Here is a 72,089-nt window from a genome sequence, read left to right on the forward strand (position 1 = left end):
TTAGCTATGAGGAGCGGTTGAATAAACTCGGTTTGTTCTCACTGGAACGATGGAGGTTGAGGGGAGACCTGATAGAGGTCTACAAAATTATGAGGGGCATAGAGAGTGGATAGTCAGAGGCTTTTCCCCAGGGTAGAGGGGTCAATTACTAGGGGGCATAGGTTTAAGGTGAGAGGGGCAAGGTTTAGAGTAGATGTACGAGGCACGTTTTTTACGCAGAGGGTAGTGGGTGCCTGGAACTCGCTACCGGAGGAGGTGGTGGAAGCAGGGACGATAGTGACATTTAAGGGGCATCTTGACAAATACATGAATAGGATGGGAATAGAGGTATACGGACCCAGGAAGTGTAGAAGATTGTAGTTTAGTCGGGCAGCATGGTCGGCAAGGGTTTGGAGGGCCAAAGGGCCTGTTTCTGTGCTGTACATTTCTTTGTTCTTTGTTCTTTGTTCACCCCTTTTCAGTGGAGAACCGCCTTGGCCCGGTTGAATCCTGCCCTCTTCTTGGCCAGCTCTGCGCTCCAGTCTTGGTAGATGCAGATCTCCATATTCACCCACCTGCTGCTCCGTTCTTTCTTCGCTCATCTCAGGACGCACTCTCTGTCCGTGAAGTGGTGAAACCTCACCACTACGGCCATTGGCGGCTCATTTGCCTTAGGCCTCCTTGCCAGGACTCTGTGAGCCCCATCCAGCTCCAGGGGCCTCGGGAAGGCTCTCGCACCCATTAGCGTATTCAGCATCGTGGCTACATATGTCCCGATGTCCACACCTTCAGGGAGACCCAGAATCCAGAGATTCTTCCTCCTCGACCTGTTCTCCAGGTCCTCAAACTTTTCCTGCCACTTTTTATGCAGCGTCTCGTGCGCCTCCACTTTCACGCCAGGCCCAGGATCTCGTCCTCGTTTTCAGAAGCTTTCTGCTGCACCTCTCTAATCGCCGTCCCTTGAGCCTTCTGGGTCTCCACCAGCCTCTCAATCGACGCTTTCATTGGGGCCAGCATTTCTGCTTTCAGCTCCACAAAGCAGCTTTTCAGGAACTCCTGCTGCTCCCGCGACCATTGCGCCCATGCTGCCTGGTCTCTGCCCGCCGCCATCTTGCTTTTTCGCGCCCGTTCTCCTCTCTTCTCCAAGATCACTTTTTTGACTGCTCCACTCCTGGTCCACTCCATGCAATGCTGGGGGAACCCACCTGCTGCCTTCCTACACCGGGAATCGTCGTCCAAGTGCCGCTGCGGATCCTCAAGAGGGCCCAAAAGTCCGTTCACGGCGGGAGCTGCCGAACGTCCGACCTACCCAGGCACAGCCGCAACCGGAAGTTTCTTGGAAGAGACTTTTGTGCAAACTACAGCATAGGGGTATATACTGCCAACCAAACTGATTATAATGCTAAATAATACAAAATGAAGCACAGTTTGAACTTCGGAACTTTTCACCTCCTGATAAATCAGATTCCGTATAATTACTACTTCAAGAACAGCAGTAATGGAACAATATGATGAGGGAATTTTGACCCAACTGGGGAAGTAAGTAAAAATGTCAGAAATCAAAAAACCAAATCCAACCCATCAGGACAGCGGTGGGCCTTCCTCCTGACTGATGACCCCGGAGTGTAAGTTCCCACCTGCCTACTGCTACTGACCAATCAGGCTGGCAACTCTTGCACTTGACAGCACAGAGATACTCAGGAAAAAGATAAGTGCGGTTGAGGAGGGTCTCACGGAGTGGCTTTCCAAGGAGAGAGTGTGGCGGTATCCACGCTACTCATCAGAACTGACTTTATATTAAATCATGTGTTAACTCTATATTAAAAACTGATGAAGTGTATTAACTCTATATTAAAAACTGATGAAGCCATGTATTTCTTGTAAACCATAAAATTGATGCTACTTATCGCAATAATGGGCGGGATTCTCCGACCCCCCGCCAGGTCACCGCCGGCCGCCGAATTCTCCGGCACCAGAGATTCGGCGGGGGCGGGACTCGCGCCGGTCAGCCGGCCCCCACTCAGAGGTTCTCCGGCCCATGATGGGCCGATGTCCCACTGCTTCTATGCCAGTCCCGCCGGCGTAAATTGAACCATGTTCCTTACCGGCGGGACCTGGCGGCGTGGGCAGGCTCCGGGGTCCTGGGGGGGAGGCGCGGGGTGATCTGACCCTGGGGGGTGCCCCCACGGTGGCCTGGCCCGCGATCGGGGCCCACCGATCCGCGGGCGGACCTGTGCCATGGGGGCACTCTTTTCCTACGCGCCGACCATCAGCCTCTGCCATGGCCGACGCATAGGTGAACCCCCCCCTGCGCATGTGCGGGGATGACGTCAGCAGCTGCTGACACTCCCACGCATGCGCGGACTCACGCCGGAGTCCCTTCGGCCCTGGCTAGCATGGCGCCAAAGGCCTTCCACGCCAGCCGGTGGGGCGGCAACCACTCTGAGGCAGACCTAGCCTCTAAAGGTGCGGGCCTAGCCCCTAAAGGTGCAGAGGATTCCGCGCCTTTGGGGCAGCCCGACGCCGGAGTGGTTCACGCCACTCCATCCCACCGGGACTCCCCCGCCCCGTCAGGTAGGGGAGAATCCCGCCCAATGTCTTTCAACAAGTACTGCAGACATTACCTTTGTAGATGCCCAGTTGCAGTGAGCTGATTAGTCTAGTGGCCTTGTCTAGTGGCCTTGTCTCGTGGTCTTGCCAACTACGGGAGGCTTCTGTTTGTCTAGAAATGGCTGTTGTGGTGTTAATCTAGTATCTTCAGAAGCAGAGGTCTGCTAAAACCTCCCTAGAACTCCCTAAGTAAAAATCCTATAAAAGTTTAAGCAAAAAGCTGCGGAGGCAATTGCTTTAAGAGCTGTTTAGAAGATTGCTGAGCGTTTACCTGATCAAGCCGCTGCCTTTATCTCGACTTGTAGAGTTCTGCTGTTGGTTGAGTATTGAATTCCGAGACTACTAGCCGTTGTAAGTATGAATTGTTCATAGCTTGAGTAATTATATAGTTAGGGAATTCAAAGGCTAACTCATCTATATCCTGTATTTGCCGAACTGTATCGTTTACTAAAAACTTGTATTACCCTTATTCTTTAAATAAATTGCGTATATATTTTACCATACAGATTCGTGTCTATTTTCATAAATAAGTGTGACATTTAACTAAGGCTCATCATATTCTCACATCTGAGGCTACTGGAGGATGACTTCCCCATACCCGGCTCTCAGAATAAGAATGATTTAGCTGCAGTTAAGGATAATATAGCCCCCTAAGTGATAGTCTCTCTCGTATACCGAAGGTAGTGAAAGCAAGGAACATTGTTGATACTATAATTAGACATCCCAAACAGCGAGTCCTACTTTAGATATTGACAAAACCTTGTCTGGTAGCTTACAACCTCAAATAATCGGGAAGATCTTAGGTAGAATACTCCTCGACTGTCACAAGAGGGGCCATGAAAGCTAGTCAGCAAGGGCAAGATGGTGGCTGTTAGCAGCCATCCCTGTCTCTTTTCTATTCCCTCAATAATGTGCATATTATCGCTGTGGAAGGGACTGCATCCGCCCTCCCCCCACAGTTGACATGCAGCTTCCACAGTTTAACCAATCATACAGACCGACCTAGAACTTTAGAAATTTTAGCGGAAGCAGGAATAGGCTCTTAAGTGGTTGCTAATTGGCAATTAAGGGCCTCAAGTGGAGGTGGAATGGGCAAGTCAACCATGGTTCCCCTGAGCCAGAACTTACAACTGGTGGAGGTGGAAAATGTTAAACATCAGGCCCAATGTCAAGCCACCTAACTTTCCTGCCTTTCCACCTCCTTCCTTGCTCACTGTGCGGGCAGAAGATTCAGGAAACTTCTTACTGCACCACAGGACCTGCTAGGGAAGCAGTTATTGATCATGATCTTTAAATGATGCAATTTTAAAGACATTTTCACTGCGATTTGAAGTGCTTCAGAATTTGGGGGTCCCCAAAGATGTACTGTGGAATCCTGTACGAAGGCTCCAGGTAAGATTTGCCCAGCAATTTCCTGGAAGCGCAAACTTTCTCTGGGCCATTGCCCTGCCCTGTGAAACATATAGAAATATGATTTAAATTGCAAATCTTGGATGGTTCCGACTGGATCACATTAATGGTTACCCAGAAAAGGTTAGAAAATTACAACCTCTTTTAACTTCTGCAAAGATCTACACCACTCCTCACAGGACTACCCCATACCCACAAATCCCCAGAGTATTCGCCAAACCCCTGACACACAGGAACCTCCATCCACCCCTTCCCAACTACCTCCTCCCAGGGCACCCCCCACCTCCACAGATCCGCTTCCACCCCCAACCACCACCCCCAATTAGGCCCGACCCACCACCAACGCCTGACCCAAAGGTATTGCCCCCCCCCCTCCACACTCCCCCCACCCCATAGGCCCTACCTGAGTCAACCTGAGGTGACTTGACCCTACTCACCACCAACGCCCGACCCAAACGTATTGCCCCCCACATTCCCCCCCACCCCATAGGCCCAACCTGAACCCCCACAACCCCAAACCTCCGAGGTGCCGGTTCCCCTTCCAAGGTCCAAACCGATCCCCACTGCCTCCCAGGCCAACCCATCTCATCTCCTCACCCAAGATCCAACATCCCTCCCTCCAGGCCCTAACCAACCCACCCTCCAAAGCCTGACAACACCAACAAGGCCCAATCCCACCAAGTTGCCCGACCCGCCTCCACGGACGGCACGGTAGCACAGTTGCTTCACACTGCCAAGGTCCAATGTTCGATTCACGGCTTGGGTCACTGTCTGTGCAGAGCCTGCACATTCTCCGTGTGCGTGTGGGTTTCCTCCGGCTGCTCTGGTTTCTCCCAGAAGTCCCGAAAGATGTGTTGATAGGTAATTTGGACATTCTGAATTCTCCCTCCGTGTACCCGAATAGACGCCGGAATGTGGCGACTAGGTTTTTTTTACAGTAACTTCAGTACGTAATGTAAGCCTACTTGTGACAATAAAGATTATTATTATTATTATTACAAGGCTCAACCCCCAGCCTGACATTGGTTGCCACTCCAAGGCGCAATAGTTCCGGCATTGGTTTGCTGGTGTTCAGGAATGTTGGCATTAAATCAGAGGCAAAACTGATCACACTTCATGGGCATAGTTGCATTTCAGGATCATGATATTAGTAAATGTTCAGTACTTACAACTGCTTTTCCAGTTCCCTCTGGTGACAGCAATTGTTGGAAGAGGTGTATTTGTACAGTTTGGAGCTCCTCACACAAAGAAGATCAGGGAGGCATCATGGTTGCTTTATATTGGGCATTGATCGAGGAGGGCAATGAATATCTGAAGAGCACGTGAATACATGGAGGAAGCTCGATGTAGGCAACAGAGAGCTGGACAATTCAGAGAGAATAAATAGAGGCTTTGGGAGCCTTGAATCAATTACTCATTTAGCAAGTACCCAGAGAGAAACCCTCTGATCTCTCAGAAGAGCACTCCTTCCAGATGCTGAGATAGTAATGTTAAGTGGTGCCAAGCATCTGCAGCCTCCTTGAGGAAAAGTTAGTTACTCCCTGATGGACCTGTTCATCATGCATTACCTCAAATTGTGAACGCCACCACTGTCTCAAACATTACATGCTTGTAGTTCCTTTGAGGAGACAACTGTAGACAGAGGGGATATCCCAGTTGGCTGCTCATAATTGCATAAGCATCCACCAAGTAAGTGCCAGATGAACAGTTTGCTTGGACTGAGAGTTATGTCAACTTCCTCTGAGTAAGGGCCCTTCCTATTTATTCCCTCACTTCCCCTTTCTTTTATTTTGCCATTATCATTTTTGATCCATGGGTGATTAATGGGCATGTATCTTTAAGTCAAGCTGCAGAGAGAATTAGGAACCCAAACGTTACAGGAGTGAGCACTCTGCTAGTCTCTCCTAGTTTGAACAGGAGCTTCAGAATTTTCCCCACCAGAGAGAGAGAGAGAGATGGAGTGGGACTCAATTTGATTGGCTGGTGGCCAATGAATTGGCCAAAAGGCTGTTCTCTGTCTGGTAACAGGTGGTGATTGGATCCTATCTGTGTGGGAGGGTTCTCATAGACCTGAGGGAACAGTTGAGTGCTAGACACAGAAAGACAAGGACCTACTTTTCTCTCTCTCTCCAGAAAGGCTGAGTGCTGTATTCCTGAAACTTCAGAGAACCTGAATGAATGAATCTACAGGCAAACTATCACAAGCAGCAAGCAAAGACCAGCTCTCCCTCTCTCTCTGGAAAGGCTGTGAGTGCTGTATTCATGCAACTCCAGAGGCCTGAATGAATCTACAGTAAAAATCTCAAACTGAAAGCAAAGTCTAAAGAGCGGCAAGATGTTGAAAACACCCATTTGAAACAAAGATTATTTTTCTCTTTTACTTATTTGTTTTTACCCCCTTTCTTCCCCTCTGTGTTTGTGTGTAAAGGGTGGGGGCAAGTTAAAATAGAGAATTAGGAATGAGATATTAGTTGTTTTGCTGCATATTCCATTATAGTTCTTTTTATAAATAAACAGTACTTGTGTTTAAACATACAAACCTGGTGACTTTATTATTGGGCAGCCAAGGGTCAAAGCCTTTCGGTATTTTTCTAAGAATTATAGGTTAATTCAATTATGTTGCGACTTTGGGTCAAGTGGGGCAGGAATTGACCGTCCACTAATCCAGGGTGTCGTAACATTTGTGGCAACATTCAGAGTCAGCAGCCATTCAGATTCACTTCTCATAAGTACAACAGGTAATAAAGTTTGCATATGTGGCTATTGGCAGAGCTACAGGACGTCCAGAGGTATCTGTCATCAACTGTAAGGAATTCCATTTCATCAATGTTCAGCTGGACTGCATCCACAAGAAAATATTCATGCAGGGCCATGCCAGACCCCTGTGAATTATCATGAAGCTCTCAGACTGCAGCACTAGCTGATGACATCTTTGAGGAAACCCTCTCCAAGTATACTACATCAACTGTCATATGAACTACAGTTGTGTTGTTGAGCAAGAAATCAACATGCTCAAGACATGCTTCAGGTGTGGCTAGACTATCTGGATGCACCTTTCCAGTTCCTCTGGAATAATCGTGAGTGCAGCATTCTGCACAACATAGTACCATCGGGAGCACTAGGTGTGGAACAGAAACAGAATTCCACACATCATCCAATGAAGATTTCAATGGAGGGAAGAGGAAGTTAAGAAAAATGAAAACGAGGCACCCAAATATCTCACCAGTTGCTCATATTGTTATTCAAGATGCCAAGGATTCTCTAATAACTTGAAGGTTTAGTTAGGCACTCACACTGAATCAAACTAACTTATCACATGCCCTGGACTCCTGCAATGCTGAACCCCCACCCCCTTCCCTTCACTGATACAAAGCATTCCGGTAACTAACCATTCATCCATTGCACATCCATATCATTTCATGTAGTCATGTTCACACACTCCAGAGACTAGAATATTATGGACTACGAGTACAAGGTTGGGTGCAGACTCGAAGGACCGAATGGCCTCCTTCTGCACTGTAGGGATTTTATGATTCACAAGCATCTGAAATGACTAGCTGGCGAGCAACATGGGAAAGAGATGCAAATTAATATTAAAAAAGGAAATGTAATACCGTCATTTGCACGAACACGATGTGTGGACATTATTTTTTTCTGTTCTTTAGCCCACTGTTCCTGGGTGGTACAATGTCTTTGCAGAGGTAGAAGCTGGCTGCTCCAGTCACTGTTTTGACTGTCAATTTGCTCTTGGATGATGACCAGCATGTGTTGGAACGAATGAGGGACCCACCAAAGCTGAAATCTCAAGCCATCAGGGAATGAGGCAGCATATCAGACATGAAATGAAATGAAATGAATGAAATGAAAATCGCTTATTGTCACAAGTAGACTTCAAATGAAATTACTGTGAAAAGCCCCTAGTCGCCACATTCCAGCGCCTGTTCGGGGAGGCTGGTACGGGAATCGAACCGTGCTGCTGGCCTGCCTTGGTCTGCTTTAAAAGCCAGCAATTTAGCGCAGTGTGCTAAACAAGATATCGGGGGGAGGTGGGGGGGTGGGGGGTGCGCGGGGGTGGGGGGGGCGGCGAATGGCAAGTTGAAGTGCTTTGAGTGGAGTCACCACTTCCATGTCCTCTTTTGTCAATTTCCCTCTCCTGGACCAGTGTCCTATCACTCTTACCACACTTCAGGGTAGGCATTGTCTCATCCTTCCCCTCTGCTATTGTGGTGAGCATACATGGTAGGACTTCCAATACCTCACAAATGTTTCACTGTCCCTCTAAGATTTCCCCCCATAGCCACTCCCTCCAGGATTCAGCATCTATGTCCAGCTGAGCTGAGCTTGGAAAGAGGTTTCGCCCTCGGACACAGACTTTTCACAGCTGTCTCAGCCACCACTCTCTTCTCAAACTCAATTGTGGACTGCATGTGACTCCCCAAACAGAACCCAACAAAGTGTGCTTATCTGTGTTGATGCCTGGTAAACATATTTCCCCCGACTGTGCACCCTCAGAAGGAATCAGCTCCTCACTGGAATTGTGAATGGCCAGGGGGAGAGAAGAGGTGAATTTGTTCTGAGCACAATTAATAATGATAATAATAGCTTATTGTCACAAGTAGGCTTCAATGAAGTTACTGTGAAAAGCCCCTAGTCACCACATTCCGGCGCCTGTTCGGGGCGGCCGGTACGGGAATTGAACCCGCTCTGCTGGTCTTGCTCCGCATTACAAGCCAGCTGTTTAGCCCACTGTGCTAAACCAGCCCCTAATTATGATGTTCACATCTCTCTCATTGCTAAGATCAAGTCAATACAGGCATGAGATGTGGATCAGAGATATTTAATCCTGGCACCAGGCAGCTGGAATATCTCAATCTTTCCGTCCCAGTTGGTCAGGGACACTGACAGCTGGATTTTGTAGGGCTGATGGGTGTCTCACCTTTGTGGAGGAGGCCCGATGGAATCAAATGCTCTTCAGGCACTTAAATGATCACCAATGGGCCTCCCCCTGATTAAGTAGGTCAAGCTGCCATGATTTCCACGATGAATGGCTGCATTCCATCGAATCCATAGGCTTCACTGTTCTCCATGGCCTCTTCCTCTGATGGTGTCAGCTGCACTATTTGTAAACGCCCACCACCACTCCTCTTCCTCTCCCTCTCCCTTGTGTGCTGTGCTAACTTCTGCAATGGAAGAAGGGAAGACCTATTATTGTCTGTAAGAACATTTTATTTCATTCAATGCATTCTGTGAGTGTAAGGCAGATACATCACATTGCACAAGGATTGGGATGAGTAGCAGTTATCGGGGGCGCTGGGGTGGGGGTGGGTAAATGTAAAGGTGAGGAAATGAACAGAAAGTGAACAAAGGCCGCTGTCCAAAATTATATTCCCGTGAAGAGTGATGAGATACATGGAGTATGGTTGACAAGACAAACTGAGGAGCTGATTGTGGTCATATGGAGTAAATAACAAGTTTGCTGTTGTTCTCTTCTGGCAGTCCATTGAGTCGAATATAAATAGGTGAGGGGGCTACAAATAATTAGTTGATGCAAATTTAGCAATCAGAGGTGGTGGTGCAGTGACATTGTCACTGGATTAATAATCTAGTGACCCAGTGTAATGCTCTGCGGACTCGAGTTCTAATCCCACCATGGCAGATGGTGGAATTTGAATTCAATAAAAATCTGGAATTAGAAGTCTAATGTTGACCATGAAATCATTGCCGATTGTCATAAAATCTGGTTCACTAACGTCCTCCAGGATAGGAAATCTGCCATCCTTACCTGGTCTGGCCTACATGTGACTCTTAAATGCCCTCCACTGAAATGGCTCAGCAACCCACTCAGTTCAAGGACAATTAGGGATGGGCAACAAATGCTGGCCCAGTCACCGATGCCCACATAGAACAAAGGTAAAATGCTGGTGCTAATAGATGAGCTGAGGGCTGTGGTTGCTTATGAGATGTGAAGAATGGTGTTTGAGGTGAACAGGGAGGTGGGAAAAACAGCAAAGGGATCAATTAAGATAAAAAGGTGTCGTTGGATGTGTTTTACGGTTATATAAGGAACAAGGTCACAAATAACAATATGGAAGTGCATAACATTTTAGGAGAGCAAGCTTTGTAGCTTAGGCCTCTGGGGCTGACTAAATGAAATATAGAACTGGAACTTTAAACCGTAAGAAGGTTTTAAAAAGAAAATGTATCTCTATGGAAAATATGGAGAAACCTGTTGAGACAGAGTCCGGAATAATTAGAGGTCGGAATTTGTCTAAACGTCTTCCAGAAATAGCCACAAAGGTAGAAGGCACAATAGGTCATACAGATTTATGGGCTAACAACATCTGCTAAGGTTAGCATTGCAAGAGAGCAATAGAAAGGTGAATTGCAGAAAATGCATGAGGGATTCAAGTCCATAATCTTTGCTCTGTTCAAAATGGTGGAGAGTTTAAAGATGAGACAAGACTTTCTTAAGGATATTTTGAGGAGACAGTTTGAAGATTTTTAAATTACTAGTGTGTTAAGCAAATTATTAATACATGAAGGCCATGGCTAATCATTTTGACTCTTTTCATTTTGAAATCCACAGCATAAGTTGACATATAACAAAGCATACAATATAGAGAAAAGTAAGGTGAGTGATATAATGACTAAAAGGCAATTTCAGTTGCATTAGAAACATTAGCACCCATATTTGTAGTAAATAACACAGTCAAACTGAAAAATATAATTTGTAAGACAATGGGCGGGATTCTCCGACCCCCCCCCCCGCCGGGTCGGTGAATCCCGGGGGCGGCGCGAATCCCGCCCTGCCGCTCCTACGCCGGCTACCGTATTCACCGGCCCCGGTTTTTGGGCGGGGGCAGGGATCATGCCATGCCGGTCGGGGGCCATTGGCAGCGGAACCCCGGCAATTCTCCGGGCCCCGATGGGCCGAGCGGCCGCCGTTTTCTGTGCAGTCCCTCCGGTGTGGATTGGACATGGTCCCACACGGCGGGACCTGGCTGGGAGGCTGGCTGGTGCAGTCCTCGGGGGGGGGGGGGGGGGGGGGGGTGCAGGGGGGGATCCGGCTCCTGGGGAGGGGGGGGGCACGGTGGCCTGGCCCGCGATCGGGGCCCACCAATCTGCGGGCGTTCCTGTGCCGTGGGGGCACTCCTTCCTTCCACGCCGGCCCTGTAGGACTCCGCCATGGCTGGCGTGGAGAAGACCCCCCCTGCGCATGCAGCAGAATACGCCGGCCGGTCTGCGCAAGCGCTAAACCACGCTGGCGGTTCTGCGTATGCGCTAACTCACGCAGTCCCTTCAGCGCCTGCTGGCGCGGCGCCAACCCCTCCGGCACCGGCCTAGCCCCTGGAAGTGCGGAGAATTCCGCAACTTCCGGTTGGCCCGACGGCGGAGTGGTTCGCACTGTTCCTGGCGCCAGTGTCGGGCCAATTCGCCGATTGCAGTGAATCCCGCCCATAATGAAGTCAGACACTTCATCAAATATAACTTGAGATGCACAAATTCAAACTTACATTAGTGCCTGTCTCCATTAACGACATATATGTCATATATGCTTTGCACTCACTGCACAGACTGACTGAAATAATTCTCTCCTGAGAATCTGGGGGTGAACTATGTCCAGTACCTCAATCAGGTCTCAGCACCTACAATATAGGACAGGAAGCAAAGAAAGAAAAATTCATATTCCAGCATAGAGTGGAGAAAGGAATACTTTACAAAAGGGGGAAAGAATAATAATAATCTTTATTAGTGTCACAAGTAGGCTTACATTAACATAGCAATGAAGTTACTGTGAAAATCCTCTCGTCGCCACACTCCATTGCCTGTTTGTGTACACTGAGGGAGAATTCAGAATGTCCAAATTACCTAACACCATGGGCGAAATTCTCCCCCAACGGCGCGATGTCCGCCAACTGGCGCCCAAAACAGCGCCAATCAGACGGGCATCGCGCCGCCCCAAAGGTGCGGAATGCTCCGCATCTTTGGGGGCCGAGCCCCAACATTGAGGGGCTAGGCCGGCGCCGGAGGGATTTCCACCCCGCCAGCTGGCGGAAACGGCCTTTGTTGCCCCGCCAGCTGGCGCGGAAATGATATATCGGGGGGGCACATGCGCCGGAGTGTCAGCGGCCGCTGACAGTTTCCCGCGCATGCGCAGTGGGGAGAGTCTCTTCCGCCTCCACCATGGTGGAGACCGTGGCGGAGGCAGAAGGGAAAGAGTGCCCCCACGGCACAGGCCCGCCCACGGATCGGTGGGCCCCGATCGCGGGCCAGGCCACCGTGGGGGCACCCCCCCCAGGACCAGATCACCCCGCGCCCCCCCCCAGGACCCCGGAGCCCGCCCGCGCCGCCTTGTCCCGCCGGTAAATAGCAACTCTAATTTACGCCGGCGGGACAGGCAATTTATTGGCGGGACTTTGGCCCATCCGGGCCGGAGAATCGGGCGGGGGGCCCGCAACCGGCGCGGCCCGATTCCCGCCCCCGCCCAATCTCCGGTACCGGAGACTTCGGCAACCGGCGGGGGCGGGATTCACGGCGGCCAACGGCCATTCTCCGACCCGCTGGGGGGGTCGGAGAATGACGCCCCTGGTCTTTCGGAAATCACTGTAGTATTATAAACATAGCAGAAGCAAACAAATGACTTGAATAACCTTTGTGACACTTAGATTTAAGACTGTGATCAAATCCTGAAGGCTGGAATAGTCCGCTACTTGTAGCCAACATAGCTTGAATTCGGAACATTTTTTGTCTCTCTGTAAAATATCATGTACCCTTTATCCAACCAATGTACCATTACTTCAGTGTCAGGTTTGTGCCCTCACACACACACAAAGTACAAGTGAAATTTCTCATTCTCCAAATACGCCTCTCAAAGTAATCGCATGTACTTGATGCCCAGTTCAAGACAAGGATATATGTCGGCTGAGAACTGAAATGAAACTGACAGAACCCATTTCACATAGGTAATAGTTTGGGGTGATTTTTAATCTTAATATGGAGCAAATGCGTTCATAAATGCACCTCAGGTTCTTTGTTCCCAAAAGACAATGTGATCTTACCTTTGAAATGTTAAATTAAAGCAAGAAATTTATTCTTAATTAAAACTAATCTGCTGCTGTTACCAATGTCTACAGTAAGAAGTCTTACAACACCAGGTTAAAGTGTCTATGTGCGCGATCTTCTTGGAGATCCTCTCCACTTTGAGCCGGTGTTGTAAGACTTCTTACTGTGCCCATCCCAGCCCAACTTCGACATCTCCACAAATGAGCACAGTTATTGAAATAAGCATTTTTATTAATTTGCCTTTTTGAACACTAGAATAATACACAATAGAATGTACCTAAGCAATTAGTTTTTGAACAGCCTGACTTTGTTTTCACTGACAAGAGTTGGAACTAGGTAGCAATGAAATTGTGCATCATTGCTGACAAGTCCTCGGGAGAATTCAGTTCGAGTTACACTCTGCATGTTTGACCTATTAAAATTCCGAGGTGTCAGTATCTAGTATCGTGTGATCTCACCCATGGTGCCATATACCTGAAAGTAAGTGGGTGAACTGTGCTTCCCGCAGATGGTCATTGAGCGACATCTGGCATTCTTTTTAATCATTGCCCAATAATAATTCTGCGGCAATTACTCTGGCAGAGAAACCTTTTGAGATTCTCATATTAATACTGAAAGAAATGCTTCACGTCTGTGTTAATTAAGTCATGGGAAATGATCCTGCAGTGAAAATGCTTCTTGAAATGGGGAAGCAGCAGGTTTAAGGATTGCAGAAGCTGCATGAGTTTTTGACATGCTTGGTTTATCATGTATATAGATACATGTACATATTAAATGTGATGCTTCGCATATGGCTATGGTGGGAGTGAGGCAGTCAAGGAGACATAAATCTTTGTTTCTATGTGGTAAACGCCAATAATCTGAGATTATAAAACAATAGAATTCCCAAATTGCTGTCTAGCACTGGAAGTGCAGCTTTCAATAATAAAATATTGTGGCTCCAGCATTCTTTTTCTGCTGTGTGTTCATTAAGTAGCTCAGTTTGGTAATTACCATTCAGAGATCAGAATGTAATATCATGTCCAATAAAGACACGTTAAGTTATATTTTTGAAGTATGAACTTCATTCAATGAGGACCCTTTAAAATTGACTTTCCTTTAAAAAATGGAAAATGTGCTGCAAAAATGACTGTTGACGGTTGCATATACAAGAGCTAAGGAGCTATTGTCAGCAAATTTATAGAATCTCAAATATAATGTAACCTCGTTCATGCTTACAGACTCAGTGGGTGGTGGAACATTATTGCCCCTCCCCCAGCAGAATTCCCCAGTCCCACCAAAGTCAAGGGGTGGGATTCTCCATCCAGTGACGTCGGAATCGGGAATTGTGACTGGTCGGAGAATTGTGCGTCAGTCAACAATCAAGGTCGGCACCGGGTTCCCAGTGGAATGGCATGATCCAATGCCCCAATAGTGCGTGAATGTATTCCATGGCCCATGGCGGTGTGGACATGCAAATTGTGCAGTAATGGCCATTAGCATATCATCACTGGGCCTGACCTGGTATTCTCTGGCCTCCCACGATGATCCGCCTCCACCAGGTGAAAGTGACGATGGCGTGGTTCACACGTGGTATTTAAAATCGAGAAGCAGGCGCCGTGGTCGATGAGGGAGAGAGGAGGTGAGCCAAGTTACCAAAGGTGCAACGGTGAGCTGACAGTTGTGCCGCTGCCCGGGGGATATCTTCCAGGGGCTGGAGGGGTGATCAAGGCACGGGCCTAGTGATTGAGGTGTCCCCCTGGGACCGGGGTGTCTGGGCATAGACTGCCATTGCCGCTACAGAAAGGGGATGGGCATGGCCTAGTGCAGCCTGTGGCACACCAGTTGTTGACACATGCCAGTGCACCCATCCGAGGCATTGCCCCATTACAGGAGAGCCACAGAGCTCGCCCCAAACAATGGACACATGTACCTTGGGCATCGGCACTCAGACTGGCACACTGCCCTTCCCACATCAGACACCTTGCCAGTGAGACCATCAGCTAGCCACAGGTCCACCAGCTGTCACCAAGCCCTGCCTTCCCACTGCAGCCCTGCCCCCATCTATGCTGCCCCCAGACAAGTAGGCACCACCGGTGCGCAGCAAAAAGGACTCATTGCATGCCACAGCTACGGTTCCAACTGGTTCCCACCACCCTGACTGAACCCATCCGTGGGCCTTTCCTGCACGCACGCCATCAAGCATGGCGTCGGACGGTGGCAGACTGTGTCCATCCCTCCACCCCCCCCCCCACCCCCCACACACACAACCTGCCACCACCCTGTCAGTGGGGTATATCACGGCCCACCCAAAAAGGACCCCCACAGTAGATCAACAGGAGGGCACAGGGCAGGGGCCACAGAAAGTACTGCTGGCATGGGTAGAACCAGCCAACCATATCGCTGCTAGCAGGGACAGGTGGTGGGGTCAGAGGCTACCCGGAAGCAGGCACTGATGGGGCCAGGAATGAGGTGTGGAGGCAAAGTATCAGGGGAAATGGCCAAGAGTGAGGGTGGGGATGGGAGGTGGGGGAGTGAGGGGGAGGATCATGTGGGAGGGGGGGGCGGGCAGGGGCTGCAGTTCAAGCAGGGCCATCGTGCAGCCTGTTGGACCTGGTTGGGAAGCGGAATACTCACCATGCTAACAGGTCTTTACCCCTTGCAGAAAATGTTATCAAGACAGGAGTGGTTGACATCTGCCTGGCCACCGCAGCCCTGATGGATGCTCTGAGGCTGCACGAGCTGGAGCTGCTCGGAAAGGACCTTCCAGGGCGGTGTGCATTGGTGGGTCACTCAGCGGATAGGCTCTACCACATGGTGCCCCCACATATCTGGCCCCATCCTGCCTCAGGGGTGGCCTCTGACTGCCCAAGGGGACTGACCCATGTTCGCCTCCAACACCCATGTCCCAGCACCCCCTAACCCAACCCCCTCACCCCGGCACATCCCCTGCTCCAGGCCCAGCCCAGCCCTCACACCCTTCAGACAGAGGACCGAAGCAGTTGGTGAACAGGTGTTTATTGTGATATATACAGGTATTGTGCCCCAGCCTCTAAGGCTAACCTATGTGCTTCACCCGTGCCAACTTAACTGGTGTCTAACTTTCCAACCTTACGTGCCCTTCTAGTGGGATCCCCAGGTGATACATTAGATATGGAGGTGGCCTGCTGCCTTTCCCGCCCTGCGACCTGGGTCCACTTTCGTGTCCATCCTCTGAAGCAGTCTTCCGGGTGTCACAGGTGGCATGTTGCCACCCTATTCTGCCCATTGCCCAAGAGATACACCAGCGGTAGGTGGGAGGAAATCAGACATGCTGCGGTGTTCTGGTATCTCCCTTGCGGGTGTTAGCGGCCCAATGGCACCCAGGCTACTCCTTGGGTCTAGGGTGTGGCCTGAGTGAGCTCCAAATCCCATCCTACCCAGAGCGCATGCATCTGGGGGCCTTCAATGGCCTGGGAGACCCCCACGAGTGCCGTTCTATGTGGACCCCATTTGGGAGAACCAGCATTGAACTGCGCTCGCCCACGTTTGGTAAGGCGAGGGAGTTAGATTCCACGCCTTGGTTAGATCTCAGGAATGCATATTAGATGAGCTGTCTCACTCTAATATGCAGATTTTTCCAGAAAGTGATCCTGCCCACAGTGGGAGGGATTCACATTGCAACGTAAAGCGAGATCGAATTAGATCTCGTGAGGAATGGCGAGTCGGGCAGGTACCGGAACTGGGATCTCCCAGCATCACCGGTCATGTTGCGCCGCACTGCTCTTTTGTTTCCGACGGCCGATCGGCGGGGCCTTCACCAGTATCTAACGTTAATTAGGGCACTTAATGATGCCCCACGAGCTTCATGCCAGAAAAGACTGTCCCACCAGCTGATTCGCCTGGCCGCTCCCCACTCCGCAACTCCCCGCTAATGAGGGGTGAAGCTTTTAAACCCCACACAGCACGCAGCCATATCACCACGCAGACCAGCCCAGCCCCACAATTCGGTGATGCAGACCTGGCCCGATTGTTGGACATAATGTAGTCCAGATGGGATACCCTTTTCCTCTGAGGGGGTTGGAGGGTCTGCCATGTCACCCGGGAGGCAGTGGCAGCAGCCGCCAGCACGGGAAGCATTACCAGGAGAACCGCTACCCAGTGCCGTAAGAAGCTAAACGATCTCCACCGGGCCACACGGGTGAGTTGGCATCGACCGCCTGGAAGCGGTCCTACCTGCCACCTCAGCACCACTCCACACGTCTGAGCCCTGACATAGCCCCCCACGCCCCACACCGCCCCCCCCCCCACCTCCCAACCCCAGCAATACATCAAGCGTGCAGCTCTCTGACCCTGCAGGAGGAGTTTTCCCACAACGGACAGGAAAGGGCCCAGACAGGTGGCAAGGTGCCAGACATCAGACTCCTCTCCCTCTTCGATGACGGGCCCTGGAGGTTGCGGGTGTGGTCGAGGACAGATCGGTCACCGACAACGAGATTGGTCTGCACCGCAGAGGCGAGGATCCACAGGCCCCCACACAGATGAACTGTCACACGTGAGTTGTTCATGTCAGACAAAATGATCCTTCCCTCTCACTGACCACATGTCCATTCTCCCGCAGAACCTCAATCCGATAGTGCCGGCCCATCCGGTATGCCTGCCTTCCTTGCCACTCAAGAGAACACCTCGGAGGAGAGCTTCGAGGAGGCCACCATCAAGACGTCTAAGCTATTAACCCCACCCTCCACCAGCGCAGAGACACATGCCTCGGTGGCGAAAGTGGTGGACAGGCGTCTGGGGCACAATCTGGTGAGCATCATACAGTTGCAGAAGCACATCAGGTGGAGGCAGGAACATCTGGGGGACAGCAGTCGGATGTCTAGTAAATCCCAAGACCCAGCTGGGTCCCAATTATTCAGAGGGGGATGTCAGCGACACTCCAGCAGGACCATAGCCGATTGGAGGAGTCCCAGAGGCTACAGGTGCAGGAAATGACACGGGCAATATTGCTAGGGTGGCAACCACAGTGGAGAGTCCGGAGCATGCCCTCAGCAGCATGAGTGGCGATGTCCAAAACATTGCTCAATCAGTGACAGCCATGGCTGAGGGTCTCGGCAGCATGAACCCTGTTACTGGGGGATGTGTCTCAGTCATAGAATCATAGAATCATAGGATTTACAGTGCAGAAGGAGGCCATATGGCCCATCGAGTCTGCAACGGCTCTTGGAAAGAGCACCCTATTTAAGCCCACACCTGCACCCTATCTCTGTAACCCAGTAACCCACCTCACCTGTTTTGGACACTAAGGGCAATTTTAGCATGGCCAATCCACCTACTGCGTATTTGGACTGTGGGAGGAAACCGGAGCACCCGAAGGAAACCCACGCAGACCAGAGGAGAACGTGCAGACTCCACATAGACAGTGACCAAAGCCGGGAATCGAACCTGGGTACCCTGGAGCTATGAAGCAACTGTGCTAACCACTGTGCGACCGTGCTGCCCATACAACATGAAACCCCAACAGTGCTAACCTGCCGCCAGGGCTGGCATAGCCAGGTCATGTCAGTGATAGTGAAATTGTTGGAAAAGGTTCTCAGAGATAGGAGCATCTGTGCACATTTGGAAGTGAATGGTCTTTTTCACGATGTACAGCATGGTTTTGTACGAGGGAGGTCATGTCTCACTGATTTAATTACATTTTTTGAATAGGTGACAAAAGTGATTGATGAGGGAAGGGTTGAGGATGTTGTCTACATGGACTTTAGTAAAGCATTTGATAAGGTCCCTCATGGCAGGCTGGTGCAAAAGATTAAATCACATGGGGTGAACCAGCTGGATGGATTCAGAACTGGTTTGGCCATAGAAGACAAAGGATGGCAGTGGAAGAGTGTGTTTCTGAATGGAGGTCTGTAACTAATGGTGCTCTGCAGGGATCAGTATTGGGACCTCTGCTCTTTGTAATAGGTATAAATGACTTGGAAGAAAACATGGCGGGTCTGATTAGCAAGTTTGCGAATGATACTAAGATTGCAGGAGTTGCGGATAGTGATGAAGATTGTCAGAGATTACAACAGGATATAGATAGGCTGCAAAATTGGGCAGAGAAATGGCAGATGGAATTTAATCCAGACAAATGCATTTTGGTAGAACCAATTCAGGTGGAAGCTTTAAATAAATGGTCGAACCATCAGGAACATAGAGACACAGAGAGGTATGGGAGTGCAAGTCCACAGATCCTTAAAAGTGGCAGCACAGGTGGAAATGGTGGTAAAGAAAGCATATGGCATGCTTGCCTTCATAGGACGGGGTATCGAGTATAAAAGCTCGAAAATTATGTTACAGTTATATAGAGCGTTGGTTAGGCCACATGTGGAATACTGTGTCCATGCAGTTCACCGCACTCCCAGAAGGATGTGGAGGCTTTGGAGAGAGTACAGAAAAGGTTTACCTGGATGTTGCCTGGGATGGCGTGTATTAGCTATGAGGAGAGATTGAATAAACTGGGATTGTTCTCCCGAGAGAGACGGAGGCTGAGGGGCAACCTGATAGAAGTTTATAAAATTATTAGGGGTATAGGTAGGGTGAACAGTTAGAGGCTTTTTTCCAGGGCGGAAATGACAATTACAAGGGGGCACAAGTTCAAGGTGAGGGGGGAAAGGTTCAGCAGAGATGTGTGAGGAAAGTTTTTTACACATAGGGTGGTGGTGGCCTGGAATGAACTTACAAGTGAGGTTGTTGAGGCAGATACGTTAGCGACCTTTAAGATTTATCTGGATAGGCACATGAACAGATGGGGTATAGAACGATACAGGCGGTTGGTCCTGATAGGACACGTGATCGGCGTAGGCTTGGAGGGCCAAAGGGTCTGTTCCTGTGCTGTATTGTTCTTTGTTCTATGATGCAGAGAACGCCGGGGATGATCCAGTTGCCCCTCCGGCCTGAGGTGAGCCCCAAGGCCCTAAGCGCACCGACCGGGAAGAGAGGGTGCTGGGTGCCAACCAGAGCTACCCTATGGCGTGGCGACGGCAGCCACCAACTCCCCAGAGACCCACCCCACTGGGGGAGGGGTGGGGGAGGGCCTGGAAGGGGTTGGGAAGGAGGGAAACATTGGGGGATTGGGGCAGTTGGGGAAACATTTGTTAAATAATAAAAATCATTGACCTCGACCAACATGGCCCCTCTGGCACTTTCATCTGCAATGCGGGCCGAGCACCAAACCCATGCCCCATCTGCCAGACACGGAGGTCCTGGATGTCTCTTCCATCCAGCACACTCTGCCCAGGCACCTCCAGCCACAGCGAGGGCCCTGCTCACTGGACCCCAGACCCTGTACCCCAGACAGCCACACATGACGTTACCTGGGCCGTGCGCTGATCTCCTCCCCAGTGCACATCCCCACCCTCTGGTCACTGAAGTGTCCCCGGTGCTGGGACCCAGTCCCTGGATGCTCGGATGTTGGCCGCTGCATCCGTGGTGTTGCCCCCTGCAGTGCTCAGGTAGAGTGTCCAGGTATCACGGTCTGATTGGGATGCTGGGCAATAAACCCCACATGCTACATGGTACGCCTCCCACGGGGATCATACAATCCCTACAGTGCCGAACGAGGCCATTTGGCCCATTGAGACTACACCGGCCCTTGGACAGAGCACCCTACTTAAGCCCACACCTCCACTCTGTCCCAGTAACCCCACCTAACCTTTTGGACACTAAGGGGCAATTTAGCCTAGCCAATCCACCTGACCTGCACATCCTTAGACTCTGGGATGAAACCAGAGCACCCGGAGAAAACCCACATAGATACGGGGAGAAAGTGCAAACTCTACACGGACAGTGACCCAAGGGTGGAATTGAACCCAGGCCCCTGGTGTTGTGAGGCAGCAATGCGCACTGTGCCACCATGCCACCCACTTGGGAGGTTGAGGTGTTCACTTAGATTGTCAATTCCCTATTTGCAATGCCTTCAGCCACCTGGCTAGAGGACTCTGTTGTCAGTGGATGTTTGGTGAGGCTGGCGGGCAGGGACTGGGGTTGCCACCGGATTAGAACCACACGACCCAGGGGTTGGCATGGTGGACCCTTGGCGCTGAAACACCCATCTCCCACCCCCACCAGTCGAGCCCAGTCCAGCCCACGGACAGCCATCCCTCCCCAGATGGCAGCGCACCCTGACTGAGGCTGGCCCCACACGCGGCCATTAAATCATGCTCAGTGTGTGTATGAGAGAGAGAGAGAGTAAGTGAGTGGAAAATGGGCAATTTCTGACTGTCGCCAAGTTGTTTAAATGGCTTGCAGCCTTCCTTCACAATAAAAGTGTAATTTTGAAACAGTTGGATCAAAACACCTTTTGCATCAAAAGAAAATTTCCAATTTAAAATTGCAAGTAAGTTAATTATACTCCTTCACCTTATAATAGCCAAGTTTATAGTCTCTGAAATTCTTTGCCAAACCTTTCTGATTACTAAAGAGTAGAAATTGGCCTTGATAGATAGCACCCATTTCTTTGGGGCTACAAGTACCATCCACAGCATATGTGCACACTTTTGGGACATTTCATACTGGGCACCACATTAATGCCTGCATTCAGGAGCGCACAGCCAGTGTCTGCCTGAAGTATGTAGAGCAGGCTATTATGGCATCACCCATGGTGCAACAGTGATTTAATGCCAGTGGTGCAATTTTGAAGCTCCTCTGTCCAGCCAATGACTTTCTCTTAAATGCCACCGAACTGAAAATGTGTTCAGCAGCAGGAAGGACCCCAGCGGCAGTGCTACATAAAGGGACCTGCAGATTTGATGCTGCTGCTACGATGTCTGGTGGGTTCGATAGTTGTTTTGAATTGTAAATGCCTGCAAGAAATGGCACGGAAGGCACTGAATGTCCTTTCGTGGCTTTCAAGCTTCTGCCCAAACCAGTTGCTCCAAAGCTTGAATGCATTAATCGCCATTCCCCTTGGAACACCGCATGACTTGGAGAATGAACAGCGTCCACGTAGAGCAGGATGAGGAGATGTGTCTTCAGTAGGAGGCCCCGGGGCCACAGGGGCAATTGCCCTGTATGGAACTTAGTGAGGAAAAATGTGTGGGATATCTGGGGCGGGGTTCTCCACTCCTGCGCCAAAGTGGCCGCTCCATCGTGAACGCCGTTGAGGTTCACGACGGCGCGATACTGCCCCGATCCCAACCGATTCAGGCCCTGACAATGGGCCAGGATCGGGGCCGCGTCACCTACACGCGCCAGGCCTTGTCGCCGCATAAAGGTGGCGCCGCATAGATGATGCGGCCGGCGCCGCATAACGGGCGTCATTCGCGCATGCGCGGGTTGGCCAGCGCCAACCCACGCATGCGTGGTTGCCGTCCTCTGTATGTCCGCCCCGCAAGAAGATGCCGGATGGATCTTGCGGGGCCGCAGCAGGAAGGAGGTCCTCCTTCAGAGAGGACGGCCCGACGATCGGTGGGCACCGATCGCGGGCCACCCCACATTTGAGGTTCACCCCGGTGCAGGATCCCCCCTTGCCCCCCCCCATAGGCCGCCACTCCAGCGTTCACGCACCGTTCACGACGGCAGCGACCAGGTGTGGACGGCGCCAGGAGGAACCCGCCGTTTTTGCCTGGCCGCTCGGCCCATCCGGGCCTGAGAATAGCGGGGGTGCCGGAGAATCGCCATTTTGGGTGTCTCCGGCGATTCTCCGGCCTGCGGCCCGCGGAACTCGACCAGGCCGTTCCCGCCGCTTGGGAGAATCGCGGGAGGGCGTCGGACAGGCGTCCCGGGAAATTTTGGCGGCCCAGGCGATTCTCCCAACCGGCACTGGAGTGGAGAATCTCGCCCCTGGACTTCAATGAGAGTATCCTCGCTGAAATCTGCCACTTGCTTTGCTGCAGCCACAACTGCAATCTCAGCATTGCCAGTGCTTATAAAGGGTGACTGAGGAAAGGAACATCTATCAATCTGGTTCCTTCCAGGCTGGGTCTGGAGATATTCAGAATATCTTGCAGTTTATTATTAGCAGTTGCATAAGGAAGGTCACTGATGCTCTCTATTCAAAGAGAGCAAATCATTTAATTCTCTCTTGCCAGTGTTAAGCAGAGTGGAGTGAGCACATTGCTTCTGATGCGACCATCAATTCACTCAAGGATTTGTGTCGGAGTAAAACAATGGTTTTAATTAACTATCAACTTTGCCTGCCTGCGACTGGTACATACTGGGGACAGTCCCACAGGCCAGCTACTCTTATACTCCTTCAAAGGGGCGGAGCCATGGGCTGAGCCCGTACATGCTCCAACATCCTCCAACATCTCCCCCTGTGGGTGAAGCCATACAATGGCCCACAGATAAAACCCAGAGGGTTAATAACATAGAACATAACTGGTGAATTAACTGTATTTACATTCACCACAGCTTCACTGTGTTTGCAGCCTTTCCCATGGTCTGGCTTGTATCACTGACTACAAGCACATCGCTTTAGGGGAGCCACATGTCACCTCTGCCATATACCACAACCAAAAGAGATTTCACTCCCTCAGCTGGTCTGTGGCCATAAGCAGTAAGTCACAGTCAATGGCTGGTGTCCTGGCAGCAGTCAACTGTGCCATCTGCATTTGAGCAGGAAAACAAACTAGAGGGTGGCTACTTGGTGACAAGGACTATTGGCTGATGACATGGCTCGTGACCCCAGTGCAGAACCCATATACACGTGCACAGAAACCTTAAAATGAAGGCCAAGCTGCCTTGTGAAATGTGACAGAGCAGACAATTGACAAGCAGGAAACAATGCTTCCATTGCCCGGAACATTCTGAAGAAGCCCTGTGGACTTGGAACAGTGACTGTCAAGGATCGCATATTGTTATCATGAGGGCTTAGCCTTTGCCACCAGCTATATGGCAAGCAGTTGAGAAGCATGAGTTTGAGGAGGAGAAAGAGCACAAGGAGGAACAAGAGGACAAGGAACCCTTTTCTGCTTGAATGCGGTATTGGGAACCAAAAACCCAGTTCCCCATTCATCAACACGTCCACACCTTATCCTTCCCTCTGTCACTGACCATCGCAGTGCCTGCTTGGCCACAATGCAAAATTAAAAGCCAATGCAAAATAAACACTGTAAACCAAATTTATAATTTAATCATGCAATATTACAGTATGCAAAAGACAATCACCAACCTTGTGCATTCCTTTAGTGCCTGTCTCCCATGTTTCTGCCTGTTCTCATTCTCTTGTACAGTGTCACCTTAGTGACTGCTGTCTGGCTGGTGGAAATTTTGCTGACTTCACTGGAGGAGACTCCAGGTAACCTTGGAGAATGATCTCAAGCAGCTCTGGGGGCTAAAAGACCCAGCTCTGGATTGCAGCATCCTGCCATGGGTGGTAACAGGCTGAGATAGCTGACAGGCAGGTAAAGCAAGAGCACTGGCCAAATGGCAGTGGCGGAAGGACAAATGCTGCAGTCCTGGGAAAGGACAGCAGGTTCGGGCAGAATGAAGCTACTGGCTCTCCCCCTGGAGCAGTGCCTCAGCAACCCCAGCAATGCACAGGAGAAAGGATTACTGGACTGCTGTAACACATTGCAAGCACTTTTGCCCATTCTAATCCAATCCATGGTGGCAGAAAGTTATCCTTGTACGACAAGCAGTCTGAGGTTCCTCGGCAGTACTTCAGGTGGCTGCTACTTGTGTCACAATGGTAACAAGAGTCTTTTGCAACAGAGCCTGTGTGTGACCTTGCCCTCCAGTAAGCTGCCCCTGTATTCTATCTGTCTCCTGCCCTGGCTGTAGTTCACTCATGCCTGTGTCTCACAATGTCCCCCACCTCTACTCTAACCTCTACAATGCATGCATTGTCAGTATGTAAGCAGGTGACTGTGAGTGTGAAATCTAGTGACAGTGCTGTCTCTTCATCGGCACTTTGTGTTCCTTTCACTATTGTGTGGCTCTGGTATCGTTCCTGGGAATCTGAAAGGAGAGAGATACAAGATACATTTGTAGTGTGGAGAGTGGGTGGAGGGGTTGTATGCTTGCGCAATCTGTAGCTTGGGAAACAAGAGATTGTGGCATGAGGGGAGAGGGGGATGTGAGAAGGACGATTTATGATCAGGGTGCAGTCATCTTCAGCTATGGATATTGTTATGGGGCAGGGTCTAGAAAGCTCCAAAGTATATCATGGAGTTCACCTGACCTACAACTATTTATTGATTTTGGTTACAATGAGCACAAGGGCCTGCCTTTCATGTGTTATTCAACAGAGTTCTTAGATGCTTCTAATCAAAAAACAAGCTTTATTCTATGAATTTATTTAACATTTGTATAAACACACACAGTAAGAATTATCAACTACAAACATAAAGACCCTACACAGCTACAGTAATCTATGTATAACCATTAATAAATTCCCCCTTAACTTTCCAATTCAATAACAAGATCCCATAAACCAAAAACCCCTTTTAGTCAAAACAGTAGGTAACTATAATAATTGGGTTTCTTCCTTGGAATAACTGTTTGAAATTGAAAATAGAGAGATAGGCCAAAATACTTCTCTGTCTGACTCTGCAGCAGCCAAATGTGAAAACGAAAGTAAAAACTCAGAGCCACAAATCCAAAGCACAAGTAAAACCAACTCCCAGAGCCACAGCCCAGCTCCACAATGACATCACTGAAGCCATGTGATAAGACAAAAACATTTCTTAAAGGGACACCCCCATGACAGTAACCTAATAATGATCAGTACCATCTCTTCCATGAATGTTAGGCCATAAAGTGTGCCTAGCTCCTTCCAGTTAGCCTCTGCTGCCTCTCTTGGTCCACCACCTTGACCTGCATGAGAGATGGAGATGCATCAATGAGTGTTGTGCAATCTGTCGTGGCTGTTACGGGTGAATAACTGACATTACGCGCAAGCTGTGAGTTGTGGATATCAGACTTGCAACAAGGCTAAGCGCATGAGAGGGAGCACAAGTGCTGGTTGATAAAAATTATTGCAGTGAGTAATGGTTGTGTGGTGAATTAAGAAGTGGCGGAAGCTGAGGAAGCAGCAGTTGGATACGGTACTTGAATTTACATTCATGACACCTGACAATCGTTGGCTGTGCCTTTATTCAAGGATGACAACTACTCAGGGCCGTGCGTTTCTGCCGTGGATCCTCATGTGACTGAGCAGGCTGTTTCTTCATCTTTGCCCACATGGAGCAGGATGTCCCATGAGATAATGTCATCCAGAGTGCTGTAGTCCTTTGCTTTCATTCTCTGCTGCCGCTCATGAAGAAGTTGTGACTCAAAGTATGATGCAGCTTGATAGACAAGTTGTCATCATTGTAAACAATTATGAGGAAGTGCCCAGTTATTAACGACAATGCTGCCACATTTCAAGGAGAGCTTCAGAGTGCCCTTGAATCATTTTCTTTGTTCTCCCCTGGGGCATTGGTCATTTGAGAGTTAAGAGAACAGGACCTGGTGGGGTGATACTTTTCAGCCATTAGATCGTGGCCAGTCCATTAACTGGTTTTGTGCAGTTTCGCTTGACTGCTTGTGGAACTGGTTTCAAGAATGACACTGCATTTGCTGGGCGCTCCTCCATTTGAAATGTGGTGAAGATATCGCTAATGGAATTTATCTCACATTCATATGTGTTTCTGATATACCCGTTTAGGTCTCAATTTCGGAGTGTGGTGGTGACAACTGCCCTGCAATCTAGGACTTTGACTTGCAGAGGTCTTATTGTCAAACATTTGCTGCCATAATTTGTAGATCTCCTCATCAATGGTGGCCTTATGAGAAATGTCAGCCTTCTTCGAGGCAATGTCCAAGGTGGTGGGGGTGAGGGCGGAACCATGCCCCAGATTGGTAGTCTTTGGGGTATCAGAACAGCCAGATCTCTTTATGGGGATGAGGGCCGACGCCCTTGCCTTTGCCTAACAGCTCGCCGGAGAATCCTGTTCGGCTGGCGATCAGCAGCACCACCCAAAGCTGCAGACAGGCTATCCGACCTGTTGGAATTTCTCCAAATGGAAAAAATTTAATTCACCATCCAAGGGTTGGAATGAGGCTTCCAGAAAACATGGGAGCCATTCACTCGGCTGTTCCAAGACCTGTTTGTAGCCAAGAACTAGGAAGCCAAAGAACAGAAGAGGGTAGCCACGGCACAGTAAGGAAGAGAGGGGGTGGGGGGGTAGAAGGGGTCAGGAAAACATGGAAACCAACCAAGCCCAGCTGGAGAAGGTGATACACAAGGGTGGACCAAAGAGGAGATGAGGGAAGACAAAGAGAAAACCGGTGGGAGGAGGTATGCTGGAGACTACAATTGTCACTGCTAATGCTGCAAGGAAAGACGGAACTGTGATGAATGTATGTAAATAGATGAAGCCGATATACGTGTGAATACTTTTAGTTTTACTTTTTATTTTTATTTTGCTTTCTCTCTTTGTTTATTGTTTCATCTCCTAATGTCAGTTCATATTGAGATATCTGGGGCGGGATTCTCTGACCTCCCGCCGGGTGGGAGAATCGCCGGGGATCGCCGTGAATCCCACCCCCGGCGTCCTCCCAATTCTCCCGCCCCAAAAAACCAGTGTGGCGTGAGTCGCGCCGCCCGCCTCGGAGAATGGCGGGGTCCGGCGCGACCGGCCCGCGCTGGGCCGAAGTCCCACCCGTTCTATGCCGGTCCTGCCGGCGTAAATTGGAGTTTGTCCCTTACCGGTAGGACCTAGCGGCACGGGCGGGCTCTGGGGTTCATGGGGGGGCGCGGGGGGATCTGGCCCCGGGAGGTTCCCCCATGGTGGCCTGGCCCGCGGTCGGGGCCCACCGATCCACGGGCGGGCCTGTGCTGTGGGGGCACTCTATTCTTTCCGACCGGAGACCGTGGTCATCCGTGATACCCAGTGCGGACGTGACGCCATGTGCGCATGCATGGGGATGACACCAGCACGCGCTGGTTCTCCCGCACATGCGCCGACTCGCGCCGGCCGGTGGAGGCCCTTCGGCGCCGGTTGGCGGGGCGTCAGGCCCCTATCCTGCCGACCGACGGGGCGCCAACCACTCCGGGGCGGGCCTAGCCCCTGAAGGTGCGGAGGAGTGGTTCACGCCACTCCGTCCCGTCGGGACCCCCGCCCCGCCGGGTACGGGAGAATTCCGCTTGGTCAGTAAACCAAAAATTCATTTAAAATATTTTTTTTAAATGAGAGAAGTGACTGCCAAGGTATGGGAAATGCTCAACCTATTTCAGAGCGCCTTCTTCAACAGATATGGGAAGGGAAATATTTATCTGACTAGGTGTGGGATGATATGAGTTTTGTTTTGGAAACTTTCAAAGTCAGGCTGTGATCCTTGCATGCGGAATTGAAGAGATTAATAATTTAATAATTTTTATTGTTACAAGTAGACTTACATTAACACTGCAATGAAGTTACTGTGAAAAGCCCCCAGTCGCTACATTCCAGCGTTTGTTCAGGTACAAAGAGGGAGAATTCAGCATTTCCAATTCACCCAACAAGCACATCTTTCGGGACTTGTGGGAAGACATTGGAGCACCCGGAGGAAACCACCGCAGATAGGGGGAAAACATACAGACTCCGCACAGACAGTGACCCAAGCCGGGAATCGAACCTGGGACTCTGGCGTTGTGAAACAACAGTGCTAACCGCTGTGCTACTGTGCCGCCCTAAGATTGGCTTTTAAATCGGGTGCAGAGTGGATAATGATACTGCATTATCTGCAAACTAAAGAGTTATGGAGAACTGGCAGGAAAGTGGAGATGAGGCCGAGAGTCAATCAGCCATGATCATATTGAAAGGCAGAATGGGCTCATAGGGCTGAATAGTTCCTGTGAAGTGTGATTGTGCACTCTTTTCTGTGTTGTGTGATTGCTCACTATTTCCTGTTTTTTGCATTTGCTCACTATTTCCCGTGTTGTGTGATTGCTCACTCTTTCCCGTGTTGTGTGATTGCTCACTCTTTCCCATGTTGTGTGATTGCTCACTATTCTGCGTGTTGTGTGATTGCTCACTCTTTCCTGTGTTGTGTGATTGCTCACTATTTCCTGTGTTGTGTGATTGCTCATTCTTTCCCTGTGTTGTGTGATTGCTCACTCTTTCCTGTGTTGTGTGATTGCTCACTATTTCCCATGTTGTGTGTTTGCTCACTCTTTCCTGTGGTGTGTGATTGCTCACTATTTCCCATGTTATGTGATTGCTCACTCTTTCCCATGATGTGTGATTGTTCACTATTTCCTCTGTTGTGTGATTGCTCACTATTTCCCGTGTTGTGTGATTGCTCAGTATTTCCCGTGCTGTGGGATTGCTCACTATTTCCCACATTGTGTGATTGTTCACTATTTCCCGTGCTGTGTGATTGCTCACCATTTCCCATGATGTGTGATTGCTCACTATTTCCCATGATGTGTGATTGCGCACTCTTTCCCATGTTGTGTGATTGCTCAGTATTTCCCATGCTGTGTGATTGCTCACCATTTCCTGTGTTGTGTGGATTGCTCACTATTTCCCACAATGTGTGATTGCTCACTATTTCCCTTGTTGTGTGATTGCTCGCTATTTCCCATGTTGTGTGTTTGCTCACTCTTTCCTGTGTTGTGTGATTGCTCACTATTTCCTGCGTTGTGTGATTGCTCACTATTTCCCATGTTGTGTGATTGCTCAGTATTTCCTGTGTTGTGTGGATTGCTCACTATTTCCCACAATGTGTGATTGCTCACTATTTCCCTTGTTGTGTGATTGCTCGCTATTTCCCATGTTGTGTGTTTGCTCACTCTTTCCTGTGTTGTGTGATTGCTCACTCTTTCCTGTGTTGTGTGATTGCTCACTATTTCCTGTGTTGTGTGATTGCTCACTCTTTCCCATGATGTGTGATTGCTCACTCTTTCCCATGTTGTGTGATTGCTCAGTATTTCCCATGCTGTGTGATTGCTCACTATTTCCTGTGTTGTGTGGATTGCTCACTATTTCCCACAATGTGTGATTGCTCACTATTTCCCTTGTTGTGTGATTGCTCGCTATTTCCCATGTTGTGTGTTTGCTCAATCTTTCCTGTGTTGTGTGATTGCTCACTATTTCCTGCGTTGTGTGATTGCTCACTATTTCCCATGTTGTGTGATTGCTCAGTATTTCCTGTGTTGTGTGGATTGCTCACTATTTCCCACAATGTGTGATTGCTCACTATTTCCCTTGTTGTGTGACTGCTTGCTATTTCCCATGTTGTGTGTTTGCTCACTCTTTCCTGTGTTGTGTGATTGCTCACTATTTCCTGCGTTGTGTGATTGCTCACTATTTCCCATGTTGTGTGATTGCTCAGTATTTCCCATGCTGTGTGATTGCTCACTATTTCCCTTGTTGTGTGATTGTTCACTATTTACTGTGTTCTGTGATTGCTCACTCGTTCCTGTGATGTGTGATTATTCACTATTTCCTGTGTTGTGTGATTGCTCACTATTTCCCACATTGTGTGATTGCTCACTATTTCCCGCATTGTGTGATTGCTCTCCATTTCCCATGTCGTGTGATTGCTCACTATTTCCCATGATGTGTGATTGCTCACTCTTTCCTGTGTTATGTGATTGTTCACTATTTCCTGTGTTGTGTGATTGCTCACAATTTCCCATGATGTGTGATTGCTCACTCTTTCCCGTGTTATGTGATTGTTCACTATTTCCTGTGTTGTGTGATTGCTCACTATTTCCCATGATGTGTGATTGCTCACTCTTTCCCGCGTTATGTGATTGTTCACTATTTCCCACATTGTGTGATTGCTCACTATTTCCCGCATTGTGTGATTGCTCTCCATTTCCCGTGTTGTGTGATTGCTCACTATTTCCCATGCTGTGTGATTGCTCACTCTTTCCCATGTTATGTGATTGTTCAGTATTTCCCATGCTGTGTGATTGCTCATTCTTTCTCCTGTTGTGTGATTGCTCATTCTTTCCAGTGGTGTGTGATTGCTCACTATTTCCTGCGTTATGTGATTGCTCACTATTTCCTGTGTCGTGTGATTGTTCACTATTTCCCGCATTGTGTGATTGCTCACTCTTTCCCATGTTGTGTGATTGCTCACTCTTTCCCATGATGTGTGATTATTCACTATTTCCTGTGTTGTGTGATTGCTCACTATTTCCCACATTTTGTGATTGCTCACTATTTCCCGCATTGTGTGATTGCTCACTATTGCCTGTGTTGTGTGATTGCTCATTCTTTCCCATGTTGTGTGATTGCTCACTCTTTCCCATGTTGTGTGGTTGTTCATTATTTCCTGCGTTGTGTGATTGCGCACTGTTTCCCGTGTTGTGTGATTGCTCACTGTTTCCCGCATTGTGTGATTGCTCACTCTTTCCCGTGTTGTGTGATTGCTCACTCTTTCCCATGATGTGTGATTATTCACTATCTCCTGTGTTGTGTGATTGCTCACTATTTCCCACATTTTGTGATTGCTCACTATTTCCCGCATTGTGTGATTGCTCATTCTTTCCCGTGATGTGTGATTGCTCACTCTTTCCCGTGTTGTGTGATTGCTCATTCTTTCCCGTGTTGTGTGATTGCTCATATTTTTCCGTGTTGTGTGATTGCTCATTCTTTCTCCTGTTGTGTGATTGCTCACTCTTTCCCATGTTTTGTGTTTGCTCACTCGTTCCCTTGATCTGTGTTTTCACCTTACATGTGATTCTCCCTCTCCTCCTCAAGATTTTTTAAAACTCTAACCGTTGGCCAAGTTTTGATCAACTTTTTAATAGCCCAGTGTCAAATTATGTTTGATAAAGGTTCGGTGTGGTTTTCTGGCATACTTTAGTGTGCTAAAGGTACTATATAATTGCAATTTCCTACTTTACGTTTCTGCATTTCAGTGAAAAGGTAAGTCACACCTGCAGTGTGCCAATCATATGTGCCAATTCGAGTCAGGACCTAGCACAGCATAATTACATTCTTAAAACATTCCTGTAGTGCAAAGTGGCAGGGATTACCAGGGATCATGCAGCAAGAAAAAGACTCATCTTTAGTTGGGAAGAGAAGATTAAGTTATTTCATTATCATAGAATTTACAGTGCAGGAGGAGGCCATTCAGCCCATCGAGTCTGCACCGGCTCTTGGAAAGAGCAACCTACCTAAGGTCCGCACCTCCACCCTATCCCCATAACCCAGTAACCCCACCCAACACTAAGGGCAATTTTGGACACTAAGGGCAATTTAGCATGGCCAATCCACCTAACCTGCACATCATTGGACTGTGGGAGGAAACCGGAGCACCCGGAGGAATCCCACGCACATACGGGGAGAATGTGCAGGCTCCGCACAGACAGTGACCAAAGCCGGAATCGAACCTGGGATCCTGGAGCTGTGAAGCAATTGTGCTATCCACAATGCTACCGTTATGGGACATAAGCTGCAAGGAAAGGAAAATGGAAAAATAAGCAACAGACTCCCTTGTGCTTTGCTTCTATCCTTCATTCCTGGTGACAGGATGGCCCGTGTATGAAAACCTGGGGCAGGAATTTCCAGCCCAGCCGTAGCCGGGATCGTCCTGTCCCACTGAATGTCAATGGACCATTGGCTGGGCCATTACATCTCCCGCAGCGGGTCCCACAATGCAAGGGCCAAAAAATCCAGGCCCAACTCTCCAATGATCTGAAAAATGCAGCTTAAATCTGTGTGTCGCTTAATATACTGAGGATTAGCGGTAATAGCAGTATACAGTACACCAGAGGTCATATGAGATGCTCACCGCATTCACTCCCCTCTTATAAAGGCGAGACCAATATGCACAGGCTCATGTTCAGACTGAATAATAAAATAAGTGGTTAATGTATCCTTCTGACAACATATCTCTTATACAGTTTAATAAGTGAAGGAACATTTGGATGTTTCAATCAATGTGTTTTCAAAATGCATTATGTAGACGCCAATTCCTTATGTAGCTGTAGAGATTCAAACTCCAATCTAAACTAAAGCCCTAAGCAATCTGTGATGGAGCTTACTCCATGCAATTTTTTCTTCATGTTACAGTGAGTTCTTTGATGCCAGTCTGAAAACCTTGTGAGGTGAAGATATTACCATTTCCCTGAAGATATTTCTCTTTAAAGGTTCAGCAATCAGAAAAATGAAATTTATCTGTGAATCTCGATGTTAACTTTCCAAGTCATTTGGGGCTAAATTATAGTGCCTGATTTCAGGCCGGGGGCTAGGATGCACATTTTACCTCATGCATGACTGAAGTGATGCTTCAAATGTTGTGCTGCCCTCTTTAAGTGGGCAGCACGGTAGCATTGTGGATAGCACAATTGCTTCACAGCTCCAGGGTCCCAGGTTCGATTCTGGCTTGGGTCACTGTCTGTGCGGAGTCTGCACATTCTCCCCGTGTGTGCGTGGGTTTCCTCCCGGGTTCTCCGGTTTCCTCCCACAGTCCAAAGATGTGCAGGTTAGGTGGATTGGCCATGATAAATTGCCCTTAGTGTCCAAAATTGGCCTTCGTGTTGGGTGGGGTTATTGGGTTCTGGGGATAGGGTGGAGGTGTTGACCTTGGGTAGGGTACTTTTCCGGGGGCCGGTGTAGACTCGATGGGCCGAATGGCCTCCTTCTGCACTGTAAATTCTATGATATTCATCTATAATTGTGGCATAGGAGGACGCATATTGTTATTACCCCTCTGAAGGCCCTGGGGGATCGCTGATTGATCTCCCCCTGGGCTTTATGGAGTATGAAGTACCATATTGAGCAGGCAGAGGACTTTCCAGTAGGGAATCGGTGGTGGGGCTTTAGATGCCGACCCAGACCCTGACCGGGCAGATCCGGATGTTTCGGGCTGGGACACTTGTTTTGCGCGTAAAAGTTACGGCTTTATTTTTGTTCCAGAATAAACCTTCTTTGCCTTCCAGCCTGCTTCTCCTTGAATTATTACATTGCCGACTAGGATTAAACACGGGATTTTGAGCAACCATTAAAATCCAGGAAACAGCTCCAGTAAGAGAAAACAAAATGGAAATGCCCTTCTTTGGCAAACTTGAGTAGAATAACACAAATGTAGAATACTCGACCCAGGATGCCGAGCGCATGAGCTGTTTCTTTTGCGCCAACAGCATTGAAGGGACGAGAAACAGAAGGTAATCTTCCTGACCGTATTTGGGGCCCCGACGTTTCGCATTATTAAAAGCTTAACGTACCCAGCGGCCCCTGACACTAAAATGTTCTACGAGCTCATAGACTTAGTGCGGAACCATTATGGCCCAAAACTGTTCATCATCTCCAACTCTATTGCTTTAATATGGCTGGGAGAACCCTGGGGAACACGTTACAGAATTCCTTAGTAGGTTGTGGAAGTTGGCAGAGTGCAGCGAACTCAGCCCATCCTTGACTGAGGTGCTCCGTGATAGGATGGTGTGCGAAATTAACAATGTCAGAGAATAGATTCATTCTACATAAGGGTAGCAATATATCTTGATGACATTTTAATCACGGGGACTGCTGAAATAGAACGTCTACCGAACTTGGAGGAAGTCTTGAGGCAGTTTTCCAATGCAGATGTATTCCTGGTTTCAAGCAGGTGAAGTGAACTGCCTAGGGTAGCGGATGAATAAGAAAGGCCTATACCCCATGGAGGAAATGGTCAAGGGCATTAAGGAGGCACTGATCCCGTGAAATACAGCCGCGTTGAAATGCTTTTTGGGGTTGATAAATTATTATGGGAAATTCTCTGGCCACTTATCTGTCACCACTGCACCTGCTACTAAAGAAACATCAAAGGTGGTCGTGGCAGGCACCAGAAGATGAAGCCTTCGCAAAAGTAAAACGGCAACTGCTGTTGGCAAACATACTGACCCACTACGATTTCAGAAAGGAAATAAGATTGGCATCTGATGCCACTCCCTATGGAGTGGAACAGTCCTCTCACATCGTTGGGAAGATGGCACAGAACGGCTCATTGCCTATGCGGCTAGGACCCTTGCGGATGCAGAGTGACGCTACTCACAACTTAAAAAGGAATGGTTGGCTATTATTTTTGGTATGTGAAGATTCCATCTCGTCAGCGGCTGGCATTTCATAATCATAACAGACCACAAATCTTTGATGGGCCTTTTCAAAGAGGGAAAATCAATTCCCTCCATTGCTTTGTCTCAAATCCAATGTTGAGCCTTGCTACTGGCAGTCTATGAGTACTCCCTTGAGCACTGCTCTGGAGCGGGTATAGTCAACATGAATGCCTTGAGTCGTTTCCCGCTGCCCATGAGCTTGGTCCCTTTTCCAGCATTGGAAGAGGTCGCCATGACGTGAATCTTTTTAGATACCTTGCCGGTATCTGCAAAACAGATTAAGGAGCGGACACAGAAGAATCCCACGTTGTCCAAGTTGCACCACAAGATCCTCATTAGCGGAATCCGAGGAGACTCCACTGATGACATGAAATCCTATCTCACAAAAAGAGAAGAACTGAGTGCCAAGGATGGCATTATCCTGTGGGAATCAGGGGTGGTTGTCCCCCGCCCAGGTTAGTGCCCAATCCTGATGGAGTTACACAATCATCACCCTTGGGTTTCAAAAATGAAGCTGCTCATGAGGAGCTATGACTGGTGGCCCGAGCTTAATTCAGAGAAATAAACCAGTTTCCTCAGCCTACCTTGTGTGGGCCTCCGCAGAAGCGGCAGCACTCCTGGCCATCTGATTTGGCCGGCAGCTCTGGTAGGCCGGCCAGCCGGCGGGCGGCTGTCCTACAATGGACAGCAAACCCGGCATTAACCTATTCACAAGATCCAAGGAAAAATCAAGAGGCGGTCCCGCTGTTGCCAACGCGTACCTCCGGCCACTGTCAGACCCCAAAGCGATTCACAAAGGTCTGCCCAACACATTTCAGTTTGACGGATGTCAACATAGATTCCAATTTTTAGGTCTCAGAAATATATAAAAAGAAGTCTCTGATTAAATTTGACAAAGATAACTTTCAAAACTAAAGCCATGCCAAAAAGCTATGAATATTAATTGAATGATGGGCACATGACCAACAGCTTACCTTGTGTGAAAATGCAAATCAATTTTTGGCAGCTGGAGTTCGAATCTTGGAAATGAGAATGGAATTTTTTTTTTAAATCCTAGCTGGATCTCTGCTCAGAATAGATTAAATGATTAAAATGATATAGGTATTGAACTAATTAGGTTAGCCATCTAATCTTCCACTCAACAATGTCTGCAGAGTAGAACAATGCTGCCAGGGAAGTAATAAAACATCCGAAAAGCAACAATCGGACAGGGGAAGAAAAGGAAACAGGTGGCTCCACAAAATGAATACATCCTTCACGTTACTAAAACTTTGCTTTTAGGAACAATTTAAACACCGTAGTAAACCAGGCAGGAATAACCAATGTGACTGAGGTGATAAAAGAACTTCACATTCAAGGTTAACGTGAGCCACCAGAGTAAGTATTTTAGTGTTTTGCTGGGAACACTTTTTTTAAATTGTTCCCATGGGCTGAATTGCTTCACTGTGAAGAACTGAGGTAATGCAGGCAGCCAACACGATAAAACTCTGGAAACTGGAGCTTCACGAAAACGGAGGGCAACAAAGCGTAAAATGCTAGTCCTGTGATGCCATTTATATGAAATTAACATCCAACATACACACAGTTGAGAGAGTAAATGAGAAGGACATTATTTTTATTGTGTAATTCCAGTGTAGGCCGAGCATAAGAGCTTCATTAGTGTCACAATGGGCCCTGTGATTTCCAGTATTGACCCTGATGGTCAGATCGTGTGGTGTAAATGTTTGATGAACAAGTCACAAAGAATATCTTTCATGGCACATTGACAACTAGGAAACAATCTCATGGTGTACAGCGAAAATGATACAAAGACTGCTTGAGGGACTGGTTTAGCATAATGGGCTAAACAGCTGACTTGTAATGCAGAACAAGGCCAGCAGCGCGGGTTCAATTCCCGTACCGTCCTCCCCGAACAAGCGCCGGAACTTCATTGAAGCTTACTTGTGACAATAAGCTATTATTATAAAAAAATACTCTGCAGCTGCTCAAAATAGACAACGACTTGAATATATATGGCTGTAAAATGTATGCCTGTTTGAAACAGAAAATGCCAGAAAAGCTCAGCAGGTCTGGCAACATCTGTGGAAAGAAGCAGAGTTAACGGGCTTGATGTAATGGGACAAAAACAGAGTCCCGTTTCGGGCACTTTTAGCAGTGTTTCTTGGTGCCTGCAACAGCAAGAAAAACCCCGCTATTTAACAGCACTCTGCTGGATTTTTGACCTCGGTAGGAATGCCTGATCGAGGTCGGACTTACATAATTTCCTGCGCCAATGAGCCCAGCTCGCCGGAGCAGGCAGAGTACTCCTGGTTCTGGGTGTCATTTTTAAAGGCCACCCTGATCTTTCGACCCCCTCAGCTACTTCACTGTGGCCTTTGGACCTCTCCCCACTGCACCCAACATAAGGGGTCCTCGAATCCCCCTCTCCACACCTCCTAAGGGCAAGGCACCCCTAGGCCCCATCCCTGGCCTGGGAAACCTGGCACCTGCGCACCTTGGCACAGCATGCCTGGCACCCTGGCAGTACCCCAGACAATCTGGAACTGCTCCCTGAGTATCCTGGCAGTTCCAGGGTGGCACTGCCAGTGTGTCCAGGTGGCAGTGTCAAGGTGCCAGGCTGACAGGGCCAAGGTGCTTGGGTGCCAGTGAGAGATATCGGGTACCACCCTGCCCAAAGCCCGACTACACAGGGGTGTCTAATGGCCTGGGAGACGCCCACATATGCCATAGCACCTCGTCCACGTTTGTGGAAACCAGTGCTAAAGTCTCCCAAGCATAGCCATTAGAATTCCTAGAATTCCTGCAGTGCAGAAACAGGCCATTTGGTCCATCAAGTCTGCGCCGACCGTCTGAAAGAACACCCTGGTGCTGTGAGTCACCATGTCATCATCCCGGGCACTGAGAGAATCCGGCGCAGACATATTTAAATGAGCCGAATGGCTCACTTGAATATGCTAATCTGGATCTCGCTCCATGTGGGTGAGATCTAGATTGCTACAATTTGCGAGATTTCACTGAATTTGGTGAGGCGTTTCGAACGTCGCGAATCTCACGAAAATGGCCGTTGCGTCACCAAGTTGGGCGCAACAAGGCCATTAAATCGCACCCAACATTTGAGTGCAATATGACTTCTTCAGGACTGGAGAGAGATAGAAATGTAATTCTGTTTATACTGTTGAAAGAGCGGAGAGCGGGGCAGATGTAGAAAAATAAAAGGTCAGGAATAGTTTGCAGTCCAGGAGAGATTAAATGACAAAGATTGGACAAATATGGAACACAAGACAAAGGGAGTGGTAATGATAGTATAAAGACAAAAGCTGAGGTCCAGAATAGGTGTTAATCACAGCATTCGCAATATTTTGCTTTTATTTATTTTTGTTTGAAAGCTTAGTTTTAGCATGCAATTTTTGGGACTAAATTACTGAGTATCATAATTTGACATTGACAGGAGGTACTAAATCAGAACTTGCAGCTGTAGCACTCAAATGTAAATTAGAAACAATTTTTGTGACGTAATATACGTGTGCTCCACTCACCCAATGACGGTGTGGAGTGGGCTGGCCGAGGCACAATGACAGGTGGCACCATGGTTAGCACTGCTGCCTCACAGCACCAGGGACCCAGGTTCGATGCCTGATTTGGGTGACTGTCTGTGTGGAGTTTGCACTTCTCCCCATTGTGCTGATATGCCTGTAGATAATGTTACATGTAATAATAATCTTTTAATAATAATAATCTTTATTGTCACAAGTAGGCTTACATTAACACTGCAATGAAAAGCCCCTAGTTGCTACATTCCGGCGCCTGTTCAGGTACACAGAGGGATAATTCAGAATGTCCAAATTACCTAACAGCATGTCGTTGGACTGTGGGAGGAAACCGGAGCTCCCGGAGGAAACCCACGCAGACACGGGGAGAACGGACAGACTCCACACAGACAGTGGCCCAAGCCAGAAATCAAACCTGGGACCCTGGAGCTGTGAAGAAACAATGCTACCCACTGTGCTACTGTGCCGTGATGTAAACAGCAGGGTGACCTCCCACCAGCAGGTGGCGTCAGATATAAATCAGGGCACATCCGACTATCGGCAGAAGGTTGCAAGATGTACAGGAGGACAGTTGTGCATAGGGGTAGTTCCAGGCGAGTCTAAAGTAACTCTATGATAACTTGCTCTGTATCTACTCGTTACCTTACCATGTGTATAGTAATGAATCCTGGTTCTGGTTAAGTCACCAGCAGTTCTGTAGATTCATTGTTAGACAAAGAACACGGAACACAACACCAGTGTTTCCATGGGTTTCCTCTGGATGCTCTGGTTTCCTCCCACAGTCCAAAGAAGTGCAGATTTGGTGGATTGGCCATTCTAAATTTCCCCTTAGTGTCCAAAGATGTGCATGTTAGGTATGGTATAGGGCAGGGGAGTGAGCCTAGGTAGGCTGCTCTTTCAGCGAGTCAGTGCTGACTTGATGGACCAAATGGCCTCCTTCTACAAGGATTCTATGGATAGGTTTTAGGATAGCTCCTTGACCAAGTGAGAGTGTGCACAGGTTCTTGGACTGTGGGTTGGTGAGGGAAGAGAGATCGGAATCCACCTCTTTGCTCCCTCTCTTCTGCAGCCAGTCTATCTAGTTTCACGTCCCCCTTCCATTCCTCCGACAGACCGAGGGGATCCCTATCGCGGGGCGTCCATGAACAAGCACTTCCCTTCTCCTGGTTATTTCTTTGTCATGTCCATTAAATTAGAGTAGCATAACATTTAACATTTTTAGGTGACGTCCTCAGTGAATTTTCAGAATAAATGTTGAAGAATGTTGGTTAAGTCTTAAACAATGTGCCTCAGAAAGTCTCCTGACATGTATCAAAAGAGGTCTTCAAACGTCCAGCAGCAAGTACGCAGTAAAGCATTCAAAATCACTGCAATCACTAGTTTACTCCCAATTATTAATTGCTGTGAAGAGAGGGAATTAAGTCAAGTGACAGTTACTAAATTGCTGTGCAGCCCTCATTCTTGAGCATTGGCAGGCAATTTAATTGGTAAGCTGATGTTAAATGATCCCCTTGAGTGGCTATTCATAATGCAAGCTTTGCTCATTTACCAATATGCTATCTCTTGTCAAATACCGAGTAAACCAGCAATTCAGTTTAAGTCCTTACCTTGGGGGCTCTTCAGTGCCTGAAGCATCCAAAAAAAGTCACTGCCAAACATGTTCAAGGGGTGAGTTTGGAACAAAGGGATGGCAGGCCTCTCAACAGGGTTGCTGGGTCCCCTGAAGGAAGTTGCTCAACAGGAAATGACAACCAGTACTAGTGGCTTGAGCTGCATACCGTGTACAGTATATGTTGATAATGTTGAAAAATGCTTTGAAGGTTAGTCAGGAACACAACATTCATAATATGTAATTCAATGAACTAAACACCTATACAATTACTTTCTCTTCACACCATCTTAATTTATTTTTAATTCTCATTCTCATGCCCAGAAAATAGAGGATGGACTGAACCTTACCAGTCATCCTCTGGAAATATTTCTCCTCTCACATTCAAACCAAAGAAATTGGTTTGCTATTACAACTGTTAAAGGTTGCCTGATAGCTTTCGATTATCATTGGACAATTGCAATTCCATAAATTTTCTATCTTCTTTGCATTAATATTTACAGCCAATCAGAAAAGAGGAAACACATGAAAGGGTAGGATGCGCTATTTGAACGCTATGTAATAATGCTCCACAAATCCTGAAGAGAGGTGTGACAGAAGGAGTCAGATGGGAAAGTGTTTTGATACTCAAATTAATGTTCATCCTAACTATTTCCATTTTCCCTTCTTGCTTCATAGAATTTACAGTGCAGAAGGAGGCCATTCGGCCCATCAAGTCTGCACCAGCTCTTGGAAAGAGCACCCTACCCAAGCCCACAACACCACCCTATCCCCATAACCCAGTAACCCCACCCAACACTAAGGGCAATTTTGGACACTAAGGGCAATTTATCATGGCCAGTCCACCTAACCTGCACATCTTTGGACTGTGGGAGGAAACCGGAGCACCCGGAGGAAACCCACGCACACACGGGGAGGATGTGCAGACTCCGCACAGACAGTGACCCAAGCCGAGAATCGAACCTGGGACCCTGGAGCTGTGAAGCAATTGTGCTATCCACAATGCTACCGTGCTTATTCCCTATTTGCTTTTTTATCACTAGTGACAAACTACATATTGAAACACTTTCTCATGCCAACTCCTATTAGAAAATGTATTGAAAATATGTCATGAGAACACCGCAGTCGCATTTTCTATGTACACGCTAGCATTGCGGACCTGTTCCCGGCGGTTGTGCGCGGCTTTCTCCTGACGGCGGGGGGGGGACAGAACACAACAGTGTTAGACAATCCGATGCATGCAGCCCAGGGGGTGGGTAGGTAATGGCCTCAGTGGCCACCCGGCCATGGCAGCCGGTATGGGTACCCGCATGTGGTAGGTGCAGGGTGCGGGTTTGTCACGCTCCGGGGAGGAGGGTTACGGGTGTGTGGGTCAGGGGTTAGTGCTTGGGCACAGTGCTGCCTACTCACCCTGGCCACCCTGAGGACGTTGTGCAGTTTTATACGGCACTACTTGCCGGTCCGGATAGTGTTGCCCACGGTGCTCACTGCCTCTCCCACCTGCGCCCAGGCACTGTGAATGATGGTGGCTAGCAGCCTCCTTCCCAGGCCGGGGTACAGAGACATCTGCTGCTCCTCCACCACATCCAACAATGTCTCCAGCTCGGCTTCTGTGAGTCTCGGGGCAGCTCTCTATGCTGCTATCTTGTTGGGCTGGGATGGTGCGCGGGGAGTGAAGTGTGTATATGCGGCTGCAGCTTGTCAACCTTTGGGTGTCAATTACGAAACCACCGAATCTGTTTCCTATTAGAATCAATTGGGTTCCATGTGGTGCCGGTGCTAGCCCCTTAACGGTAGTGGAATTGGTGCATGTGCAGTGCCAGTTTTTCTGTCGTGAAAGTCCGCGGATTCTGCGTTGGCGTCAACACTTCGGGCGGGATTCACTGTCAGCAGACAGCAAAATCGCGGTAGGCGCCGGTTTGACCAAATCGGGATCCTCCGTCACCCCAAAAATGGCGTAAATGCGTTTAAATGGCGTTTAAGTACCGTTGGCATGTCATTAGCGTGTCTGACCCTCTATTCTCTGGGACCTCCGTGATTTACCGCCGCCGATGGGCTGAGTTTCTGACGACGCAATTCATTTGTGGTCTCAGTGGTCAGGAACCCGTGTGGCCGTGCGGACTGTGTCCAGCGCCACAACAGTTGGCCAGGTGCCGTGCTGCTGGCCTGGGGATCTTCCGCGTGGGCTGGTGGTACTGGTGGGGGGTGGCAGGGGGTGGCCGGGGGGCAGTATTTGGCAGGCCGGGTCCGTGCACAGCCGGCACCATGTTCTACGGCGCGGCCGCTGCAGGTCGTCACCGTGCACATGCATGGCCATGGATCCGGCCATACTCCAGGTGTTTTACTCGACCCGTCTGCTAGCTCCTCACCGGTCGCAGGATCGGTGAGGGTTCAATGCAGATTTTGCCATCGTAAAATGCCACAGTTCCCACACTGGCGTCGGCACTTAGCCTCCAAAACGGTGAATCCAGCCCAATGAGTGCCATTTTCTGCTGCACCTTTTACAACATGGACATTGTGAAAGGGAGAAGAACTGCCAATCGAAGACATGAGCTGCTAACCCAGTCAGATGAGGATGACTGGGAGGTGGAGGGGGGAAATATGAGGAGGTCTCTTGGCAGCTCTCCCAGATGTCAGGACAATGTAGCGATGTGCCAGGGCTGTCAGGGATATCCTCACCTTTCAATCACTTTGACTAAGAGTGATGCACATACCTGACCATCACATCCTCGCCTGCAAACCTTTGCCTGCATCCAATTGCGCCATCATCGTTCAGCCTCCATCTGGAGCTACCTCACTACACATGTTATCTGTCCCTTAGAAAACAAAGGGGGTTGGGCTGTTCTCACATGGGATGAAATGAGAAGACTTCCCCAGAAGATACAGCCGTTGCACTGACACAAGTCAATTAAGCTCTCAAGCTGGTCAGTGACTTTGGCCACACAGCTTTGCAAATCACTCATGGGGAGTCCAGCAGATATCTTGAGAATACAAATCACACTCTATACATAATCATCCAGTAAATACTGACCTCTCACACACCACCATATTGTTACCTATACAGGTGAGATGATCCCCACTCTCCTTTATTCAGCAATGACTGCCAAACATGAAGCATGACATAATGCACACAATAGTCCAAGGGAACAAAATATATTGCCATATCATTATATGTACACACATCATTGCGACCGCACAAGGACAGGTAAAAACTACTCCCCTGTTCTACCACTCCAGGTTTGACTATAACAGGGCTTAGTTGTGAATTTAGTGAGAGCGTACTTTGCAAATACTGCAGGAGTCCCACTGTGTATGCTATCAGATGATAAAGAATGAATCAGGCAGAGTTTTCTGAGTTTAAAACAAAGCTCAAGATAAATTCATTGACCCTACTTGTTGAATTTTTTAAAAATAGGTAAATCCCAACTACTACATCTACATCACACACATTCCCTGGGCTGCTCATACAAGGGTAGAATACAAGGGTAGACTTATACAAAGGTTTTTACAGCTCCTTGCTGGGAGACACGCTCTTCGTATTAAATTCCACCCTATAGCAATTATAAAGCCATGTTTCCAACATTAACAATTCAAGTAAAGTCACTGCCAGTAAAATGGTTGCAACATGATTTGGGACTATTTTGCCACTTATTAGGATAGTGAGTTTGTTCATGCAGCTGATGAATCATTTTCTATTCAATGATCGTTCCACTGTTGTCCCACTACATTAGTGACTATTAGCTATGGACTTTTCCTCTGTTATGGCTGTAGCCTGTTTATTGTGCACTTGTGTAACTAGACTGCCGGATATCTTTGAAAAAAATCAGTCCCAGGCTTCTCTAACATTAATGGTCTATGATGGATCAGAAATCTCTTGTATTTCATTTCATAAAAGATTTCAAACTGTTAATAATTCACTGTGTGAGCTTGTAGCTAGTGAACACTTTCATTGTTTACTGTTGGCAAGAAACAAGGTTGTTGTTCAGGATATGTATACACAATATATTTATGTATATAAATGTATGTCCATAGCTCATGGGCTGGATTCTCCGTTTTGAGGACCAAATCTCTACGCCGTTATGAAACCGGTGGTCTTTTACGGCAGGACAACTGGCGTCAAAAGGCCACCGATTCCCGTTTGCTGGGGGCTAGCAGGGAGGCAATATAGAGCTCGCAGCTCTAGCTGCCGATACAGCCCCCAGCACTTCCGGTTAAGACACCGTGCATGCGCACGCTGGCGGCCTGCAGCGGCTGCACCGTGCTCCATGGTAGACTCAGCCCGCGGACCTAGACCGGCCAAGTAGTGCCCCGCATCGGTCAATCGTGCACCCCGGATCGCCCACCCACAATGGCCCCAGCCCCGAATGAAGCCCCCCCCTGCCTGCCCATAAGCCCTCCCCCGACTGTGGCGGCCCGGACTGAGTCCTCAGCCGCCTCACGAGATGCTCGAATGGCTGGAACCATGAATGTCCCACACGGTCGGGAATTCGATCAGTTGGTGACCGAGCAATGCGGGGCGGGCCTCAGGCAATGACCTGAGACGGTGGATAATTGGAGTGGCGTACTCCTTGAGTACGCCAATTTTCAGGGGGCAGAGAATTGAAAAACCGGCGCCGCTCCCGATTTCGCCGCCAAAACGGATTCTGCGCCCCGTTGCCGAATGCGATTCCGGTGGCCAGAGGGGGGGGGGGGGGGGTGCAGAGAATCCAGCCCCATAGCTTTATGAACTGGGTGACTTAGAGGACCTCTGAAATTCTGATGTTTTCAACATGTATTATTGGGATATGTATGCATTGGATTGTCTGGTAGAATGGAAGTTTTCACCACCGTATTCAGTAAATATGAGGAGATTCAATGTTCATTCAGATGATGAAGGTAAAGGGGAGTGAGACTGACTGGTGACCCACGAAGGCATAATGAGCAGATTGGCCACCAACGGTGCACTATGGTTTATGATTCAAATTAATCTTGACAGCACTCTGCGGTATTGGGAAGTCCCTAATTCTCGCCTTGTGTGCAGCTCTGATTTTAAATGCTCCACCATTGGATGACCATACCTTCAGCTAGGCCCTCAGCTCTGAAAGTTGGGGGGGGAAGGCCTCATCGTATGTGAAGTGGGCGACACGGTGGCACAACGGTGAGCACTGTTGCTTCACAGCACCAGGACCCGGGTTCAATTCTGGGGTCCAAGATGTCATCCATCCCATTTAATATTGGAGAGGGTGTGAGACTGACAATCAGCGTGTCTTCCACTTTGGGAAACTCCGTTCCCCCATTGCTCCCCATTCCCACCCCACCCCCCGCCCCACACCCCCTGCCATCCAACAGGTTCTGCCCCTCGCACCCCGCCTGCTGCAGCAGGGGGGCCTGGTCACTGGTCGCCCCTGCTGGGGGGTACCGACGTGGGCAGCACTGATGGGCATGGGTGGGCCAGGCACGGTACGGTACTGGGTGGGGGTTGTGCCAGGTGCATGCTTCAGGAGATGGTGGGGGGCTGCATGGCGGGTCATGGGGAGGGCAAGGGTGGTGGCAGGAGTCCAGTGCCAACCCACCCATGCCCCGGTGCAAGTTGTTGATCTTCTTACGATCTTCTTCCAGGTGACAGTGGCTGACCTGTTGCTGACCCTCCGAGCCCCTCAGTGGAACAGGGCATTCCATCTGATCTCGATCGCGTCCAACAATATGGCCAGGTCGGCATCCCTAAATCACGGATCTGGTCTCCTCGATGGCATGGCTGCGAGCTGTGTGGGATTTGCTCTGCTGGATATGTTTAAGCGCTGCTACCACTTGTTAATGGGGAGATAGCGGGCACAGTCCTGGCGAATCAGCAGGTGGGACCATTAATTGCGACACAAAGCACGAGGGGCCTCGTTAAGTGGTGATGGCCTCACCAGGACAAGCGTCGGAAAGTTCACAGTAGTTCCCACTCACTATCACACTTCGAAACTTTTCCATTCAATCGCACCCTACATCTCTCTGCATCTCTATCTCTCGCCTCTCCTTTAAGATGCAGCTTGAAAGCTACCTGTTTAACAAAGTGTTTGGTCATCTGCCATAATCTCGCTTTGTGCTCAGTGTCAAATTTTATTTTAAAATACTCCTGTGAAGCAACTTTGGGAATTTAATATGGATCATAAAGTTTTATCTCTGCTGTTCCACCTATTATTATAACAGGTCTTTCAGGCGTGTAGCTGTGATGAAGGCCACAACAGGGGGTTTAGAGAGCCCAAGGGGGGCTGTTTTGTCCTGAGAATTGACAAAGTATTTGGAGCAGATTTCTGAGTGAAAGAGCATTTGATACCTTTGACAGTAGCTTTCTCCTTTAGAAGCTGCCTGCTGGCATGAATCAGGTCAGCTTTTTCTCACTTCACCTATTTCACACTTCACCTACTCGTTCAGTCCTCATCAAGCCTCTATAGCAGAGTCTGGTTCATATGCAAACTATTCCTCACAGCATGAGAAAGTACTGCGATTTTGTAGCAAGTGTTGCTAAAGTAGACTTTTGTATACAGCTACTTCTTGCCTATTGTTTCTGCAAATTTGATTTATACTTTATTGCCTGAGGCAGAAGGCCAAATGTTTGCTCATGAGAGAAATGTCCTCATTCTCCACATCCACCGAGCAAATAAGTGTCCCATCAGACCTATTTTTCACTCCTGGGATTACAGGGCAGTATGCAGTCAGGCTCGCTGCTCCCAGATGCAGATTGGAAGCAGCCACAAGGAGTATCAAATGCCAAAGCAAGCCGTTTGAAAGGCATGCCATAGTTCTCTGGTTTGTGGTACGTGCCTGCATACCATTGTAATGTAAAGATGCTCAACAGAGCAAGGGTTAACGTGAGACTGAGAACAGCACCACCTATGGTATGATGTATCAAGTAACATGGTAATAGACTCTGGGAGAACAGTCTAGAGAGAACATCTGTAAGTAAGCAGCCTATCTGCATGAAGACAACCTCCATGCCTGACAATATCTGGGATCTGTGAATGGTGAAAGACTAACAAAGCATACAAGGCTCATGATCTCATTGTGACATTTAAAGAACCCATATTACAACTTAATGGGTGTCATAATATACACCAGTATATCATGGTGCAGACACACACTGATGGACACACAGTGGGACCAATCAACATACACAACACCGCAGCCAATCATCAGTGAGAGCACACGCACTATAAAGAAAGGGGACTTCAGAGTTCCCGCTTATTCGAGTAGCAGCTAGCTAGGAGCACAGAGATCACAGCCTGCAACACAGATATTCACCATGTGCTGAGTGCATCAACTGGTTAGCACAAGGCAAAGGTCTTTAGTTAAAGCTCGTATCGTATTTACCCACAGTTCAAGTATGTTTAAATAGTTAACCTTTTAATAAATAGTGTTGCACTACTTCAAGTGTTGGTGACCTGTACGTGATCCAGAACACCCAACACATCATGATACCAGGAGTGGTGGGATACTAGCACTTCTTAGACCCACCTGCAAGTGATCTGCCTTCCGCCAGCATTCCATCATTCTGCAACATGGACAATATCAGCCCGCCGCCGCCGCCGCTCCGCATCGCCGGCAACCTCGGGGCCAACTGAAAGATTGCTCTTCTCCTCTCCGCAGCCGGGGTGATGCCATCATATTTTCAACTCTCTCACCTTTGCAGATGACAAAGACAAGACGAAGTTCAAGACCGTTCTCCTCAAGTTTGACACTCACTGCAGCGTAGAGGTGAATGAAAGTTTTGAACGCTACGTGTTCCAGCAGCGTTTGCAGGGTAAGGACGAACCTTTCCAATCCTTTTTAACGCACCTCCGCATCCTTGCGCAATCTTGCAGCTACGGGCCCACCTCCGACTCCATGATATGCGACCAGATCGTTTTTGGTGTTCAGTCGGACCCCCTACGTCAGCAGCTCCTCAAAGTAAAACAACTCACCCTAGCGACCGCCATCGAAACCTGTGTCCTATATGAAAATGCCACCAGTCGGTACTCCCATATACAAGCGGCTGAAACGGTCCCCACGAGGCGGAACGGGTCCAAGTGATTGAACACCTGGATGAGGGCGGCCATTTCCCGCGCTTTTCGCGGACTCCCGTGCTTGTACGCACCAAACGAGGGGACGGCGACATGGAGGAACGTAATGCGCAGGCGCACACCACGCAGGACCGCACCGCGCATGCGCAGTGGCGCAGCGAACGTGCTGACGTCACAACGTGCGGCAACTGTGGCTCCGCCCATTTAAAGAGGCAATGCCCCGCAAAATCTCGACAATGCCTATGATGTGGAAGACTTGGCCACTATGCTGCCTGCTGTCGAGCAGCTCAGCCTTCCAATTCATATCGCTTCCGCCAGCCTCACAGGAATGTTCGGGCAATTCAACCCACGGTCACCGAGTCCGATTCCGACCTCCCACACAGCAGTGACACCGAGGAGCCAAAGGCGCCTTTTTGAGTCGGTGTCGTAACGAAAAACTGGCTGTCCCCGAATCAAAGATACCACCCGCTGTCGGTGTACAGCATCGATCCAGACGATGAGTGGTGTGCCACCATGACGGTCAACCGGTCCCAAATACGATTCTGCCTGGACACTGGTGCCTCCGCCAATCTCATGGCGTGGTCTTCTTTCCAAAGCCTTCGTGTCAAACCAACCATTCTCCCATCGGCCTGCCAGCTATTGGACTACAATGGCAACATCATTCCAGCTACTGGCTCATGCCAACTCGAAGTGACACACAAGTCACGGATCGTGGGCTCCTCGAAGGACTCTCTGCTTGGCGCACAGGCGTGTTCCATGGTGTGCATAAAGAAGCCTTCCGGCGAGCTCAGAATTTGCATTGATCCAAAGGATCTGAATCGCAACATAATGAGGGAGCATTACCCAATCCCCAAGCGCGAAGAGATCACATGCGAGATGGCTCGGGCCAAGCTCTTCACCAAACTTGACGCCTCGAAAGGATTCTGGCAAATTCAACTAGACAGATCCAGCAGGAAACTGTACCTTTAACACCCCTTTTTGGCAGATATTGTGACAACAGGATGCCGTTTGGGATCATATCAGCGTCAGAAGTATTCCACAGGATCATGGAACAAATGATGGAAGGCATTGAAGGTGTTCGCGTCTATGTTGACGACATAATCATTTGGTCCACCACCCCGCAGGAGCATATCAGTCGTCTCCAGCGCGTGTTCAAACGCATACGGGAGCAGGGCCTACGCCTCAACAGAGCCAAATGCTCCTTCGGCCAAACGGAACTCAAGTTCCTAGGGGACCACATCTCCCAGTTGGGTGTGCGGCCGGATGCGGACAAGGTGGCTACCATCACAGCCATGAAAAAGCCAGAGGACAAGAAGGCGGTCCTCCGATTTCTGGGCATGGTCAACTTCCTAGGGAAGTTCATCACTAACTTCGCCTCTCATACCACGGCTCTCAGGAACCTGTTCAGGAAGACGACAGACTTCCAATGGCTTCCTGCCCACGAGAGCGAATGGACAGAACTTAAAACCAAACTTACCACGGCCCTGGTATTGGCATTTTTTGATCCAGCGAAAGAGATAAAAATTTTGACCGATGCCAGCCAATCTGGCATTGGGGCAGTGCTCCTGCAACGCGATGAGGCCTCATCATGGGCCCCCGTTGCATATGCTTCACGCGCCATGACCCCCACGGAACAGCGCTACGCGCAGATAGAAAAGGAGTGCCTGGGCCTGTTGACCGGTGTCGTCAAATTTCATGATCATGTGTACGGCCTTCCCCAATTCACCGTCGAGACCGACCATCGTCCGCTGGTCAATATAATACAAAAAGACTTGAACGACATGACGTCTCGCCTCCAGCGCATTCTGCTCAAACTCCGGCGATACGACTTTCAGCTCGTATATACCCTAGGCAAAGACCTGATCATAGCCGACGCTCTGTCCAGGGCAGTCAGTACCCCGTGTGACCCAGCGGGATTCGTCTGCCAGGTTGACGCCCATGTGGCATTCGTGGCTTCCAATCTACCGGCCACGGATGAACACCTCGTCCAAATTCGATGTGCGACTGCGGCTGACCCCCTGCTACAGCGTGTCATGCGCCACCTAACAGATGGGTGGCTCAAGGGCCAATGCCCGCAGTTCTACAACATCAGAGACGATCTGGCGGTAGTCGATGGTGTCCTCCTGAAGCTGGACCGCATTGTCATCCCGCACAGCATGCGCCAGCTCGTCTTGGAACAGCTACACGAGGGCCACCTTGGCGTGGAGAAGTGGCGCCGACGGGCACGAGAGGCTGTGTCCTGGCCCGGCATCAATGACGGCATCGCCAACACAGTGCTCAACTGCCCCACCTGTCAGCGGTTCCAGCTGGCCCAACCACGTGAGACCCTACAGCCCCATGAGTTGGTCACGTCCCCCTGGTCCAAGGTCGACATCGACCTGTTTCACGTGCTATGTTCTGATTGTAGACTATTTTTCAAACTACCCGGAGGTGGTACGTTTGCACGACATCACATCGTCTGCAGTCATCCGTGCCTGTAAGGACACCTTTGCTCATCACGGCATCCCACTCACTGTGATGTCGGACAATGGCCCTTGCTTCGCAAGCCAGGAATGGTCCAACTTTGCCAGGTGGTACAACTTTGTGCATGTGACATCCAGTCCCCTGTACCCCCAATCCAATGGCAAAGCGGAGAAGGGCATCCACATTGTCAAATGGCTCCTCTACCTCGCCCTGCTGGCCTATCGCTCGGCCCCACTGTCCATTGGCCTGTCGCCAGCCCAGCTGCTCATGGATCGCACCCTGAGGACGACGGTGCCGTCCATTCACGTCCCAGACCTCAACCACGTTCCGGTCCTTCATCGAATGCAACTGTCTCGTGCACAGCACAAGGTGGCTCATGACGCTCGGGCAGCTGATCTCCCAGCTCTGGCTCCAGATGACAACGTCCGTATCCATCTTCCGGATGGTGGCTGGTCTGCAACTGCTGTGGTTCTTCGGCAGGTGGTGCCCCGCTCGTTCCTGGTTCGTCTACTGGATGGTTCCATTCTGCGCCATAATTAGCGTGCCCTTCGTCTCGTCCCACACTCGCTACGTGATCCTCCACCAGTGCCACGCCATCCTGTTGTCCCTGACCTGGACTATGCAGAGATTACGGTTACTCTGCATCCTCCTCACTCTGACGCAGTCCAGCCCGCTCCTCAGCTGGTTGCCCCTGACCCACCCTTGAGGCGGACAACCAGAATTCGTCGCCCACCTCAGAGACTTAATTTGTGAATTTTGCATTAATGGACTCTATTTGTAGATAGTGTTCATCTCATTATTTGTGTGACACACTGTTTTTTTCTGCATCAGGCACCTTCCCATGTAAGTAGCTTAGTTTTATGTACATAGTCCTGTAAATATTTTGCACACACGTAGTCAGGAACATTCACCACAAACTATTTATTGTCACACAGGCACATTTTTTTATATAAAAGGGGGATGTCATAATATACACCAGTATATCATGGTGCAGACACACACTGATGGGCACACAATGGGACCAATCAACATACACAACACCGCAGCCAATCACCAGTGAGAGCACACGCACTATAAAGAAAGGGGACATCAGTGTTCCCGCTCATTCGAGTAGCAGCTAGCTAGGAGCACAGAGCTCACAGCCTGCAACACAGACATTCACTATGTGCTGAGTGCATCAACTGGTTAGCACAAGGCAAAGGTCTTTAGTTAAAGCTGGCATCGTATTTACCCACAGTTCAAGTATGTTTAAATAGTTAACCTTTTAATAAAATAGTGTTGCACTACTTCAAGTGTTGGTGACCTGTATGTGATCCAGAACACCCAACACATCAATGGGTATTGGTAGAATGGCAATGATGACCAATGGCAATAGTACCATGGTGATCGTCAGTGGTGATTAACAGCGGTAAGAAAGGTGGCAGCTAAATGCATGAACCCAGGAGAGTATCCCAAGGTATTGAAACTTGTTGCCGGACTAGTGAGATATGCACCTAAGAAGAAAAATTGCAAGACTCCTGATTTAAAGATAGCAAAGTTTACAAGACAGAAGAGCAAAAATACAATAAAGAAACTGTACTTACATTTTAGAATAGGTGGCGGTCCAAAGGCTCAGCATACAGATGGCAGCTGGAAGACCCCTCGGGTCGGAGGATGATGGTGAATTTTCGACACAGCTTTCTCCAACACCCTCCACCATCCCAGAGACACTCACCTCGGTTGGGCACATTAGAGAAGAGGCTCCGAGGACACTCTCTGGTGCGCACCACACAGTCGATCCGGTACAGCAGGTGGAGGTAGGAGCACCCGAGGGGGGGATGGTTGAAGGGACCAGCTCCCACCCAGATAGGTCCCAGGCTTCTGGAACATCCAGTCCCAACTAGAGTGGAGATGCAGTCAGTGAGTCAGGGACTACATGAGGAGATGTCGGCGAGCATCCAGCACCTGCAGGTGGATGTGGAGGAGTCCCGCAGGAGCAGGAGGTAGTGCCGACCATGTGTGCCAACCAGGCCAACACCGGATGGGTGGCATCTGCAGTGGAGGCATTGGGGGCGACAGTTTCGGCCAAGGATCCGCATGTCCAAGGCTGGGGAATTCTGTGAAGGCACTGACCGAGGCCCAGGGCAGGGTTGCTGTCTAACAGGCAGCCATGTGCCAGGGCCACTTGGACATTGCAGCGGCGCTCCTCAGCATGGCCCAGTTGCAGCAGGCCATGGTTGGGAACATCAGCTGCATCGCCAGCGCAATGACACAGTGGGAGATGGCGCAGTCACTGGCTGATGATACACAGACCCAGAAGGTGGTGGCACAGTCGCAGCATAATGTGCCGCCATCTCAGGAAGAGATGGTCCACTCCCTGTGTTCCATGGCCACGAGCATGCAGACCCTGGTCGAGACCGGAGCGGGCCTCCAAGACTGCCAAGCCAGGTGTTGGGCGGGGGCCATCGGGCACCCCGTTGACGGAGGAGGTGGTGGGGCCTGTGCCCGTGACTCCTGCAGGGGAGGTGCAGAACAAGCAGCACCTCGCACCTCTCCCCCCCACTCCTGTACCTGGTGCATCTGGTAGGCAGCGGGCAGAACAGGGCAGCACCACGCCACCTGGATCACCCAAGCAGCGGCCAGGCCCATCAATGTCTGGTTGCCCCAGAAGACACCCGCCAGCGGGGACCCTTGTCACAGGGCAGGAGTCACAGAAGGCCGCCTCCACTCCTGCTGTACTGTCTGGGGAACCACCGAGACGTAGCTGTGGTAGTTTGTCTAGAGGTATTATGGTACCTGGTAATGCTGGAACACCATTGGTAGATATTTCATGTTTCCTATTGGTCAAGCTGTATGGTAGCTCCGCCCTGCAAGGCGGGGTATAAGAGCCCGGCCGCCCCAACAGCCTTCTTTCTGTGCCTGAGCTGCTGGGGGAAACATCTAGCTTATTAAAGCCTTCAGTTGGACTACAACCTCGCTTTATTGGTCATTGATCGTGCATCCGTTTAATAAGCTAGATTTAAAAGGATGGAGCTCCGAATCAAGCCGGAGTGTCTGCAATTCAGCCCCCACGTGGCGAACTCAGCGGCAACCTTCAAGCACTGGCTGGCGTGTTTTAAAGAATATCTCAGGGTGGCCGAAAACACACCCACGGGAGAACAGAAATTGCAAGTCCTGCACTCGAGGGTGAGCCCGGAAATTTACACCCTCATCGAGGACGTGGACGACTTCGATGCAGCAATGGAGCTGCTAAAAGGACATTATATTCGCCCGGTAAACCAGGTCTACGCCCGAGATCTGCTGGCAACAAGGCGACAAATCCCTGGGGAATCGCTGGAAGAATTCTACCTCACAAATCCGCCAGCGATTGCTGGAAAAAGACACCCGAGACCTCAAGGAGACACTGGCCCTTGCAGGCTCCCTGGATGTGGCCTCCCGAAACGCCTGCGCTTATGTTCCCGACCGCGCGGCAGCCCCCTGGGCAGCCTGGAACCCCTCCGCAGCTGATCCCGAGACATCCCCCATCCCCCCACAAGCTTGTGCTGCAAGGCGGCCTGGCAACCCTGGGGGGCCCGGCTGCTACTTTTGCGGGCAGGCCAAGCACCCCCGGCAGGGCTGCCCGGCCCATGCATCCACCTGCAAGGGATGCGGTAAAAAGGGCCACTTTGTGGTGGTATGCCAGGCCCGTGCGGTCGCCGCGGTCTCCGGTGGCGAATGCGGACCGCCACCACAAACCTCTCCATGGTCCCCGTGCGGCCAGCGGGCGCCGCCATCTTCCTCTTCCAGGGCCATGTGTGGCCGAGGGCGCCGCCATCTTGTCGCGCGGACGCCACATTCGATGGATGGGCGCCACCATTTTGTGCACCCCCAGCCATGTGCGACCGATGTGTGCCGCCATCTTGGATGGACTCCCAGGAACCCAGCTCGGCTGACCGCACACCGCCCAAAGAGAACACTCAACTGCTGCGATTAGCCTCGGTGACCCTGGACCAGTCCCGGCCTCGAACACTCTCAATTGCTACAACAACAGTACTAATCAACGGGCACGAGACGTCCTGCTTAATCGACTCTGGGAGCACGGAGAGCTTCATACACCCCGACACGGTACGGCGCTGTTCTCTCCTCGTCCACCCCGCTAATCAAAAAATCTTCCTGGCCTCCGGTTCCCACTCAGTAGAGATAAAGGGGTTTTGTGTAGCAAACCTCACGGTCCAGGGAAGGAAGTTTAAAAATTACCGGCTCTACGTCCTTCCCCACCTCTGCGCGGCCACACTCCTGGGTTTAGACTTCCAGTGTAATCTCCAAAGTCTAACTTTCAAATTCGGCGGCCCGATACCCCACCCCCCCCTCACTGTCTGCGGCCTCGCGACCCTCAAGGTCGATCCGCTTTCCCTGTTTGCGAACCTCACCCCGGATTGCAAACGTGTCGCCACCAGGAGCAGACGGCACAGTGCCCAGGATCGGATAGTTATTAGGTCAGAGGTCCAAAGGCTACTGAGGGAAGGAGCAATTGAAGCTGGCAACAGTCCCTGGAGAGCTCAAGTAGTCGTGGTAAAGACCAGGGAGAAGCATAGGATGGTCATCGACTACAGTCAGACCATTAACAGGTTTACGCAGCTGGACGCGTACCCTCTCCCCCGCATATCCGACCTGGTAAACAGGATCGCGCATTACAAGGTCTTCTCCACGACGGATCTTAAGTCCGCCTACCACCAGCTCCCTATCCGCACTAGTGACTGCAAATACACTGCCTTTGAGGAAGATGGGCGGCTCTACCACTTCTTAAGGGTTCCCTTCGGTGTCACTAACGGGGTCTCGGTCTTCCAGCTAGAGATGGACCGAATGGTTGACCGGTACGGTTTACGGGCCACATTCCCGTACCTCGATAATGTCACCATCTGTGGCCACGACCATGATACCAACCTCCAAAAATTCCTCCAGACCGCAAAGATCCTTAACCTTACGTATAACAAGGATAAATGCGTGTTTAGTACCGACCGCCTAGCCATCCTCGGCTACGTAGTGCGAAATGGAGTTGTAGGCCCCGACCCAGAACGCATGCGACCCCTTATGGAGTTCCCCCTCCCTCACTGCTCCAAGACCCTGAAGCGCTGCCGAGGTTTTTTCTCTTACTATGCCCAGTGGGTCCCCAACTATGCGGACAAGGCCCGTCCCCTGATCCAATCCACAGTTTTCCCCTGTCGATAGAGGCCCGCCTGGCCTTCAGCCGCATCAAAGCAGACATTGCAAAGGCCACAATGCACGCCATCGACGAGTCCCTGCCCTTCCAGGTCGAGAGTGACGCGTCTGACGTAGCTCTGACGGCCACCCTCAACCAAGCGGGCAGACCCGTGGCCTTCTTCTCACGTACCCTCCATGCTTCTGAAATCCGCCACTCCTCAGTCGAAAAGGAGGCCTAGGCCATAGTAGAAGTTGTGTGACATTGGAGGCATTACCAGGCCGGCACGAGATTCACTCTCCTCACGGACCAACAGTCGGTGGCGTTCATGTCGATAATGCACAGCGGGTAAGATAAAAAACGCTAAGATCTTGCGGTGGAGGATCGAACCCTCCACCTACAACTACGAGATCTTGTATCGTCCCGGGAAGCTAAACGAGCCTCCTGATGCCCTGTCCCACGGCACATGTGCCAACGCACAAGTGGGCCGCCTCCGAGCCCTCCACGAGGACCTCTGCCACCCGGGGGTCACTCGCTTTTTCCACTTTATCAAGACCCGCAACCTGCCCTACTCCATCGAGGAGGTCAGGACAGCCACGAGGGACTGCCAAATCTGCGCAGAGTGCAAACCGCACTTCTACAGACCAGAGAAAGCGCACCTGATAAAGGCTTCCCGTCCCTTTGAACGCCTCAGCATGGACTTCAAAGGCCTCCTCCCCTCCACCGGCCGCAACACGTACTTCCTGAACGTGATTGACGAGTACTCCAATTCCCATTCGCCATCCCCTGCCCCGACATGACCGCAACCACCGTCATCAAGGCCCTCCATAGCATCTTTGCACTGTTCGGGTTCCCCGCTAACATACACAGTGATAGGGGGGCCTCCTTTATGAGCGACGAACTGCGTCAATTCCTGCTCAGCAAGGGCATCGCCTCGAGCAGGACGACCAGTTACAACCCCCGGGGTAACGGACAGGTAGAGAGGGAGAATGGAACGGTCTGGAAGACTGTCCTGCTAGCCCTACGGTCCAGGAATCACCCAGTCTCCCGCTGGCAGGAAGTCCTCCCGGGTGCCCTCCACTCCATCTGGCCACTGCTTTGTACCACGACCAACCAAACACCTCACGAACGTCTCCTCATCTTCCCCAGGAAGCCCTCCTCTGGGACCTCGCTCCCGACCTGGCTGGCAGCTCCCGGACCATCCTGCTCCGAAAACACGTGCGGGCGCACAAGTCGGACCTGTTGGTCGAGAGGGTTCATCTTCTCCACGCTAACCCCCAGTACGCCTACGTGGCGTACCCCGACGGCCGACAAGATACAGTCTCCCTACGAGACCTGCCGCCCGCCGGATCTCCATGCACACTCCAGCCACCAGTCCGACCCTCCCTCCCACCGGTGCACCTTACAGGAGGATCGGTCCTCCTGCCGGCCCCGTCTAGGCCCCCACCCACCGAGGCACCCCGCAGACGCTCCCTTCCCAGGTCAACAATTTTCCCCACCAGCGCCATCTAGGGATGTTGAAGCTGCCACAGGGATCGAGGCCACGCTCCCGGAGTCACAGACGCCCGAGCCTCAACCAGCGTCACCACCAAAGCTTTGATGATCACAGAGGATGACCAAGGCCCCGATCGACTGATTGCTTCATTTTAAAGTGTATATAGTTAATTGTGAATCTGTAAACAGTTACAAAACGCTGTACGGAGGTATTACGGTACCTCCATAACTATAATTTCTACCACGTTACCATGCTGTAATATCAAGCCCCACCCCTGCCGAACTCTTTTTTAACAGGGGGTGAATGTGGTAGTCTGTGTAGAGGTATTATGGTACCTGGTTATGCTGGAACACCATTGGTAGATATTGTATGTTTCCTATTGGTCCAGCTGTATGGTAGCTCCGCCCTGCAAGGCAGGGTATGAGAACCCGAGCCGCCCCAGCAGCCTTCTTTCTGTACCTGAGCTGCTGGGGGAAACATCTGGCTTATTAAAGCCTTCAGTTGGACTACAACCTCGCTTTAGTGGTCATTGATCGTGCATCAGTAGCATTAGGACCCGTAAGGTCAATAAGTTAGACACAGTTGAGTTGGCACGGGTGCAGGGCACAGCTTAGTTATAGGTGCTAGGACATAGATTATATATATTTATTCACAATAAACACCTGTTACGAGTTTTACTACCTGTCTCGGTGCTCTGTCTGTTGGGTGTGAGGGGGGGATCGTCTGGGATGGCCGGGAGGAAGGGGGGAATGGTGCAGGCCCTGTGAGTGGCCCGTGCTCCTCGCCCTCCTCCCTGCATCCCCCGCCCCTCGACCGTCCCTACCACTGTCACCCCGGGTTTTCAACAGGATCGTGTGATGGACTGGCCGGCTCGCATGCAGGGATCACCCAGGTGGAAAGTGCTACCTGAGTGAGGCATTGTCAAAGGATGTGCAGCATCAGAACTCACCGCAGAGCAGGTTGTCAGCATCCTCCATCCCATGGACCAGACCCGCTGTTACTAACAATTAAAGGCGCCCATCCCATAGTGCAGCATGAAGGGGCTGCAGTTGGGGGTGGTGGCCAGGTAGAGAAGTGAGGACGAGTGGGGTTGGTATGTGCTGTCTGTGCCCCTGGCCAGTCCCCACCCCCACTCTTCTACACCCCCACTCCTAGTCGGTGAACCTGGAGGCGATCAGTGTCCCGTGCGCGTTGGCCCTGGCGCACATGTCGTGCGGCTTCCCATACCTGCCTGGGCCCCATGTCCTGCCCATCCTCGCCCTCACGCCGATCCTCCTCGATGGACGAGGTCTGGCCTTCAACGTCCTCCTCCAGCACATCGCCCCTCTGGAAGGGCCACTCCAGAATGGTCCAGGCATCTGAACCGCATCTTCAGAAGGCTGAAGCACTGCTCGATCACACTCCTGGTCGCTGTATGGCCGTTGTTGTAACAGGTCTCCGCGTTGGTCTGTGGCCTCCGGATAGATGTCATTAGCCACGCCTGCAGCGGGTAGCCCCGGTCACCCAGGAGCCAACCTCTCAGCCGGGGGTGTGGGGAGAATTTCCCCGAGTGTGCCATGAAGGCATCTTGCACATCGTCCGGGTATTGGGCACAGAGGTGAATGATGCGCAACTGATGGTCACAGGCCAGCTGCATGTTCATCAAGTGGATCCCCTTTTGGTTATTGTAGAGCGGCCTGTTATCCACAAGTACCCGTAGGGTGACATGCATCCCATTGATTGCCCCCTGGATCCGTGACATTCTGGTGATGGTGGCGGGCAGCGCTGCCTGGGCATCCTGGTGGGCTCGGTCCACATCAAAATGGATGTATCGATCCGCCTGGGCATAATAGGCCTCTGTGACAGCGCAGATGCACCTGTGTACTGATGTCTGTGAGATACCGGACAGGTCCCCACTCGGCACCTGGAAAGACCCTGTGGCATAGAGGTTCAGGGTGCCCGTCACCTTGACGGACACCGGGAGTGGGTGTCCTCCCCAATATCCCCGCGATGCCAAGTGTGCCATCATCTGGCAAATGCGTCGCACTGTCTCTCTGCTCAGCCGGAGCCTCCACTGGCATGCTCGGTCCAGCAGGTCCTCGAATGTCAGATGCTACCGGTACACATGAGGCCTCATGCGGCGCCTCGTTGGCACTTCCTCCTCCTCGGCCTGATGGACAGCTGGCTTTGCATCCTGTGCGGCTGCCATCTGCCCCTCTGCAGCCCGCTCTGCTGCTGCCCACTCTGCTGCTGCCCGCTCTGCTGCTGCCCACTCTGCTGCTGCCCGCTCTGCTGCTGCCCGCTCTGCTGCTGCAGCTTCCACCTCCTCTTCGAGCAGCTCCCGCTCGTGCAGCTGCAGGGCATCCTGCAGGGCTGTGGGGACCTGCAGGATCCTGCAGGACTTGGTTTGTTCTCACTGGAACAAAGAAGGTTGAGGGGCGACCTGATAGAGGTCTACAGCATTATGAGGGGCATAGGCAGAGTGGATAGTCAGAGACTTTTTCCCAGGGTAGAGGGGTGAATTACTTGGGGGCATAGGTTTAAGATGCAAGGGGCAAGGTTTAGAGGAGATGTGCGAGGCAAGTTTTTTTACACAGAGGGTAGTGGGTGCCTGGAACTCGCTGCCGGAGGAGGTGATGGAAGCAGGGATGATAGTGACGTTTAAGGGGCATCTTGACAAATACATGAATAGGATGGGAATAGAGGGATACGGACCCCGGAAGTGTAGAAGATTTTAGTTTAGACGGGCAGCATGGTCGGCACAGGTTGGGAGGGCCGAAGGGCCTGTTCCTGTGCTGTACTTTTCCTTGTTCTTTGTTGATGGCCACAATTGCTTGTTGAACTCTAAAATCCATTGCCTGCAGAGTCGACATGTCAGTGTGGTGCACACTCGCTGTGCCCAACCAGGTTCGACGGGCTACGCGGTGGCCCCAGTTGCCACTGCGGGATCCGCCCCCACACCTCCCTCCCCCCTCCCGTCATCCCCTCACCCCTGCCCCTTCAGTGGCCGGCACAGTGGGGGCCTCTTGCCCAGGCACCCATTCCCTGGCAGTGCCCCCCCACCCCCACCTCAGCCAGCATGGCCAGTGTCCGGGTCGGCAGCCACCGCGTAAGATTCACGATTTTTTAAAGCACAAGAATTTGGTCCACTGGAGGCGGAGAATCGTGGGTGGGACCAGTAATGATATCCAAACTGTATTTAAACTACGCGCGGCGTGCATCATATTGATGCTGTTTTCGGGGAGGCGGGACATCACGATCCGCCGTCAAACGGGCGCCTGCCGCGATTTTGGCATGGGGAGCTATTCTCCTCCTGATCACGTGCCCTGATTTTGGCGTCGGTCAACGGAGAATCCCGTCCTGCATGTCTCAAAAGTAACCAAGCTTCCACTAGCAACTCCAACGAGCCAGCCAGCAAATGGAAAATGTGTAAATACTTTTTAATCTCAAAGCTACTCTCCAGGTTGCTCCGCCAGAAGGTGAGTTGAAGCTGTGTAATATCATAATGCTCTGACATCCAGCGTGCAAAAGAACCAAGAAATTCGAGCACATAATTAAGTCCCACACATCACACTCTTCCACCTCAAGGTTGAAAATGGTTTTATATTGTTGAATGTTATTTCTTTCACAGGTTTCATGTTCTTTGTGAAATGTTGTAAATGCTATTAAGCACAGAATAATAAATCAGGGCCTATTATCCCTCAGTGCCAAGGACTTAATTCCCCTTCACATAACCTATCACTAATAGCTGCAGAACACAATGCGATAGGTTGAATGCATGCATCATTAAGCATCTCTGCATTATGAAGACAGTGAGTGAATCGTACCATAATTTGGCAAAAGAGTCGGTTCCGGTGAGTAAAAAGGTGGGAATCCCTCCAATGGTGGGAAATTACAAGGAATATTGAGCCTCTTAAACAACTTTTTTTTAAATCACGTGAATCACGTCGTCTGCGGGAAGGCCTGCCGCTGATTTGCTCGCCCCGGGACAACTGAATCTCTGCAGTCAGTGGGGGCTCTCCATATAAACTCAGCACTCCCCAGCACGTGTTCTAGATCCAGCCGGGGGATGGCTGCCAGGAAGCCAGTGCCAAGATTCTCCAAGGGAGCTCTGACTAAACTCCTGGATGCTGTGCAGGACGTCTTATATCCACGTTTCCGCAGACGTTCATCCACTAAGATCAACCCCTCCCCCACTAACCCCCCCCCTCCCCCCGCAACCGCCCCTGCCTAGAAGGCAGTGGCAGCCTTAGACAGTGACAGCCCACTGCAGACGAGGATAGGACAGCAATGCTGCAAGAAGATTAATGAACTACCCCATGCAGCCAGGATCAGTTTGTCTCCTCGTGTCTTCCGTTGCACCCCCTCACACCCACCTGACACCTTCATAGTGATCTTTCAACCTTCCACCTGATAGGTTCTCAAGGCCAATCATGTGGCCCTCACCCCCCCCCCCCCCACACCTCATGCCCTATGCTGCCCCAGTAGCTAAACTGCTCCTCACATCACCACTTCGACTAAAGTCACACGCATGCCAGTCTTAGTTGCCATCTAAATTGCAGGACTCCTGCCTACAGTCTCCCTGTCTGTCTCATTGCAGTATAACCTGTCGAGCATAACACTATGAGCGGGCACAGTCAGCCAGAGCCATATCCAAGCTCAGATGTCCCACACCCTTTGAGGAGGGAGCAATTGGGTTGGCTGGCAAAGAGCAGGACCACACACTTGCAGAGAGCAAAGTGGAGCAGCAGTGAGAACCCTCAGGACATGCAGTCATAGTTCAAGCCTCATGTGAGCAAACGTTTCCCTACCAGCTATCCCGATTATTATAAATAATCTCCCGTCCCTAGATGATCAGCCAGTTGACCCGCCCAGACCATCCTTGTGCCCTCTGGACACCATAAATATGAGCAGCTCTGAGGGAGACACCTTGGAGTCCAACATAGAAGAGCCGTCAACCCGCACCCTCCACCAGCACAGATAGGCACACCTCAGTGGGAATAACTCAAACTGGCTTCTGGGTCACTCACTGATGAGAACCTCACAGCTGAAGATCCACAGCAGGTGGAGGCAGAGACATCCCAGAGATCTGGCAGCTGTCTTGACTGTTCAATTTCACTTTCCTTTGCACTTGAATGGATCTCAAATAACCTGCTGTGAAACTAACTGCAATGTTTATAAACATCTAGCTATGACTGACAGCTCTTGGACCACATCAAAAGCAGTTAAGTACTTTCTGAAGAGAAAAAGAGTAAGTGGGAGCACTTAACTGCCTTTGATCTGAAGAGATTTCAATGTAACTGATATGGTTTCCGCTTTGTAAGAATTTACAGGTGCTACTTTCTTTGTCTGCGCCAGCAGGTGTATTGTTCAGGTGAGTTTTGATGCAGTAATGTTTTCATTATCGCTACCTAGACTGCTCTCTAGCTTCCAGGCAGGGGTCTCTGTAATGGGGGGGAGGGGGGAAATCTGGTGGGGGGGTCTCCCTTATTGGGGGGAGTCTGGTGAGGGTCCATGTACTGGGGCTCTCTGATGGGGGGTCAATGGGGGGTTGGGTCACACTTTTACTGTGGTGGGGGAGTGACCCAGCAAATTCCATGTTGAGGGGTTAGAATTGTTTTGTGGGGGGGGGGGGGGGGCATCGGCTCGAACTCGTAATCAAACCGCCTGTTAAAAATGGCGGCCCGATAGCGGGATTCGCGAAGGACTTCCTCGAAATCCCCATCATGCATAATTCATTTTTGGATCAAATTTGGATTCCCGCTCCCAGCGCAAATGCAAATCAGGGGCGGGATACTCTGTTTGGGAGACTAAGGGCAGGATCCTCCATCGGCCGACACTGGAATCGGGAAACGCGATTTGGGAGAGAATCAATTTTGACACCAACTTCGTGGCGGGCGCCGGGTTAATGCCAAATCGCAATTCTCTGGTGTCTCGCCAGCACCGTCAATGCATTCCACTCTGCACATCCAGTAAATGTCGTTGGCTTACCATTCTTGGGCCTGACCCGGTATTCTCCAGGGCCTTCACCATGCTCCACTTCCACTGGGGCGAATTCCCAATGACTTTTAAAAGTCATGAAACAGGCGCCGTGGCTGAGGGAGAGAGAGGGGGTATGGAAAGTGTCCAACATTGCTGAGAGTTATGCTGCTGGCCGGGGGCTTCTGCCATGGCCGGCGCCGGCGGGGGGGGGGGGGGGGGGGGGGGGGGTAGTGGGGAATGGCCAGGAGGTGGGCTGTAGGACCAGGGTGGACGGGCACGGAACACCAATGCCGCGGTCTGCCAGGCAGCCATGCAGTGGTGCATGCCGCTGACAACCAGCTGTGAACTTAGGGCCACAGGTCGTACGGGTGCACCACCCCCCCCCCCCAAGGGGCCTTCTGGCCCCAGCCGACCCATCAGCAGGATGGTCGCGCTCCAGTGCAACCAGTGCCACCTTGTTAGCTGGGATGAGTGTGTGTGGGGATTTTAATGTGCACAGGCGGCTGTAGCCTGTCAGCCTTCCGAGTGTCAGTCACGGACCCGGCGAATCCCCCACCATTTCTCATTGGAATCGAATGTGTTCCACGTGGCGCTGGTGCTAGCCTCTCCACAGTCGTTGAATTGGTCCAGGTGCGCTACCAGTTTTGCTGTCGTAGAAGTCCACGAATCCTGCACCGGTGTCAATATTCAGTCTCAGGACTGGAAAGTTCCGCCATAAGTCCTGCTGCCGGGACAGAATTGCTCAAGATTAGCATTCCCGTCGGTGGCGCTATTCAGGGAGCAATTCAAGACATGCTGTGCTAATGGGCCCGCACTCTGCCAATGTGAATTGAGAACAAAGAACAAAGAACAGTACAGCACAGGAAGAGACCCTTCGGCCCTCCAAGCCTACGCCGATCACGTGTCCTATCAAGACCAACCATCTGTATCCTTCTATACCCCGTCTGTTCATGTGCCTATCCAGATAAATCTTAAAGGTCGCTCGCGTATCTGCCTCAACCACCTCACTTGTAAGTGCATTCCAGGCCACCACCACCCTCTGTGTAAAAAAACTTCCCCCGCACATCTCCGCTGAATCTATCCCCCCTCACCTTGAACTTGTGCCCCCTTGTAATTGTCATATCCGCCCTGGAAAAAAGCCTCCAACTGTTCACCCTACCTATACCCCTAATAATTTTATAAACTTCTATCAGGTTGCCCCTCAGCCTCCGTCTCTCTAGGGAGAACAATCCCAGTTTATTCAATCTCTCCTCATAGCTAATACACTCCATACCAGGCAACATCCAGGTGAACCTTTTCTGTACTCTCTCCAAAGCCTCCACATCCTTCTGGCAGTGCGGTGAACTGCATGGACACAGTATTCCACATGTGGCCTAACCAACGTTCTATATAATTGCAACATAATTTTTGAGTTTTTGTACTCGATACCCCAACCTATGAAGGCAAGCATGCCATATGCTTTCTTTACCACCATTTCCACCTGTGCTGCCACTTTTAAGGATCTGTGGACCTGCACACCCAGAACCCACTGTGTCTCTGTGCTTCTGATGGCTCTGCCATTGATTTTATAGCTCCCACCCGAATTGGATCTACCAAAATGCATCACCTCGCATTTGAAAATGAAATGAAATGAAAATCGCTTATTGTCACAAGTAGGCTTCAATGAAGTTACTGTGAAAAGCCCCTAGTCGCCACATTCCGGCGCCTGTTTGGGGAGGCTGGTACGGGAATTGAACCATGCTGCTGGCCTGCCTTGGTCTGCTTTAAAAGGCAGCGATTTAGCCCAGTGTGCTAAACCAGCCCCTAAATTCCATCTGCCATTTCTCTGCCCAATTTTGCAGCCTATCTATATCCTGCTGCATTCTCTGACAAACTTCATCACTATCCGCACTCCTGCAATCTTAGCCTCATCCGCAAACTTATTAATCAGACTCGCTACCTTTTCTTCCAAATCATTTATATGTATTACAAAGACCAGAAGGCCCAGAACTGATCCTTGTGGAACACCACTAATTACAGACTGCCATTCAGAAAAACACCCTTCCACTGCTACCCTCTGTCTTCTATGGCCAAGCCAGTTCTGGATCTATCCAGCTAGTTCACCCCTGACCCCATTTGATCTAATCTTTTGCACCAGCCTGCAATGAGGGGCCTTATCAAATGCTTTACTAAAGTCCATGTAGACAACATCTACAGCCTTTCCCTCATCAATCATTTTCGTCACCTCCTCAAAAAATTCAATTAAATCAGTGAGACATGACCTCCCTCATACAAAACCATGCTGTCTGTCGCTAACAAGACCATTCACTTCCAAATGTGCATAGATCCTATCTCTGAGAATCTTTTCCGACAATTTAACTATCACTGATGTCAAGCTCACTGGCCTATAATTACCTGGATTATCCTTGCAACCCTTCTTAAATAACGGTACAACATTGGCTGTCCACCAATCCTCTGGAATCTCACCTGTGGCCAATGAGGACACAAAGATTTCTTTCAGAGGCCCAGCGATTTCATCTCTTGCCTCCCTCAGTCATCTGGGATAGATGCCATCTGGCCCTGGGGATTTGTCTACCTTAATGCTTATTAACACACCTAACACTTCCTCCCTCATAATAACGACTTGACCTAAAGTGTTTACACATCCCTCTGAGACACCACCAATCAGCATGTCCCTCTCCTTTGCGAATACCGATGCAAAATACTCATTAAGGACCTCACCTACTTCCTCTGGCTCTATACATAATTGTACTCCTTTGTCCTTGAGTGGACAAAATCTTTCTCTAGCTCCCCTGTGGTTCCTAATATACGTATAAAATGCCTTGGGATTCTCCTTAACCCTAACTGCCAAGGACATTTCATGACCAATTTTGCCCTCCTAACTCCCTACTTGAGCTCTTTTCTACTTTCCTTGTATTCCTCAAGTGCTTCATCTGTTTATAGTTGCCTGTGCCTCACGTATGCATCTTTTTTCTTTTTGACAATATTTTCAATTTCCCAGGTCATCCATGGTTCCCGAATCCTGCCTTTCCTGTGCTTCTTTTTTACTGGCACATGCCTGTCCTTCACTCCCATCAACTGCTCCTTAAAAGACTCTCACATGCCAAATGTGTATTTACTCTCAAACAGCCTCTCCCAAACAACAGCCTCCAAATCCTACCTAATCTTGTTGTAGTTAGCCTTCCCCCAATTTAGCACCTTAACCCTCGGACAACACTCGTCCTTTTCCAGGAGTATCACAGTATCCGAAAGCTTACAGAATTGTGGTTACTGTTCGTCACATGTTCTCCCACTACAATGTTGATGACCTCGCCAGGCTCGTTCCCTAGGTCCAGTATAGCCCCTCTCTAGTCGAGCTATCCACATATTGTTCCAAAAAGCCTTCCTGGACACACTTAACAAATTCCTCACCATCCAGACACCTAACCCGAAGAGGTTTCCAGTCAATATGAGGAAAATTAAAGTCTCCAACTACAACAATCCTATTATTTCTATATCTATCCAGAATCTGCTACATATCTGTTCCTCAACTTCCCGTGGGCTATTGGGAGGCCTGTAAACACACCTATCACAGTGACTGCCCCCTTCCTGTTTCTGAGCTCTACCCACAGTGTCTCGTTACTTGATTATTCCATGGTGTCCTCCCTCTGTGCAGCTGTAATATGTTCCCTCACCAGTATTGCAACACCCCCACCTCTTTTACCTTCCTTCCTGTCTCATCAAAAACATTTAGGGCAGGATTCTCTGAACCCCGCCCGGTCGGAGAATCACCGGGGGGCGGTGTGAATCCCGCCCCGCCGCTCCGATGCCGGCTGCCGAAATTTCGGGCGCCGTTTTTCGGGCAGGGATCACGCTGCGCCGGTCGGGGGCCGTTGGCAACGCCCCACCGGCAATTTTCTGGGCCCCAATGGGTCGAGCGGCCGCCCCTTTTCGGCCAGTACCGCCAGCGTGAAATGGACATGGTCCATCACGGCGGGATCTGGCTTGTCGGCTGTCTACCGGGTCCTCAGAGGAGTGCGGGGGAATCCGGACCCAGGGGTGGCTCCCACGGTGGCCTGGGCCACGATCGGGGCCCACCGATCTGTGGGTGGGCCTGTGCCATGGGGGCACTCTTTCCCTCTGCGCCGGCCTCTGTAGGGCTCCGCCATGGCCGGCGTGGAGAAGAAACCCCCTACGCATGCGCAGGAAACACACTGGTGGTTCTGCGCATGCGCCATCTCGCGCCGGCCCACGGCGGCCCTTCGACGGAGAATTCCCCAACCTCCGGGCGGCCCGATGCCGGAGTTGTTCGCGCCACTCTTGGCGCCGGCGTCGGGTCATCCGGCCAGTTGCGGAGAATCCCGCCCCTATTTCCTGGAATATTTTGCTGACAGTCCTGCCCCTTTTTTAACCAAGTCTCCGTTACAGCAACCACATCCAAGTTCCGCGTGTGAATCAAGGCTTTAAGTTCATCTGTCTTAGCTGTTATACTCCAGATTGCAGCAGATACACTCCAGACCTCCAGTCCCACTGAGTTCGACCTCCCCCAGCCTACCCTTCCTCTCAGCCAGCCTGGCCCTGGTACCACGCTTATCCATGCTTATCCCCAGTGTCTACACTTGCTGGCTTACTGTCCTGATTCCCACCCCCCTGCCAAATTAGTTTAAACCCATCCTTCCTGCCAGCATCTGATTCGCTGGGGCTTGAATTTCTGTTGGAAAACTTGACAAGTTGGAGCTGCAAATAATCACCCCATTCCGCAAACAGTCTCAATCCAGCCAAGACAATGGCTCCAAGAAGAACTGCCCAACGCTTCACGGAGTCTGAGTTTGACCAAATGTTGGATGAGGTAGAGGAGAGGTGGGACAACCTCTTTCCCAGGGTGGGTAGGATGCTCAAGCCGGCCATTATCAACAGGGCCTTGGAAGAGATGACAGGGGTGGTAAGTGCTGCCAGCCTCACCAGGAGGACTGGCACGCAATGCTGGAAGAAGATGAATGACCTCCTTAGGGCAACTTGGGTGAGTCACCACCTTTGTGCCTCTGGCATTACTCCCATCCCTCACTCCTCACATCACACGCCCAATCCCCTCAAGGCCAACCAAAACCCACCTGCTGCATCCCCTTACATTCCACCCTCCACCAAACCCCAACACAGGTATTGTCCACTTGATCAGGTACCTTGCACACACATGCCACCAACTATAGACCCACCATAGAACTCCTCCATTTGTCTCACCATGTCCTTTATGTGTCCCTAGGACTAGGCAGCCCATAATTGCTGCCAGCATGAGAAATCCGGCAGGGGCATCCTGGACCTAAGGATGCATATCCCCGTGGAGCAGAGGGTGATGGACCTAGCCAGCGATGTAGTTGAGAGGGCTATCTCGGAAGCAGAGGTCGGCATGTGGCAACCAGGTGAGATACCATTGCAAAATTATGTCCCAAATGCAAGTGATTCACTCCTTTGCCCGAGACCACGCCTTCCCAAGATATCAGCATGTCTCTTGTCTTTTATCTCATAGGGTCACCATCAGACCAGGATGGGCCACCCGGGCTACCTCAGCCCCAGTCACATCCCCAACACACCCTGGAGCACCAATCCGGGGAAGACACCACCTTTCGTCACTGCCGGCACCTGAACCTTCCACCATTGCAGAGACTATCACCTCGCTGGGACATTTTAGTGATAGAATCCCTACAGTGCAGAAGCAGGCCATTTGGCCTATCGATCCTGCACTCACCATCTGAAAGGGCACAATAACTTGGCCCACCTCCCCACTCTATCCCCGTAACCCAGTAACACCACCTTTTGGACACTAAGGGACACTTTAACATGACGAATCCACCGAACCTGTACATCATTGGACTATGGGAGGAAATAGAAGCACCCAGAGGAAAGCCACGCAGACACGGGGAGAACATCCAAACTCCACACAGACAGTCACCCAAGGCTAGAATTGAACCCGGGCGCTGTGACGCAGCAGTGCTAACCATTGTGCCACCGTGATGAGGCTCCTGGGTCACCTTGTGGTGTTCACGTCACACATGCTGCCTGGGTGGGCTCCCAAATAACCAGAAGCTGTCTAAACATTTACAGGACACAGTGAGCAGTCAGCAGAGTGAACAGTCAGAGACCTGTGGGTAGCATCAAAAGAGTACATTTAAAATACAGACTGCAGCAATGGCGGTCTGAGCCAGGCCACCCTGATCTCAAGGGGGACACCCAGAATCCACGGAGCTGTCATCAAGTCGCTCCCCGCTACTCTCACTGGCCCAGGTAGTGTGACAATTTTGGACACTTTTAAAAAGTTTGCTTACCTTCTTGCTCCCCCTCAACAGTCATGGCACCAAGGTCCCATTTGTAAATATTTGCACTAATTTGAGTGTGCATGACTTCTGCCTGAGAGGGGCGGGACATCAGGGAAGGGCGGAGCATACTGTACTCAACCTGATCATCAGATTTAAATGTGGACAAATGCCAGTTTTGCATGCCACTGCTGGCGTGTGGCGCAAATCTCGTTTTCGGCGCCAGGGAGGGACTGGAGCATGGCGTCGGCATCGGAACGGGATGCAAACCTCAATTTTCGCATGATGCCCTCCACCCGATCGCGATTCATGTTCCCGGCGTCACGAGGGCGGTGAATCCAGCCCCATAGGCAATTCATGTCTGCCGGGTCTCCCAAATGGAGAATTCAGCCCAATTACTTTAAATTCAAGCCCCCTGGTTATTGACCTTTCTGCTAAAAAAAAGTTGATTCCTATTTTGATGCGCCTCAATTAAACCTCCAGTCAATCTCCTCTGTTCCAAAAAAACAACCCCAGCCTATCCAATTTTCCACAAGCTCACGTTCTCCATTTCTGATAACTTGGGCCTAAGGATGAAATGGTTAAATTCTTCTTCATGTTCAGGAATCTAGAGGTCTATTTGCTGCCTGTAAGAATCTGGAGGTGTGCCTGTCCAGGCCCAAGAACTGGCACTGACTGGCAGCAGCTGGAAGAGTTAACAGAGGTGTGTTTACTTTCCCTTGAAGAATCTGATCAAGTTGTTCCAGGTATTCAAGTCAGCATATTTGGGCAGGATGGGCAAGTTTTTACATAGATCCATGAGTTTGTGAGCCATTGCCGCACTGAGCTATTTGTCCTTCAGTGTCTTTCATATTAGTATCTGAGTCGGAGAGACTGTAGCATCACATGTCATACTCAATATGTCCTTCTGACCAGAAATATGTACTCCCATAAGATATGGAAAGTACAGATCCTTCTTTCCATGCCTTCACCCAGGTGACCTTTATTAAAGAAGAAAAAATCTTGAAACTTTTTAGTTTGCCTATGTCTTGAGGCCACACAGTAAAATACAGGGGTGGAATTCTAGCTGGAGAGGTTGGCTAAAGAAATATTGCGTGACTTTCTCTTGGTAGCTTAGGGACACTTTCATGTCTTCAATCAACAAATTCTTTTTGTTATTTTATTTCTATTACCTCCCATGGGCACTGGTGCTGATCCCTATTTTGACTCTGCAAACATTCTTATTTCTAAATTGGAAGAGATAAAAGGAACAAAAATACTCATCTAACATTGTGCCCCAGGTATCATTCATTAGTGAACACTGCCATTCCTAAAGAATTTAATGTTCCTGGCCACACATGTTTTGCTCCACTATGGTTTCCATTCTTTATTCATTTGCATGCAGCTAAGATTTAATTTGTAGCAATTTAGGGTACAATCTAGGGCTAGCCTTACTGAAACCACGTTGAATGTCAGCTCCTTTGCCAGATATCTGCATTTCTATATTCATATTGTTACTCCCCGTGTTGGGGGGGAGTGCGCACTTTATCTACACTCGACTCTGCAGGTGAATCCTTCAGCTTAAAAGTTTAATTCATTCACCAAAATGACCAATTATTTATGTTCACTACTGTTGGACCCAAAATAAAATAAATTTTAACCAGGCTTCTTTCAATAAATTCAAGATTATTAATTTAATAAAAAACAAAACCTTTTCTTTGAAACAAGTGGCAAGAACTGGCAGACACACAATTGTACTCTGGAGGTATAACTATCTATATCTTTATGAAAAATACCACAACATGTACATAGGTACGCACACAAATAAACAGAGGAGAAGCAGAGAGTGTCACTGCAGAGATGGGCTTTGGAGGATAGGCTTCATAAAATAAAGAATAAAAATCACAGGGTTTAACGCTGTCAATCTGGAGCTCCCTTGTGTGACCAAAGGCCGCAGGTCCCAGTAGATGTCTGGAGGTTCTCACCAATAGAGCTTTGGTGCGGAGGCAAATTTAGAGTTGGATCAATTCTTCTTGTCTCATCTTTGCCGGTTTCCAAATGCAGACAAGTTATACTCAGAGGAGGATTGTCTGGCAGAAGGTCGATAGCCGCACATGGAATTTCACACAAGGCAGAGAGAGAATGAGTTGGGACAGCTTTCCTTTTCGGTTTCTTCTCCAAAAACTCACTGGTCTGGATTCTCCACCGCCCTCCGCCAATAGCGGGGTCCCCAATGCGGCGGAGAATCGAAAAATCCAATCGGCGACAGACATCTGAGGGTGCCGATCCGATCACGATGCTCCAGCCCCCCCCCGCTGGTGGCGGGATTGGGGTTCACGCCCGCGCACCAGCACACTCCAATTTACCTACTAGGAGGCTGCTTCGCCACCCTGTCTCACCTCCGCATATTCTCTTCAAACCCCCCCACTTCCCCCTAACCGCTCACATCCTCCATGTCCCACCTCCCTTCAATGAACCACCTCTGTCCCTCCTCCATTCACTCCATCCCACCACCCCAAGTCCCCTTCGTCCCTCCGAGGGT

At 50.1% G+C, this 72,089-nt stretch overlaps 1 long non-coding RNA gene across 1 annotated transcript; it reads right to left on the bottom strand.

Annotated features, from left to right (window-relative positions):
• Window positions 1-8,721: 8,721 nt before the first annotated feature.
• Window positions 8,722-13,588, bottom strand: LOC140407809 (uncharacterized). The gene is made up of 3 exons (XR_011939818.1): window positions 13,537-13,588; window positions 11,514-11,645; window positions 8,722-9,179 (listed from the first exon to the last, which is right to left on the bottom strand). It is a non-coding gene; the product is annotated as an uncharacterized lncRNA (long non-coding RNA).
• Between the last annotated feature and the right edge of the window lie 58,501 nt (window positions 13,589-72,089).

This window comes from Scyliorhinus torazame, chromosome 2 (assembly GCF_047496885.1).
Source record: "Scyliorhinus torazame isolate Kashiwa2021f chromosome 2, sScyTor2.1, whole genome shotgun sequence".
In the NCBI taxonomy this organism is placed as follows: Eukaryota; Metazoa; Chordata; class Chondrichthyes; order Carcharhiniformes; family Scyliorhinidae; genus Scyliorhinus; species Scyliorhinus torazame.